The following is a 72,089-nucleotide window of genomic DNA, read 5'->3' on the forward strand; positions in this document are numbered from 1 at the left end:
TGCAGATAAAGTCCTAATTGTTGGTGATTTTAATATACATGTAGATAACAAAAAAGATGCATTGGGATTGGCATTTAAATACATTCTTAACTCTATTGGAGTTAGACAACACGTGTCAGGACCCACTCATTGTCGTAATCATACTCTAGATCTAATATTATCACATGGAATCAATGTTGATGCCGTTGAAATTCAGCAGCAGAGCAATGACATCTCAGATCATTATCTGGTCTCGTGTAAACTTCATTTAGCCAAGGCTTCAAAGCTGACTCCGTGTTACAAATATGTTAGACCTATCACTTCTGCCACTAAAAACTGCTTTATTAATAATCTTCCTGATCAGTTTCATCATCTCGGCATCCCAGATAGCTTAGAAGAACTCAATATTGCAACAGAAACTTTTAATTCTCTCTTTTCCAGCACTTTAGACACAGTTGCTCCGTTGCGCTAAAAGAAGATTAAATTAAAATAGTCCAACGCCATGGTACAACGAGCACACTCTGGCCCTTAAGAGAGCAGCCAGAAAAATGGAGCGCAACTGGAAGAAAACAAAACATTTTAGTAGTAGAGTTTAGTATATGTCTGTAGAGGGTTTTTTTTTTTTTTGCATTTCATGGAAAGAAAACACGATTGCGTACATAAAAGTCTTAAAAGCTGCTACATCTGCTTATTTTTCAACCCTGTTAGAAGAAAATAAACAAAACCCTAGGTATTTATTTGAAACAGTGGCTAAACTAACGAAAAATAAAGCTTCAAGCCCAGACGTTTCCAAGCAGCACAGCAGTAATGACTTTATGAACTTCTTCACTTATAAGATTGATAATATCAGGGAGAAAAATACAACTATGCAACCGTCTACTACAGTATCGCATCAGGCAGTGCACTGTAGTCTCCCTGAGGAAAAAATCGATTCATTCATTGCTATAGGAGAGGAAGAATTGTCTAAACTCGTTAAATCATCTAAATCAACAACATGTATGTTAGACCCTATACCGACTAAGCTACTGAAAGAGATGCTTCCAGAGGTCATAGATCCTCTTCTTAATATCATTAGTTCATCTTTGTCATTAGGATACGTACCAGAAACTTTTAAGCTGGCTATGATTAAACAGCTTGTTAAAAACACACACAAATTGATCGTACAGAATGAGTCAATTACAGGCCGATCTCAAATCTACCCTTTCTGTCAAAGATACTAGAAAAGGCAATATATGTTCCTTTTTAGAAAGAAATGATATCTGTGAGGATTTCCAGTCAGGATTTAGACTGTACCATAGTACTGAGACAGCTCTCATTAGAGTCACAAATGATTTGCTCCAATCATCCGATCATGGTTGTATCTCTATTAAGTGTTACTGGATTTTAGTGCTGCATTTGATACCATTGACCACAACATTCTTTGAATAGACTCAAAAATGATGTGGCATTAGTGGAATTGCATTAGCATGGTTTAAATCAAACTTATCTGACCGTTATCAGTTTGTTGCAGTAAATGAAGAAATGTATTATCGATCACAAGTTCAGTATGGCGTACCACAAGGCTCAGTACTAGGACCGTTGCTGTTCACTCTGTACATGCTACCCTTAGGAGATATCATTAGGAAGCATGGCATTAGTTTTCACTGTTATGCTGATGATACTCAGCTCTATATTTCTTCACACCCTGACGAAACTTACCAATTCACAAAATTAACGGAATGCATAGCTGATATAAAAAACTGGATGACTAGCAACTTCCTACTACTTAATTCTGAAAAAACAGAGATTCTAATTATTGGACAAAAAACTTCCTCACGTAATAATCTAGAATACTGTCTAACACTTGATGGCTGCTCTGTCAAGTCTTCGTCGTCGGTTAGGAACCTGGGTGTGCTCTTTGATATCAATCTTTCATTTGAAAGTAACGTGTCTACTATCTGTAAAACCGCATTTATCCATCTTAAAAATATATCTAAATTACGTCATATGCTCTCAATGACAAATGCGGAACAATTAGTTCATGCGTTCATGACCTCAAGGCTAGATTATTGTAATGCTCTACTGGGTGGTTGCCCTGCACGCTTAATAAACAAACTACAGCTGGTCCAAAACACAGCAGCTCGAGTTCTTACCAGAACCAGGAAGTATGACCATATTAGCCCGGTTCTGTCAACACTGCATTGGCTCCCTATTAAACATCGTATACTTTTTAAAATATTGCTGATTACTTACAAAGCACTAAATGGTTTAGCTCCGCAGTACTTGAGCAAGCTCTTAACGCATTATAGTCCTTCACGTCTATTGCGATCTCAAAATTCCGGCCAGTTAATAATACCTAGAATATCAAAATCGACCGCTGGCGGTAGATCCTTTTCCTATTTAGCACCAAAACTTTGGAACAATCTTCCTAACATTGTCGGGGAAGCAGACACACTCTGTCAGTTCAAATCTAGACTAAAAACACATCTCTTTGGCCTAGCATACACAAAACACATTATAGACTTCTATAATTCAATGTTAGGCTGCATAGATTAGGTCAGTTGGAACCAGGAACACTCCCCATAAATCCTGATGTCCTCGTTTAATCATAAGAAGAATGGCGTCTATGCTAATATTAGTCTCTCTGTTTATCCCGAGGTTTACCGCAGTCCGCCGGATTCAGGCTGTATCCAGATCTGATGAAGGACCTGTGCCTGGACACGACGACAACGCAGTCCTGAAGTGTCAACCAGTCTCTCCCCTGTGAAGGCCTCCTTCCCTTCCCTTTACCTCTGTAGAGATTAAAACGTTGTCAAAATAGTTCCGGTTCACATGGCTACTCGGAAGCGATAAATAATTCTGTATTATAAATTTTTAAGGCCAGACAAGTAATTTGTTTAGACAATTTGTAAAGAAAGACTACATGCCTGAGCACATATATATTCAAACGCATACCTATAGACTAAACACGTAATATGCATGTGCACACCGTCAGTGTTTTCACAGGTTTGCGTTTGTAAAATAGTAGAGATAAAATAATAATAACAAAAAAAAAAAACATATATTGTCGACACTGTTGTTGTGCGAATGAGCGGCTGGAGCGTGTTAAGAGTTTTCTTTTAGAACGGTGTCGTTCAAGCGGCCCCTAAGTTAATAACTGATGATCTTTGCAACGGAAGTGAATCAATCAAAACTAACTTTAGCTGGACAATAACTTTATTATAGAGCTGCTGTAAAGCCAAAACAATCTCTGTTACTTTAATTTCCTATTATCTCTGTAAAGCTGCTTTGAAACAGTCCATATTGTTAAAAGCGCTATATAAATGAAGGTGACATATAAACCAACATTTGGTTCCAAACTAAATTAATTTACATTAAATCTTCAACCCTGTTACCCATTCTTAATTTTACAAACTTTATTCATTTAATGTTTTAAATGCGGTAGAAACAAAAAAACAGATATTTTGCAGAGATCAGGATATGTTCCAAATTTGGTAACAGGGTTGAATTTTTTTTTTTTTTTACAAATCTCATAAAATCACTATAGAAATGAAAAATCTTAGTTTAGTCTGTAATAAAGTTTAATGCCTTATTTTATTCTGAAAAGTGATTTTAGTATTTTATAAAGTTTATTAATTTTATGTTTTAGGTTTATTAAATACTTAGCACTTAGAAAATAATGAAATCACACAGATATTCACACATTCCAAAATTTTGGTAACAGGGATGAAAAAAATTGCAAATCTCTTGAAAATAGAAAATGATAAGATCAATTATTTTTGTTGTTTTTAATCCAGTAAAAGGAGTTTGGATGATATATGAATGTACTGAGGTGTTAATGCTCAGAGGTAATACTTGGTTGTTGTAGTTTTTTGGATTAGCTACGCAAAGACAATGGCTTAAAAAAAAAAATCATTTATGCAATGCAATGCTTATATATTGGCCTCTAAGGAGTACTTTTCTCTTCTGGCTGTTAAGTGAATAATTTGCCTTTAACAATATCACAGTCCGTGCATTAGGTGTATGACTTCTATGTGAGAAAAGCATTGAGTGAAAAACAGATTAGGAACACAGTCCGATGAGTTTAATGGCTTTGACAGTGCAAGTGCAGTCAATAACATGCTAATGCTTTTACACAGCTCTTGATAAGAGTCTTTTTATGTCTGTGCTTAAATCAATAAGCTTAAATACAGGCCAGTGAAGGCCAGTTCCTGCGTTGTGTGTGGGGATATGAGTGTGGATCATCATAACACACCATCACATGGTCTCAACACAATATTACACAAGCATCCCAGTGATTCTATTCTATTCTAGAGCTGTACAGTAGCTCAAATGCTGTAAACCATTAACAGCGGGACACAGCATGACGGGGCTGATTTGAAAATGTAATTTCGGAGGTGACATGCCACGCATACATTAAAGCGTTGTTAATAGAGAGCCAATGAAAGCACAAGGTCAGGAGCACCTGACCCGAGAGTCAGTCTCTTAACCTGAGGAATGTCTCAGTCCTCACGTAAGACTTGCCCAAACCAACAGCTAATTATTATGGTAAATCAGGCCAGAGAACAGGTTTTTTGGGAGAGTTCACTGGGCAAGAGGTGACGACATTATAATGCGTCTTGTGTTGTGTCAAAACTACCATTAAATAGCATTCAATCTGAAAGACTAAGAGGATGACTTGGTCTCTATGGAAAAAATGATGCCATAACGCCACCTAGTGGTGGTTTCTGCACTCTTCACGAATATCATCCAATCCAGTCACAGTTTAGAGCACATTGTACAATATTTTTTGGGATACAAGTAATACAGTTTCTTTCTTTGTGGGGGGGATATGTATGATGGCACTACAGTTGTTGTTGTTTTATTAATATCTATAGTCCAATGTACAATCCAGTACAGTACAATACCATTAATATAGGACCATTTATATTAATATAGTAGCCTATTTTGTTTTCTTGCACATTTGTTTTTACACACAACCTGGTAATACCATGGTTTTTAGACGTGTACAAGTTTAGTAGTTTAACAATGCAATGCTTTTTGTTTTTTCATATTCAGTTTTGATGCATGCGCCATGTAATATAGGGGTAACTGCCCCATATGTATTGTGATAGCATTTGTTCAAAAATGCATTGTATTTCCATAATAAAATCTTAAAAAAGCATGGCATCACCATTTTGCATGTACAAAAAAAAAAAAAAAAAGTATTTCTGTGGTACAAACACAGTAAGAACATGGTAAATGTCAAATAAACACTGTGTTTTAGACATGTAACACAGAAATAGTTTTTTTTTTTTTTGTACATGCAAGAAGGTAATATGTATTTCTGTGCATATACCATAGTAATCGTAATAACTGTAGTATTACCATGTTATTACCATTTGATGGTAGCGTAGTTTAAGCAGATCACCAGCTATAAATGACCAGCTAGAACTTAATTATGATTTCCAGTATGATCAGGTGTGTTTTGGTCCTCTCACGCTGGTTTCTGGCTCGCTTGCAACAGTAACCAGCCTGTGCCAGTAACAGACCAGCACTGGCCATCTAAAACCAGTTAGGACTTTAACACAACATCTGGTTTTCTCCATAACTCTCTCCTCTGGCTCATCTAAACACACTTCCACTACAGCAGGAGTGGTTTTAGGATAAATCTGCCTATATTAAAGAGGAAGAGTGAGCGTCTCGTGTGTTCATGCACCCCTGATCATGCGGATGACAGGCCTGTGGCGCTGGGACGGGCAAGAGTTTGAGTGAGTGTAATGAAACCCGCAGACAGGCCAGTCATATTCAGACAAGCCCTGCGAAACACGCGGCTCCAACCAGAACACTTCCACTAAACACAGCGGCGAGTCAAAGGTGAGGATCTGGAGACAGCAGCGAGGGCCGAACACCACGCTTCACTGGCCGACTGTCTCCGACATGCAGAGTTTCAATCACACCATTACCAATTCATCAAAGTTTAAGAAGTGTCCTGACTGAAAAAAGCAGCTGCCAGTCAAACAGGACTAAACACGCATCACAACGCCACAGAACCGCAGCCAATCAAAACGTGCTTGATCATCCATAAACACAGTTTGTAGTCCTAATACCCCAGAGAGAATTAAAGTGCGTTTTCAAATTCATGAGTAAAACACTGTGACTTTCGTGGATTGTAATTACCTTGAAATACCTCAAATGTGAATTTTGATCTGTTTTAAAAGTAGAAGACATTAACTGCTTTAAACATGTTGCTACAACCTGAACTTTACTTAAAGCAAAGCAGACTTTGAACAGAAAACAATACATAGTATGTACAGTACAGTACTTGATTTGACTGGACTAGATTTGGTTGCAAAACGATTTCTGCCCTTGTGAAAAAGACATTTAGCATACTTTTAAAAAGAGTACTTGTTACATAGATAATATACTTTAAAGGGTATACTGAACTGGATACTGATTGTTATGTTTTCAGACACTTAATTGCTAATTAGTTGTTTTAAATTATATTAAATGCAATTAGCCAAACTTTAGTGTTTTTTTTTTTTAAGTAGTAATATGTAATTTCATTATTAATTGTATTCTTTGAAATATAGTAAAAGTGAACTGCAGAATAAGCATTTATGGTAAACTAAAATATACTTTAATTTCTACTAAAAATTAGATGTCAGGTATTTAAATATATAATTTCACATTTGCAAAGATGAAGTTACAATTTAGCACATTTAAAATATAATAATGTTAAATGTAATAATGAATTACAGGCTACAGTCAAAGTTATAATCAAGTGCTTTAGTATGTTACTTTAAAGCACTGCTAAAGTTTATTAAACATTTTAAAATGCACTTTACATTTTTAAGACTTGTTATTAGTCAAGTTTTGTTTCAGGTTGCCTCAAAGTAAAACTCCCTGCAACAATCTTTTATGGTTTTAAAATAAATAAATAAATACATAAATACAATCTAAAAAAGAATGTTCCTATAGAACATTATTATTCGGTTACCAAAAAATAACCAACATAAAGGAACATGGCTCAGTGATCTGAGAAGGATTCTTAACTAGTTTAACCTCTTTAAATTGTGCTTGAAACTGTAGCTAAAACGCTCCTGATCGTAACGGTATCGCTTCTGTCGCGTCACAGGACATAAAGCGTCAGGTTTATCACGATGTAGTGCAGGACGCCCTCTAAGAGACTCAGTTAAAATGATATCTGTGTGATTCGTTTAGTATCTGCCAGTGGTAAGTGGCCTTTGCGGGCTCGGGTTATCCATGTCAGGAGAATGACACTTCCCTCTTGTCCTAACACGTCTAATTGAGGAGCGGCCCTGTATCATTTCCCAGAGTGCTCAGCGGTGATTTGACAGATGGGCCGAGAGTGTAAAAAGCGGGCCAGCCCCCCGCCTGTCAGCTGTCAAAGGCCTGCGCTCCGATCCCCGTCACATGACAACACGGCCCGCCCCACGGCTCGACTCTGAATGGCTAATGAGACCCTGTGGGACACCTTCGCTTGTCCTCTTTTCAGGTGGCAGGGTCATTTGCATGATAGCGGCGAGAGGGAACGAGAGAAAGAGAGAGCAGTGCTCAGTATCGACCTGTGATATTGATCAAGTCATGTGCTCGGCTAATGATGCTCCTTCACTGAACATTTGAACCTGCTCAGAGAGATCATTACCCACCGAAGAACAACCGATACTGATGTACAGCAGCTCACCCTTACTGAAAGATCTGTCAGACCCACAAAAACATCTGACACTGCATTTCTGGAGAAAGAGATGCATTATCTTTCATTGGTAGCACGGGTTAGCTTGTTAGTTGCCGACTTTCTTAGTACCTTCCTTGTCTTAATGTATATGATTCATCGGTGCATGAGATTTACATATTATTATCATAATTTTAGCTGATATCTATGGAAGCTTGTTTACGCCACAGAATAAAAAAAGACTTTTTATCTCACAAATCTGACTTTTATCTCAGAATTGAGTGTTATAAAGTAAGAATTGCAAAATATAAACTCACAATTGTGAGAAATAAAGTAAGACGTAAATTGCAATTGTGAGATAAAAAGTCACAATTACTTTTAAAATGTTTTATTCTGTGGCAGAAACAAGCTTCCATAGATATCAGCTAGCCCATGCTAGGCTACTTAATAATGCTAACCAAATAGCTATCAGGGGTCAAAAGTTAGACTGGTTAAGACTGTTAGCAACATGCTCAAGTGACTGGCATTGAGATAAATGCTAATGCTAATGGCTACATAGCTCACTGCAGGTATTATTGATTTCATTGGTTTTCTCAAACCCTCAAAACGGACCATTCTGTCATCATTTACTCCCCCTTATGTCATTTCAAACCTCTATGACTGTGTGAAACACGAAAAGAAGACATTTTGAAAAACGTCTCATGTCCATATTACACTGAAAGTCAGTGATGAAGTTCAATGTTGTTTGGACCGCAACATTCTTCATAATATCTTATTTTGAGTTCAGCAGAAGAAAGGATGGAAAACAGGTTGGGAACGACATGAAGACGAGTAAATGATGACAGGATTTTCATTTTAAGGTCTACCTCCATTCTGGGATGAAACACTTGTCACCATCCAATCAATTTCCAATAGATTGAATAAAGCACATTATGAAAGTTGAATGGTTAGTACATGCAGTATTTTTTCAACATTTAGAAAACCGAGGTTTAAAAATAACATGAAATAACACTGAACCTCTAATAACATCACTCTGTAATGTTCATAAATATAAAACATTTACAAATATCGGTTTATAAGACTGTCTACAAAGGCTTGCATTCAAAATAAAGCATCTATATCTATACAAAATATAGTAAATAATCTGAATTGTACTCAGACCTATAAAGAATTATCTATTATTATGTTTCGCACTGAATCACACACACACACACCAAAACAGAAGGAGTGTCTGCGCGAGCGCCACAGCTCGGCACGCGTGAAAATGTGCATTAGCATTTTAAAGAGCTTGATTTAATCCCATTAAATCCAGTTAGATTTCATTTCGCACCTTCAATAAAATATCGCCGCCTGCCACGGCGCTGCCTAATGAGGCTTAACAGCCTTTTCATTAAGCAAAGTTATTAAAGGTCTAAACATCAGCGCTCCATCAAACGCAACACTGGAGGCCATGAAGATAAACATTAGGATATGATTTCACACCGTAAGGGATCAAAGCCGTGTGATGCCGCTTACATAAAGGACTGTTTTGTTCCCATATGTTGTCACCGTCTGTAGCGTTTAAAGCTAAACGGACCGCCCCATGCATTGCATTTAACGTCATTTTGGTGAATCGACTTAGAAACTAGCATGGTTTGAGAAACATTTAATACTGCAGTGCAGACTGAAAAGCACAATTGGAAATAGTAAATCATTGGTTTTGGTAAATTAAGCAAGTGTAGTTAGAGGATGATCCCGCTCTGGATCTTTCAGGATGGATGTCAGAGCCTCCAGAGCTTCAACAGTCACAACTAGATGGCCAATAACTTCACTGCTGTCCTGAACGTCCATGACTGCAGCGAGGGACAGGGGAACAGAAGAGAAAGAGAGACAGTTTATGGTCAGGAAGTGGCACTTTCCACAAATAGGGTACAAGTTGTTGTCTCATTATATAAAAAGGCATAAATACCATGTTATTTAGAGAAAGAACCATTACGTGTGTTACATAAACTAATATTACACATTCTAATTTAAACGTGTTACATTTTGGCTTGGTCTTGACTTTTTTGGACTTTATGCAACAATTACTATCATACAATAATAATTCTGACAATCTGTTTAACTGATATTCAATTAATTGTAGAGAATAATTCATTATAATCTCGACCAATGACCAAAAATGACCAAAAATTATAAATGTGCACTCCACCCTGTTACTAATTAAAAAAAAATTATTATTTCATTAAATTCTGCCACCCTGGAAGTGACATGATTTGGATCCTTTCTATAGAATGGTAGAAAGACATGGAAATAACTGCATTACATTTTTTCTTACACAAATTGCATTCATCAAGCTCAGCCATTCAACCCAGTTGCTAAAATTGTATTAACAAAATAAATAATAATAATATTAAAAGTAATAATAATAATAATAATAATAATATTATCATTATATAAACTTATATATGGGAAATATAAGTTTCCATTTAAACCAATTTTTTACAAATCAGAATTTCATCCCAAAATAACTAAACCCTGTTACTTGCACACCTACAACATTATGGCATGCTTTTCATCTTATACATTCTATTATCTTTTTCATGTTTATCTAATGTTTATGGCTATAAATAAAAAAATAAACTGTGTCCCAAGATCTGGTAATAGGGTTGAGATAAAAGGCAAACCTTATATAAATTCAATCCAAAATAAACCAAATCATGTAATATATACAATCTGACCGTCTGAGTTGGACGAACAACAGAGGTTCAGAGGTTAAACATCTTTCCCCGATACTTTCTTGAAAAAAAAGAGTTTTTCAGGTCTTATTTAAAAACCTGAATGTGGAAAGTAACCCAAGATCTGAGATAACATTCTGATTTTCACACTAAACTAAAAACGCTGGTTGTGAGCGGACTGTGTGATGCAAAGTAAAACTCTTACCGCTCAGGCTCACGTCCCTCATGTCTCTGCGTTTGTCCATGATGTCGAGGATTCGCAGGTAGGCCACGCCCACATCCTCACACTCCTCATCCTGCTCTTCCTCTTCAGGAGGGTCACTCACCACCGTGAACTTTATGCTGTCACAGACCATCAAAGAGTTCCTTGCTTATTAAAGTGGTTATTAAAGGGGTTTAGAAAAATAAGGACCATTTTTATAGTTTGCTATGTACAATGTACATGAATAATAATCAAAACTCTCATCATGAGCATAAAACAAAGTTAACTAGTCATTTCAAAGATTTTTTTCTTCCCTTTTTCATAATTTTCCAAATTCTAACATTGTTTATAATGAAATGCTCTTAAAATGCTGATAAACAATGCTGATTTGAGAGGTTTATGTATAATATCATGCTACGAGGAGTGAATGTGCAGAATATTTTTCCTGTTATTCAGTAGAATTCGTTATTGATTTTGAAGCCATTATCCAAGCCTTTCTGAATAAGGTATTGGGCTTCGGGCACATCCCTAGTATTCACAATAACACTGCACTCTACACAACAGAAGACTGCGATCACACTGGAGAAAGAGACTGCAGATGGGAAGGGTCTCACTGCTCTAGTTGTCTGTTCCGGCCCTCCAGCACTGCTCTCAGAGATTGCCGTCTGGCTTGGTTATTCTCCATATCCACATGGATCACTGTCAGAACAATGCATGTTGTTTCAGATTATTTGCTTATACTGATGAATTACTATTACAAGACAATGCCAAATAAACATAATTTGTATAATAATAAAGCTACAGGAACCAGTTATGTGCCCAATATGGTTGTGGAAGCACAATGTTAGCCACAATAAGTTTAAGGACACTTGGTCCAACAGTTATGAGCAAATTAATCCCTATTTTACAACTTTTGACCACTACGAGAAGCTGTTGTGTATGGAAGCTTTTTTTCGCCACAGAATAAAATCTGAGAATTTTTTTTTTTTTTCTCCTCACAATTGCGAATAACATGATGCCATTCTGAATTCAGAATTGTGAGATAAAAAGGTCGCAATTACCTTTTTATTTTTTATCCAGTGGTGGAAACAAGCTTCCATAGTTCTGGAAGGTCGTTCCATCAAAGTTTATGATCAATTTCATTAATTTGTTACAGGTTAACAGAGGTCTGCATTCTTGCGGGACTCAACTTTTGCCAGGCATGATCATCTGATGAAAATATGGTGAATTTCTGAAGAGTATTAAACAGTATAAAATTCAAAGTAATGGGCAGTCAATATGGTTGATAAATGGGTATAATCCAATGAATCTAAATGGAGCAGAGGCATGACTTTAGATCAAGTTACTCAAGATATCAAAAGGGCAGAAATTGAAACCACTCCGTTCATTAAACTGGGAATAAAACCCCAGGAATTGTAGGAAATGTATGTTTTCCATACCAGTGCTTTCCAACTCTGTTCCTTCAGGCATACCAACAGTACACATTTTAGATGTCTTCCTTATCGATCCCATCTATTTGAAATTCTGAAGTTGAATCAGGAGCGTTTGATTAGGAAGAGAATATATGTACTGTGAAAATATGTACTGTTGGTGTGCCTCCAAGAAACCTATTCTAGGCTTTGTTTACATTAATCCAGATACATTTGAAAACAGTGTTTTAATTTTAAAACGCTCTCCATCCACACTATGGTTTTCAAGCAGTTTAATAAGTGCTCACTGAGATGATACCGATAGACCAGAGTCTCAGAGTTCTCACCCTATTCTTCTGGCATGATAATTTAACCCATTCGGACCCTGTGTCCATTACAACGGACATCACATGTCAGCCCCTTTTTGTTTTTTTTACTTCTGGAGAATTTCAACTAGTTTAAAGCCTGCAGTCCATGAGATTGGACGTTTGTCATCCAATCAAATGTCAGTAAAGCTCTGCATGTGGCAATTAAAAAACAAACAAAAAACACTACATTGAAGAGAAGCATGGCAGCACTTCACTCCAAACACAGAAGTAAGCAACATTTTCTATGGCTTTATTTAAAAAAAAAAAAAACGTTTGCCAGTATTTCATAGTTTGTATGTAAAATAGAAAGACTGAACTTATTAATTAAAGTTAAAAATCAATTGTAGAATTCCGAGTTTAAATCAGGATTTTTTCAAATGTGTCTGTCCATTAGAATGTACAGTGGGTTCAAACGCCTGTTACCGAAATCACATGTCCAGTAATGCTGATTGAAATTTCTTATATAAAAAAATACTAATACATTTTTGAAACTATTTAATATGCAGAATATACAGTTCTTGAAGTGCTTGAACATATATAGCTGATCTCAGATGATGCTAAATCTCCAACAATTGGTGAGTGTAGTAGAATGAAAATTAGGGATAGTTAGTTAGTTAAGACGTTTCATACAATTAGATGGCCCTAAATTTATTGAATATTGTTTTATATACAGTTTCATATATTTCCTGTAAAAAATAAATTACATTATAAAACTTGTATGAAGTTGTTTTGTAAGGGACAGTTTTTGGCAATAATTTCAGGGGAGGACAGAGATGAGCCACTACCAGTAGTAGGGAAAGAAACTGAGATTGAGGCAGAGGAAAGTCAGGATCAAGAAGACAGAGAATAAAAGGCAGATGTAGACCCAGTACTTGGAGATTATCCTATTACAAATATCACAAAAAAGAGTGATATTCAGTGGCGTCGTCACACCCGCTTTACCCCAGTAGAAACGACGTGGGAAAGTCCCACCACTGCCCCCCCTGAGCCACTAACACCATACGGCTACTTCAAGCAGTATGATCCAAGTCAGATGTTTGAGCTGATGAGCACAATGACCAATATATATGCAGAACAAGATGGAGTCAGGGGGTATAAACATGCCTCAGCTTCTGAGATTGAAGTCCCTGTCGGTCTACATATGGCAATATGAGTTCTTGGTCTTCCAAGAGTGAGAATGTACTGGACCTCTAGTATCAATATTGGAATTTTCAAGGAAACCATGTCTCGAGATCGTTTTTTTTTTCAACTCCGCTCCAACCTGCATGTTGTGAACAACCATGAGAGGCACTGATGTTTTCTTCAAGGTCAGACCAATCTATGAGTCCATAAGGAAACGCTGTCTGCAGCTACAACTGGAGGAAGATCTCTGTATTGATGAGCAGATTGTGCCTTTCAGGGGAAAACGCTCTGTGCTCCAGTATATCAAAGGGAAACCTACACCATGGGGAGTGAAGATGTATTTCCTCTGTGGCAAAAGTGGGCTTGCTTATGATTTCCTCATCTATCAAGGTGCCACAACAGAGCTTTCTGAGCAAAGCAAAAAGGTTCTAGGGCATGAAGCTTCTGTTGTCTTCCAAAAAATCCATGCTGCTGGAACAGCCACTGAAGACAGACAAGGAAATGTCTAAGAAAACATGGGGAAACCATGATGAAGTTAGAAGTAGGGATGGAAAAGTTGTTCTAGTGAAGTGGTTTGATAACCGCTCTGTTGTGCTGGCCTCCAACTTTGTTGGTGTTGGAGATGAAGGCAAAGTTGCGAGGTGGGATCAGAAAGAGAGGCAGTTTGTGAAGGTCAAGCGTCCAGAGGTTGTGTACAACAAGGGCATAGGAGGGCTGGACAAGCTTGATCAGCTAATCAGCCTTTACAGGATTGATATCAAGTCCCGCAAATGGCCACTGCGCATGATTACTCATGCTTTTGATGTTGCTGTAGTGAACAGCTGGCTTGAGTATCGCAGGGACAATGAATACAAAGGAACTCAGCCACAGAAAATCATGGATCTCCTTGAATTGAAAATGAATGTGACCGAAGTGCTTGTGCGTTCTGGGAAGCCACACGGTTAAAAAAAAAAACGAGGGAGGCCAAGCAATTCTAACGCAACCAGTACCTCACAAACTCCACATTATGAAGCTGGACAACAGAGAGGGGCAAGGGAATGGCGACCAGTTCTTGAAGTCCAAAAAGATATGGTGGACCACTTGCCAAATTATGATACAAAAAAAGAAGCAACAAGATGCAAATTGAAAGTTTGTTCTGGGAAAACACACGTCTTCTGTGATAAATGCAAGGTGCACTACTGCTTTGTGTCACAGAGAAATTGTTTCAAAGATGCACACAGGAAATGACTCTAACGTGACCTCATTGATTGATTACTAGGTTTATTTTGTTATGAATAAACAAATGTGCAATCTATAAAGCAAAAACCTTACAATTAAAGTTGAAATGTTATAATGTTCAAGTTCCCTATCGTAGAGAACTCAACACTGCGTCATTGAAAACGACTCTTTGGGGACACTCCCTTAGCGTGCGCCTCTGAAGTATGAATGAAACTAATCCAATCCTGATTGGTGTTGCGTAATGACGTGTGACAGCATAACCGGATGCATAAAAGTGACGCCGGCACACACACACACATTAGCTTTCGCTCTTCAGCAAGCGCTCTCTGTTGTTGTGTCATATTTGGTGTTGTCTGTCAGTTTATCCCAGAAAATATTATCATGGCAAGTGAACAATTCACAAAGTGTGTGCACCCCTGCCCCAGATATCTTACGGGTGGGGACACACACCAGTTATGTGTGTATTGTTTGGGAGCGCAGCACGCACAGGCAGCTCTCGAGGGGGCTGCCTGTGATCACTGTGAAGCACTCCCTATAAGAGTGCTGTGCTCCCGTCTGGCTGCTTTTAAAGCATCCCCGCGGTTCGGATCCCGCGTCCGTTGAGGCGGCGCGGCAGCTTAGATCGCGGGGATCGCAAAGGGACCTTGCAGATGAGAACGAGACTGCCGAGGCACTTTCTCGTTCATAATCTGAGGGTTCTGTTGCACCCGTTCACGGTGCAGAAGCCCGCACTGCGGCTTCTTCTGCCCGCGACGAGTGCCCGGTGCTGGAGCTATCTGCTTCTGAGGAAGTGGATGTGCTCAGCATCGAAGGCGAGGAACAGGAGTCATACTCGCCGGCTCATGTTCCCGCTTATGAGGAGCTAGTAGAGGTTGTGACGCGTGCTGTGGCCAGACTCAACATCAGCTGGCCACAAAATAAGCAGGATGATCCTTGTCGAAGCAAGCTAGACGAGAGATTCCTGCAGCACAGATCACAACCTCAGCGCCGGGGTTTGCCGTTTTTCCCAGATCTACATAAAGAGATCTCCAGATCCTGGGAAAAACCCCACTCTTCGCGCATCTTATCACCTACTTTATCTCTCTATAGTAATGTGGTGGATGCGAGAGAGTTGGGATATGGCAAGATGCCGCAAATGGAGGAAGCTTTAGCGAGCTATCTTTCTCCTGAAGCGGCATCTTCGCTTAAACCAGTGCAGAAGTGTCCCTGCACGGTTTGCTGGGCGACGCTGCCCAGCAAACCATGCAGGGACACTTCTGCACTGGTTGGACGGGCTTATATGGCAGCTGGTCAGGCTGGTTCGTGTTTGCACTCAATGGCAATTTTGCAAGCGTACCAGGCTGACCTCCTTAAAGACCTGGATGAGGGCGAGGGACCGACTCCTGCGGATATCGCAGAATTGAGAAGAGCCACAGATTTGTCTCTCCGGGCCACTAAAGAGACCCGTTATCGGCTCTATGGCAGCTATGGTGGCCACGGAGAGACATCTGTGGCTGAATTTGTTGTGTATTAAGGAGAAAGATTAATCCTTTCTGCTGGACGCACCGCTATCGCCTTCTGGCCTGTTCGGCGACGCAGTCACTACTGTCGTCGACAGGTTTCAGGAGGCGAAAAAGCAATATACATTAATATATATAACATGATATTATTTAGATTTTTATTTTATTTAAATTACTATTATTATCATAATTAGATAGGCTAGGCTATCTTTGCAACAAAAACAGAAGAGACAAGCATTATTTCTGCCATCTGTAGCCCGAAAATCATTGCCTGTCCTTTGGTTTTGTATAATAGTAACTTACACAACTACATTTGGATTATTAGACAATGTCGAAATAAAGTGAATCTGCAGAGTTTGCATTCGCATTACTGCACACACATTACCGCGGGATGGCGGGTGTTCATTTCATAAACTGTGGACAATGGTAGCTTATTTAATGTTTAAAATAATGTATATGTCCAAAAAACGGGTAATGTCATACTTTGTAGTTGTGCTATCGTGGCGTAATAATCTGTTTAGTTGTAAAATGTATTACCTGAATGAAATGAAATCTAATGTATCGTCCTGTGGAATCATTCATTCACAGACAGCTTACGAAGATGTTCAACTAATAAAGATCTTCATCACTGGCAAAAATATGATGCATTTGCAGATTTGCTTTCACTTAACTGTACTGTAGGTCCATGGCCATTTCATCTAACACTCTTGATGTTCTTAAATCTTCCAGTTACGACTCCGAGTCGAGTGTGAATTGAAAGCGCTTCAGACGATTCAGTGCGTGCAGGAACTGAACAGATCATTCAAACCGATTCGCGAACCGATTTAGACAGATCTGCCAACTTGTTTGATGAAGTCTTTGAACAGAATTGACTCAAAAGAGTGATTCATTTGTGAATTGAGCATCGCTCATGCCCAGAAAAAAGATACAGCGCACTTGGTATAAACTAGGCATTTAACAACATGTATTGCATTAAAATAAAGTAACGAGAGGAACGTCGCCCAACGTAACGAAGTAAAAGTACAGTTTTTTCATTAGAAATGTACTCGAGTTCTCACAAAGTACCCACATTTAACGGGTAGGGTTATTTTCAGACAGAAATGTTGTTCCAGTCTTTCTTGGCAATATCACGGTGACCAGGTACAATATGCGTCACATTGTCTACAATATGCGTTATTGTCTTCAAATATCTCCATTTTCACTGTCCACACTATAATGCAAAAGCACGGTTTTCAAATTTATATACGTGGAAGAGCATCTTCAAAAATCTCAGTTTTCGCAGAAAGAAAAATTCTACCCTCAGTGCCAAAATTCATAGAGAACAAGATGCAAGATTCAAATATATCTGGATTACTGCAGACTTAGCCCTAGACTAAAGCAGAAAAATGTAACTTCAAACTTATGGTGGCTCTAGGAGGTTTGAGGTGTAGAACCCCAAATTGGTCAGAAGAAAGTTTAGACATGTCTTAATTAATGCACCAATTTTCACAATATTTCACCATGCGGTTTAAGAAGCTGCCATAGACATAGAGAACAGAAAAAAGTAGAATAAACACAACGGCTGGTATTGCATGGATATGTTGTTCACCATTGCTGAAGTTGTAGGAGAGACAGTGTCCAGGCAGTGGCTTCTTTAGGGACAGCGGGGTCTCGACTGACGGCAGGCCCAGGAAACAGTACTCCACAAACAGCCGGACGATCCCACTGTCTTCTGCCACTCTCGAGCCTGGCTTCAGACTCAGAGAAACGATCTCCACACGAATGCACTCGGACGTCTGGTGGAGCAAAGCATCACATGACCTTATCACAACTGACATTCAACCTCACGCCAACTGACATGGTGAGACACGCTCTGAATCTTCAGGGACTCAATCACTCTCAACATCTGACAGAACATCCACCAAGAATATTCCACCGTTTGAAATGATGGACACTGGACAAACTACATCTCTTTCCTAATGCGGACTTGTAACCTGCAGGGCATAGTTCTCTGATAATGATGTGGGCTGGAGACGTGTTGTCTATCTGTGTACCATTTGATTCAATCTGTCAAACATGCTGTCCACATTGATGGAGTTTTTAGGCCATTAAGTTTGTGCTGACAGCAGTCATTAGATCTCTGTTCCTTTCACTCCTCTTGAGCTAACATTAAGCTGACCATTTAAATCCTTGAACTTACATCACCCTTTTTACATTAGTGAACTGTCTGCTTACACAGGCTAAATTCATCACTAAAACATCTTCATTTAAAACGACACTTCATCAGTAAGGAATGAAAAATACAATATCCTCCTGCGACCCAGCAATTCATTTCTGTCCTGTGTTGAGGATGTGCATTTCTCTGAGACGATACACAACATCGTTTTGTCAGAGATACCAAATATTTGGGTATTTTTTCTATAATAATTTCAGTTACACTTTAGATTAGGGTCCAATTCCATGATTAACTAACTGCAACCTTTGCCACTATAAACTCCTAATTACTGTTTAATAGTTAGTAAGGAAGTTGTTAAGTTTAGGTATTGGGTGATTGAGGGATGTAGAATATGGTCATGCAGAATAAGGCATTAATATGTGTTTTATAAGTACTAATAAACAGCCAATATCCTAGTAATATGCATTATTTTAAGCAACTAGTTAATAGTGAGAATTTTAACCTAAACTAAAGTGTTTCTACAATTTCCTCTCTGTGGTTTTTAAACATTGTGTAAGTTAGTGGAAGGTGACATTTATGTGCAGAACAATGTATTAATTAATACATTAATTTTGATGAAATGCTTATGGGAACCAATGCATATAAAAATAGAAGTTTGAGGTTAGAAAGTTTTCTAAAAGAAGTATTTTATGCTCACCAAGGATGCATTTATTTGATAAAAAAAATACAGTGAATACAGTAATAATGTGAAATAATATTATAATTTATAAATTTCTATTTTAATGTATTTTAAAATGTAATCCCTATAATGGCAAAGCTGAATTTTCAGCATCATCAACAGTCTTCAGTGTCAGTATCATTCAGAAATCATTCTAATATGCCCGAGAAACATTTATTATCAACATCACATATGAAATGGTTATTCTGCCTAATATTGTGGAAACCATGATACATTTTTGTAGGATTATTTTAAAAGAAAAACAATTTTTTATTTGACATAGAAATGGTTTGCAACAATGTAAAAGTCTTTACTGTTACCGTTGATCAACTGAATGCATTGTTAAGAACTACTGAACGCCTGGTTGATTTGTTAAACATGCAGTGGCATACCTGTTTCTTCTGTTGTGTGCTCTGAGCAGGAACAATGCAGTCATCGCTGTCATCCTCTTCATCCTCATCAACCTCACCCTGTACGCCTGCAGAGAACAGATCCGTGTTATGGTCAGCTGGTGATCGAGAACGTTACGCACTGGCAGATCATTAGATGAATCGTTCCTAGTCTCATTTCATATGGAAGGTGTTCGTGAAGGAATTGTTTGTTTTCTTGTCGTCCATCTCTCGCTGTGGTCTCAGCGGCCCGCGCCAGGTAAGAGAGAGAGATGTTAGACATGAACACTTTAAAGACAGCCTCTTGGCCAAGGTCAACACACATTAACATTTATGTTGTTGGGTGTCAACAGGAAACACATCAGATTATTGGCAGCAGCAAATGAAATATTAATGATTCTCATCTCATTGGAAAAACAATAGCACAGCTGCTTCCTCATATGAAACTGAATACTAACGCTCAGCATTAAGCACTGGTTTACCAAAACATTCATATGTGGCTCTACTGAATACAAGTTCTACTAAGGGCCGAAGCACAGGGGCCCTTCCTGCACACAATAACACAAACACATTTATTCTAGAAGCAGCTTATGTGTGTGCTAACATGGAAGCTAATTTGAGGTTAACTTAAACACTGAACCTGAAGCCTTCATTAAAAAAAGAAGTTCTGTTATTATTTATTCCGCACATACAGTATATGACTTTCTTTCTTCTGTGAAACAGAAAATGAGATGTTTTGAATAATGCTCAAGCTGCTCTTTTCCATGAATGTTGAATTGGGGACAAATACTCTAACAATTATAACATAACAATGAGTTTTGATAATGGCAGAGGAAATTACAATCATACTTCTGCTTTTTGTCCATCCCCCATCATATTCAATGTATGGAAAATAGCAGCATGAACATTGTTCAAAACATCTACTTTTGTGATTCAAAGAGGAAATGAAGACTTTGAATTTGGAATGACATGAAGGTGAGTAAATAACCAATAAACAAACAAACAACATGACTTAAAATTATTTTTGCATTATTTCAGCACTAAAATGATTTTAATAAAAATGATTTTATAACTTAATTAATATACTAAAATCCCTGAAAATCGTTTAAAGCCAATTAGAAATCAAACAAGGCCATTTTTACTTAGCATATATTTTTATTATATAATAAAAAAAAAATATTATTATTATTCATTATTATTAATAATATAATTCATAAATGTCCCTGGCCTTATTGCCCTCAATTTATCAGCAAAAAACAGATGACATGACTTTTCAGAGTGAGGAAAAATAAAATTAACCAAAAATATCATAACCTGACAGTCACAGACAGTCAATCAGATGCAGATGAAACCCATACATTATTTCTTGCTGAATATTCCGTATCACATTGCAGAAGGTACATGCTTATGTCTAAAGTCTTTGAGGATGTTTATGTTTTAGTAACACACAGTACACACACACACACACACACACACCTGTTTGTGGCTCTTGCAGCTCTTCGGAAATCTCAGACTCGTCAGATTGAGAGCTGGCGGTGATCACCTGACCCTCAGAGAAATGAGACTCTTCCTCATCCTCTTCCTCGCTGACTGCAGTGGCCTGTCCTGCATCCATCACTATGATGGTCTGAGGAACACAGTGTGACATTGTTTATTCCTGAACTCTTTTTCCTTGTAAATGTCACAGTTTTTTAGCGTACCTTAGGCACAGGGGTGACAGATGATCTTGTCTCTTTATAATCATCATCAGAGGCTGTAGTCTGCTCCATCTTGAGACCATTAATACACACAAAATACATACTCAAAACACCATATACACCAAATGGTACGGGTTTATACTCAGGTTATTTAAAACCTAAATTTGAGTACTAGAGTACTAGTACTGATGCTTGATTTGGCAAACATTACTAATGAAACCAGAGCAGACTTTTCTTTTACCTGTTTTTCAAGCTCAGTGACGTCCACAAAAGACACTCTTTTAGCAGTTGATTTTGGTAGAGTTCGCTGTCTGGGTTTGGGCAATGGAGTCTAGAATGAAGAGCAAGAAAAAGAATATATTCTACAATGACGAAACCAGAAAAAGCATTCAGCATTGATTTATGTATGACCCTGGATGCTGATTGGTCGATACAATGCTCCAACTGTGCTAAAACACCCAATAGTTTTTATAATAATAAAAAACACCTGTTCACCACCTACAGTGCGTAGTGACCCATAGTGGGCAATTATTTTCTATATATTACACACTGTATTATATGCTGTATCAACTTTTATGCATTCAGTTACAGCACCTTTAAACAGTCAATAGGATTTGGGCATGGCATCACCTCAGAAACAGTGGGCTGAGGCATTAGCGGAGGGTCATTGGCCATCAGCTGTGTCTCTGTCTGTGTTTTCTCCTTGTCTTGTGATGTCAGTCTCTCTGTTTTCTCCTTGTCTTGTGATGTTGTCTCCTTGTCTTGTGATGTCCGTCTCTCTGTTTTCTCCTTGTCTTGTGATGTCTGTCTCTCTGGTGTCATCCTGCTGGTGATCTTGGTCTGTTGTGTGGTGAGAGCTGAGGATGATGGAGGGAGGTACGTGAACTTCCATTTCAGCGTCACACTGATTTGGCCACTGGGGAGTCCAGCAGGGTCTGTAAGCTCAAACATACCTTAAAAAAATACAAAAATGACAAAAAAAATTAATATTAAAAGGTATCTATATGCTGAAAAATAAATAAATAAAATTCTTAATCAGCATTCTTGCCATAATTTCCCACACAAAAAAATATATCTAAACATATCTAAAGTTTAAAAATTCTTAATAGAATAAATAAAAATAGATCAATCCAAAAAGAATGTTTAACTAAATGATCTTAATGCTCACTAACAAGACCTAAAAGCTCTTTAACTTCTGAAAATCAATCAAATTCATTCTATGTAAAATGATATCATTATGACCTATTGTTTGTCCTACCAGTGATGGTTTCATCGTGTGCCAGCGAGATGAGCGGCACTCTGGCCTTCCCCAGATACAGCTGGTTCTCATCATCTAAATCATCAAACACATACAACACCAGAGCCTCTGACCTCAGAAACGCATCAAGGTCAGAGTTCATGGCCAATGGGAAGACCGTGTGATCTTCAAACTGTGGCTCATTGGTGGAGGATATGATTGGGGTATCATGGTCAGGGAAGTCATAGAGTTTGTAGAGGACGTAGGGGCTGGGTTGAGTGTGAGGAGCTCTGGATTTGAGATTACAGCATAAGTGTACAGTGACGTTTAGTTCATTAAGATCACCATCCATCAATGATGAGGAACTGGCGACAGGAACCGATAAAGCCTGAAAAATAAAGTAAAAAGATCAAGTAATTTTGGTATGTGTAAAAGTAGGAAACCATGCAAGGAAACCGGTGAATAAACAGTACCTGGCTGTCTCTCATGCTTGTGTTGAGGTAACCAAGTGCTTTGACTCTCTCCTTATAAAGGCGAATGGCTTGTTCCATAGGAACTCTCAGTTTGAGCCAGTACTCTAGAGTACCAAACACCTGGATCTCATCTGTAACACCTACAAACAGATGGAGAGCACTTTTTGATAGTTGTATGGTGCTTTTTCTTAGAGTTAAGAGCATCTTAATAACCAGAAGAAACTTCTTCGACTATAAAGAACATTTTATGCATTGAAAAGTTTCCATGAATGTTAAAGGTTCTTCAAGGAACCATAAATGTCAATAAAGAACCTTTATTTTTGGCATTCTGCTAAACGTCGCTTTTCTGTGCTCCTCAAAAGAAAAAAGTCATATATAACCGGGGTGTCCAAACCTGCTCCAGTAGGGCCACTGTCCTGCAGAGTTCGGCTCCAACTTTCCTCAACACCTGCCTGGAAGTTTCTAGTATGCCTAGTAAGGCCTTGATTAGATGGTTCAGGTGTGTTTAATTGGGGCTGGAGATAAACTCAGTGGCCCTTAGCAGGATTGAACACAAGTGTCATAGAAGTTTGGAACTACAAAAACGGTAGGGCTGCACAAAATCACCTGAAATCGTGATTTGGCTTAGTGCGATTATTAAATCCTTAATTAATTTTTTATTATATATTTAAATGCACAGCATGTTAGTGAAGAGCGGCTCTGTGATCAGTAGTAAATGCTGCTCATCCTTTGAAAGCACTGCGAGTTTAAGTTTTTAAATCGCAAATCGTAATTTTAACCAGAATTGGTTTTTAATAAAATGTGCAATTAGATTTTTTCCCCAAATCGTGCAGCCTTAAAAAATGGCGAGTACATTTTCAGTTTTGAGTGAACATTTCCTTAGATATCAACCAAAAAAACACCCATTTTGGTCGAACTCAATGTCAACAGACAGTCGAAAGACTCACCGACTAACTGAATGGTGCCAAACACCTTCCCATCTCGTTCCAGCAGTTGATTTAACCTGAGCTGACCAGCGGCCACCGTGCGGAAACTCAACCCCTCGGCGAGCTGCACCTCCACGGTGACAGAGCTGGTGTGGAGATAGTTCAAAAAGAGCTCATTCACTCTCACCAGATATTGAGAAGTGAAGCTGTACGCTGGACGGGCACCTCGCACCACAGCGGTGGACTGCAGCTCGAAGTCGTAGAAGGCATATGTGCAGAAGGTGGACGGATCTCTGTCCTTTAGACCCGCTACAGCTTCAGGAGCGAACTGCGCTCTCCCCAAGTGGATTTCCAGAAGGTTCTCGCCTCGAGCCAAGTGGAGGGGTCCATCAAACTCATCTGTGACGTCATCACTGGTGACATCAGGTCTGAAAACATGGGTCTTGGTTCCATACGCAATGTCTTTCAGCTGGGCTGGAAGGACACAGGAAGAATTAGTTTTACTAAGCACTAGTTAGTTTGGGAAACACTGGGAATCGGAAGATCATGTTTTGGATGCAGCTAAACCTTCAAGTTTCTTAATCTTGGCAGCTCTCATGTCCAGAAGCTGAGCCAGCTTCTCCGTCTTCAATTCACATTCAAGTTTCAGATCGTCCATCGTGCGAGTGACCACTTCAACTTCAGCCTATAACAACATAGATGTTTAAATGCATTAGCCTTATGTGACCAATATCTGTATATGGAGAAGTTAACATGAAATTAAGTTTGTAACCCAATGTTGCAATAGAGACCTGCTCATTCGAGTCTAAGTCCAGACCTAGACCTTAATAGGTTGAGTCCGACTCGTGTCCAAGTCAAGACCGAGACCCTGAAAATATGGTCTTGAGCTCAGACTCAAACTGACTCTACAACACTGCTCCATAATGTGGTGTATTTTCAAAAGATAAAATGTAGGGCATGACCTATTTATCCACTGGGAATCGATTTAATTGTGAAAAGTGGGCGTTCAATACCAAAATTGAGTCTAATTTGGAGCTAAATGTGACTTTGCAGTTGATAGTGCACCTACTTTTGAGGAGGCTGACAAAGACATGGAGGCTGAAGGTCAATTTAATCTTCAAGTGCATCTTGACATATTGCCAACAGTAACGCTTCTTTCAAATCTATTGTTATTTTCTATTATTTCTAAAATAATTATTACATTAAAGTTAACCAGCAACACCAGCATTGTGTTAATCCAGTAAAGATGATCGATTATGATTTCATGTTAACTTCTGGATAAAAGATAGTGATTGTCAGAGGATTATCTATAAGGTCTGTTAGACTTTCAGTGTAAGGATTGATCAAACCTGATAGTCTTTATTGATCTTGTGTTGGATGATGAGCATGTTCCTGGTCTTCTCCAGCTCTTGAATGGTCTCAGCATGAGTGGCCTGCATTTCCCTCAGAGATCGTTCCACGTCCACTTTCACATCTTCTTCCACCTTCTCCAGGAAGCCAAGCTCTCCACTCTTCTGACTCCTACGAGTCTAAATGGGCATTAAAAATAAATAAAAAAAAGACAGTGAAAAACAATGACAATTTCTATACAAGATCAAGTTTAGCAGTGCACTACTGTTCAAAAGTTTGGGGTGGGTATGATTTTTTTTATGTTTTTGAAAGAATTTGTAAAAATAACTGCAAGCAGCAATTATCGGGGCCAAGCACAAATAACACGATGAGTCATGCCAACATGACTGGGAGCATCAGACCAACTGCAACAACAAGCAATTAAAGATATTTTAAGATGATTTTAGGCAAAATGGCTGAAAAATCATAAATATAGTCTCTAGTAATTTGATTTAATGGTTTATCACTTTTGACCAATAGGTGGCGTTGTTACCAAATTGATGCATTGTTGTCAGTGTGAGGTGACATTGACACATGCACAGTTTGGTGTCAATATGCCAAAGCATTGCAAATATACAGCCTCAGAGTTGTTTTAGCATCATGCCATCAAATGTGTTGCTGCGGTATACAAAAACAGTTTGGTGTATCGACATGGTCTGAAGATGATATGATTCGATTTTTGTGTAAATTGGACAAACGGTCTAGGAGGAGATTGAAAAAGTAGAAAGAAAAAATCTAAATGGTGGACAGGAAGTTTGGCCGACTATGGCAAAATTGGTATCTATGGTCTCGGCATGACCCACAAGGTTATAATGACCACAAGGTGGCACTGCCTCGAAACTTTTTGAGTACCTGAAGGGCACGGTTCCAAAGACACATACCGAGTTTCATAACTATACGCTAATGCGTTCTTAAATATTACATTTTACGTCAAAATTCTAAATGGCCGACACCCAAAATGGCCGATATAGGAAAATTGGGCATTGTTCGACTTGGCATGCTTCACTCAATCTAAATGTCCATTTTTATTCTGACCACTAGGTGGCACTGTGCCAAAACTGTGCAGGTAACCTCAGGTCATGGTTGTCATAACACACACCAAGTTTGGTCAGAATACGCTAAAGCGTTACAGAGATATAGCCACGCGTTCATTTTGGCGGGCACTTCATCAAATTCGTTCACATGTTATTTAGAGAACGGCTTGACGAATCAACTTGAATTCCATAACTTTTTGCCAGCATGGTCTGAAGATGATCTGGCTTAATTTTGATGAAAATCAGAGCAATGGCCTAGGAGTTGTTCGAAAAAGTAGGTTATTTGGTAAATTCAAAATTTTCATGATGGGAAATGACGTCATATGGTCAATCGAATCGTCTTGAGCCAAGGAATCAGAGCCAAGGAATTTCTAGTTTCTACAGTTCATAAGTTATTAGCATAAACGTAAGAGCAACTTTGGACAATTGGTGGCGCTGGAGCGATTGAGTTGGAGACTCCAAATTTGCTATGGTGACAGTTCAGACTGTCCTCTATCAGTGTGTCATATTTCATAACTTTCCCACAAGTGGTTCTATGGGCTAGCATAGACTTGCAGAGAGGATGAATAATAAAAAGTAGAATGCCAACGATTACAATAGGTGCGTTCGGTGCTTAATTAGTTTGGTAGATTCAAATGTACAGTATTTACCTTGATAAGCATCAGGGCTTCACTGAGTTCAGCTGCATCTATTTCACTTTCCTTTAGAGAGAAGTATCAGATTCAGGCATCAAATAAAACCATCTGTATTGTTTTCATTTTTGTTTGTTTTTTGTAAATGGCAACTTTTTTTATGGGTGAACTATTCCTTCAAATGACTGTTTAATCTCTATTGCTACAAATATTAGACTTTACCTTGGTAAAGAACTTCATGCGATCTTTAATTTCATCCAGTTGTTGTTTCTGCTCCAGGTAACGCAGTTGAAGTTGCTTGTTTTCTTGCATCAGTTTTTCATTTACATCTTCAGTGAAAATAAACCAACAATGAGTCGACACACACCAGCCGTTTAAAGCAGCTGCAGTCGTGTGTGCGGTTACCTCTCTCTGCCTTGATCTTATCCAGGATCTGGTTTTTATCAGTGAGGTCAGATTTTAAAGCCGTCTCCAGCTGGACGACCTGCAGTTTGAGCTGCTGTTCTCGAATTCTCCATTTCTGCTCCTGACTCACATCAAACGCACTATTGCAACAGGAAAAAAACTCATTCAGAGCAGAACGCTCCCACACAATGATAGGGATTTGTTTCAATTCTTCTTAATGCATGAGCAATTATAATTAATAGTGATACGTTAGCAAACAACACTAGTCAGTAGTATACTACTCCTTTTTTATCTTTTTTTACCTTTTCACAAATTTATCACAGTTTTCCTTGAGCAAGTCTCTCTCCTTTTCCAAATCTTGGATTCTCTCTTGTAACTGAAGAAAGACAAAAAAACAAATCAATTGGTAAACTTTGAAAACATTTTCGATATCTTAAAAAATAAAAATGAAATATATACGTTAAGTATTTTTCCACCTTTAACATATATAGGTGGAAAAACACTTAACATCAAATCACCAAAATTACACATTTATTATACAATTATTAAGCAATTATAAATCTTAAATATTCGACTTCATTCACTGCACTGCAGTCTGCTGCGATGCTCAACTATAGTGAAGTGTGTGTGTGTGTGTGTGTGTGTGTGTGTGTGTGTGTGTGTGTGTGTTGGCAGCTGCACCTCTTGCGCGTGTCTCTGGTCTAGAACTCTGCTCTGAATCTGTGTCTCCAGCTGTAAACTCTTCATCCTCTCCTCCTTCATCTGTCGACTCACTTCCTCCACCTTCAGCAGCGCCGCATCATGACTGGCCTTCAGAGTCTTCATGCTCTGCAGAAACAAACGCCTGCTATTGACATGAGCACCAGCAGAGGCACTACAGCCCTTTAACGGCTGCATGACAGATCAATCAAATATGATAACATATGACATATATGAGCATTTAATGGTTGAATTTTAAATATAACATTTTGATAAAAATGTTTTAAAAAAACACACACATTTCAAAATATTTTTGAAATATTTTTTAGCCAAATATGCATGCATGTATTTATTAATTGATTTAAATTTAGGACATTTTATTTACAATTTTTTAAGATGACACTTCACTGTGTTCAAAATGTTGAGCTGAAAGAAGTCTCTATGGAAGCTCATTTCCACCCCATAAGCAAAAAAATAAAAATCATGCTTTAATAAACCTTTATGATGACATAAAAACGTCTAAATTATGACATTTACTAACTATGAAATTACATAATTACAATTACTACGTTCTCATCTCATAAATATGGCATAATGTGTCATAATTTAAACTTTTTATGTCATAATTATAATTTACAAAAGCGTGATTTTTTTTTTGAAGTGGCAGAAATGAGTCTTTTATACTTACGGAGGATACATTTAATTGAGCAAAAATACAGTAAAACATCATATACATAAAACAGTAAATATTATTTCATTTTAAAACATTTTTTTATTTTCATATATGTTAAAAGTGTAATTTATTCCTGTGATCAAAGCTGAATTTTCAGCATAATTTCTCAAGTCTTCAGTGTCACGTGATCCTTCAGAAATCACTCGTATATGATGATTTGAGGATCAAGAAACATTTATGATTATTATCAATGAAAACAGTTGTGCTATTTAATATTTTTGTGGAAACCGTGATACATTTTTTTCAGAATTCTTTGATGAATATAGTTCAAAAGAAAAGCATTTATTTGAAATATTATTTGTTGTAGCAATATAAATGTCTTTACTGTAATTTTTTTATTTTTTTCATAATTTAATGCATCCTTGCTGAATAAAAGTATTAATTTCTATAATTATTATTATTATTATTTTTAAATCCTACTGACCCCAAACTATTGAAGTCATGTGCATACACATGCTATCACACAATGTGTGTCAGAATACATTGAGGCGCAAAGAATCCGGGAAAAAGCAGGGAACATACTCCGCAATTATAACAACAGATATATTATCATCAGCCAATTATAGTTGATCTTTTTGACACCAGGGTCCCTGACGGTCACTCGTACCTCCTGTTGCTGTAGAAATCTGCTCTCCAGCACTGTGAGTGCGTTTCCTTTCTCAGATACCAGCTTTTGTAGTTTGATCATCTCTACATTATCCTTTATAGTTAACCTGTAAAACACGATTTACAATTCAAACTCTATGCGTTCATATTAATATTCTATCACAGCAATCCCTGAAGAGAGGACCGCACCTCTGTCCACCAGCCTGATGCTCTCTCATCTGGAGGAGTGACTCCTCAAACTCTCTCTCTCTCCTCTTCAGCTGATCTCTCAACACCTCTGCTGATCTCTCCATCTCCTCCAGCTGAGCTTGCTGGATCTCAGTCACGTTCTCCCTGCGATCACGTAAAACAGCCGACAGATGTGTAATCTCCTTTCTTTCAGCATGTGTGGGTCTGTGAACAGACTGTGCATCACTCACAGGTTGCGGATCTCAGCACGGGCCTCATCCAGCAGACTGTGTCCATAGCGGGGCAACAAACCCTGGGGCGGTTTTGCACTCATTTCCCCTTCAACATGCCTGATACCTTTGAATAAAAAATAAATATATACATATATATAAACACAACAGACCCATATTTTGTAGCATACTTTAAATATAAGACATTTATAATTTTCTCCAGTAGCTCTGTTTTTACACATCCTAGGAAATACTCAAAGGATCCTTTAAGAATAGCTGTAGAATTTATCAAAATATTATCACCCTCAACCAAGCGATTATTGAATTAGAATAGAATAGGATATAAAATAACATATTACAGAAGAGAAAATAGTAGAATTAAAATAGAACACAGAATATAAATTGCAGAATAGAATTATGGCAAAATATGGCAGAAATAGACTACAAAATATAACATAGATAATAAAATAGAATATAGTAAAGAACAGAACAGAATACAGAACAGAAACTGAATTGCAGTACAGAACAGAAAAAAATTGATTGTGGAATATAGATTACAGAATGTGGTGTAATGGAATAGACTATAACAACATGATAGAATAAAATGCAGAATAGGCAAGAATGAAATAGCCTACACAGTAGACTATGGAATAGAACAGAACAGAACAAATATATAGAATAAAATATGCATAACTGAACAGAGCAGATAACACAACAGAAACATAATTTATAAAATGGACTGCAGAATTGAACAGAACAAATATATATATATATATATATATATATATATATATATATATATATATATAAAGAGATCATAGAATAGAATAGAATAGAATAGAATAGAATAGAACAGAACGAATAGAATAGAACAAATAGAATTGAACAGAACAGAATAGAACATTACAGAATAGAATAGAATGAATATAATTGAATAGAACAGAAAAGAACAGAACAGAACAGAACAGAACAGAATAAAACAGAACAAAACAGCACGGAATATAATATAACAGAATAGAAAACAGAATAGAACAGAACAGAACAGAACAGAACAGAACAGAATAGAACAGAATAGAATAGAATAGAATAGAATAGAATAGAATAGAATAGAATAGAATAGAATAGAATAGAATAGAATAGAACAAAACAGAACAGAACAGAACAGAGCAGAACAGAACAGAACAGAACAGAACAGAACAGAACAGAACAGAACAGAACAGAATAGAATAGAATAGAACAAAACAAAACAAAACAAAACAAAACAAAACAGAGCAGAACAGAATAGAATAGAACAGAATACAACATAACAGAATACAACAGAACAGAATAGAACAGAATAGAACAGAATAGAAAAGAACAGAACAGAACAAAACAGAATAGAACAAAACAGAACAGAACAGAATAAAATAGAACAAAACAGCACAGAATAGAATATAACAGAATAGAAAACAGAATAGAATAGAATAGAATAGAACAAAACAGAACAGAATAGAACAAAACAGAACAGAATAGAACAAAACAAAACAGAGCAGAACAGAATAGAACAGAACAGAACAGAACAGAACAGAACAGAACAAAACAAAACAAAAAACAAAATAAAAAACAAAACAAAACAAAACAAAACAGAGCAGAACAGAATAGAATAGAACAGAATAGAATACAACAGAATACAACATAACAGAATACATAAGAACAGAATAGAACAGAATAGAAAAGAACAGAACAGAACAGAATAAAATAGAACAAAACAGCACAGAATAGAATATAACAGAATAGAAAACAGAATAGAATAGAATAGAATAGAATAGAACAAAACAGAACAGAACAGAATAGAACAAAACAGAACAGAATAGAACAGAATAGAATAGAACAGAATACAACATAACAGAATACAACAGAACAGAATAGAACAGAATAGAAAAGAACAGAACAGAACAAAACAGAATAGAACAAAACAGAACAGAACAGAACAGAACAGAATAAAATAGAACAAAACAGAACATAACAGAATAGAATAGAACAGAACAGAATAGAAAACAGAATAGAATAGAATAGAACAACAGAACATAATAGAACAAAACAGAATAGAACAGAATAGAACAAAACAGAACAGAACATAATAAAATAGAACAAAACAGAACATAACAGAATAGAATAGAACAGAACAGAATAGAAAACAGAATAGAATCGAATAGAACAACAGAACATAATAGAACAAAACAGAATAGAACAAAACATAACAGAATAGAAAACAGAATAGAATAGAAAACAGTACAGAACAGAACAGAATAGAATAGAATAGAATAGAACAGAACAAAACAGAACAGAATAGAACAGAATACAACAGAACAGAATACAACAGAACAGAACAGAACAGGACAGAATAGAATAGAATAGAATAGAATAGAATAGAATAGAATAGAATAGAATAGAATAGAATAGAATAGAATAGAAGTACCTGCTTTGGGAGTGTGTGGTCGTGCTGGTGACAGGGGTCTGCGCAGGCCAGAGTTGATGCGCGGCTGGATGTGGCTATAGGGAGTGTGTCGGCGGGTTTGAACCTGCAGCTGCTGTTTGGTGGCCAGCAGACGCCGTCTCAGCCCTTCGTTCTGTTTCTCCAGATCCTGAACCTTCTCCTGCATCTCCTCCATCATCTCCTCCATCTCAACATCTCGACCGCCCGCGCTCTCGCTCTGCTTACGGTCCTTCACCAGACGGATCAACTTCGTGGCCATCCTGAAACACCACAGGCATTTCTAAATCCATTTTTCCAAAGAATAAAACTAAGCCCATTAAAATTCATATTTAGAATTGAATGATTGAGCGAACCTGCGGATCTTGTCTTCTTGTTTGCATGTGTGTTGTTTGAGTGTGAGGTTTTCATCCTGCAGCCGTAAAAACTTGTCCTCCAGCTCTTCCCTGCTGAACTTGGACACGTTCTGCCTCTCTCTGACATTCTGGGACAGTACAGACTCTAAAAACAACCAGGACACTTTCATTTAATTGCCATTCACTGTAATGAATTTTTAACAGTTATAATAATACTTTTGTTTTAATAGTGACCTGGTAACGTAGCTGTGCCATGTGTGTTGACAGTGATGTCTTTCACAGGAATATCCCCAGCTGTTTCATCAGCACGGGAAAACATCATTCAGTCTGAAACCAAAGCAAATATACACTTGAAAAAAATATTGCAAATATGAATTATAGTAAATTACTTAATTTTTAGTACTTAACATTACGTGGGTTACAGAAGCATATAATGGTATCACCATGTTTATTTAGGACATGGCATTATTTTAAGTTAAATATTACCACATATAAATATTGTAATCATTTACAAAGCCCCATGACATTTCCATCTGATAACGGTATACTTGATACTTGCACTGCGATCTGATACATGTTTTCTAACAGTACTTTTTTGAAACAGTTATCTAAGTCACAGAAAACACATAATGTTACGATAGACGAACTTATAGGCACACAGCGCACTTCATAATGTCATAAAATACAAATATTTTAACCCAAATATCATCTCACCGATTCAAAAGCATCACACACAAGCCACAGCGACAGTTGCTAACAAACAACTCTTCCACTTCCGCTTTAAAGGACGCCACTTCCGCAACTACCTTTATGGGAAATGGTGTTTTTACGGCGTGACGTTTTCGCGTGCCTAGAATGAACTGCGCTCAAAAACAGCTGTTGAATTTCCATTTTAATGTTGCTGTTTTTTTTTTTTTTGTAAAAAAGTAACAACTCGTACGCTGCACGACAATATACCCATACGAATCTTAAATGTCTGAATGTCAGAGTAAATCTTGCTCTGGATAGTGTACAGTGGAGAGAACGACATATTAAACAAAACAGCAAATGTCTTATTTACTTCTTGAACTGTATTAAAATGTCATCTAAAACCTTAAATACAGGCTGAAATACTCGTAAAACAGTATTTTATCATGGCATATTAAAGTCAGAAAGTGGGCGGGACCTCCACTTCCGTGTGACGAGCTCTACGTACAGAATTGGAATTCGCTTATATAGTTGCGTCAAAAACTATGCGTAACTCTTCGTTTCGAGCGTGTCGGCACGCACTCAGCGTAACTCAAAAACAGCAGGAGCGAGCTGTCAGTCAAAGGACATTTAAATGGCTACACTCTGCAGACCGCAGTAGAACTGCACAGTCGCTCGCGCTGTCATGAAATAACTTCATTCTTATTTCACTCCTGTTCATTTGATAGCGGTTTGCTTTTCTGCGTTTCTTGTATTGCAAACAAAGATTCAAATCACTCTTATATACATCTACGCACGAAAAGCCCCCAAAAATGAGCGAGGAGGAAGACACATTGGTGAAAACTAGACATGCATTTGAAGATCTGTGTCGAACACTGAATATGGATGAGGAGTCGAGTAACAGGGCATGGAGGAGTTATGAAAATATCAGCAAAAATTACACTCTGGAGGTAAAGTGAACTCATTATATGCAGGCCCAGTGCACACATTTAGATCCGTAAATATGCATGCATTCAATAGTATTCACGTGAATTGACATGTTAACCTGTTATTTGTATGTTTAATGTATGAAGTGTGTGCTTTAAACTTGTCAAAGAGTGTTTAAATGTGTTTAAATATGCGTGAATGTGCATGAGTGCAGAATGCGCGTGAGGGGGTGAGATCTGTGTGACATCATCAAGGCTTTATCTGAATGAACAGACGCTTTCAATACTGTATGTGGGATACAGTGAGGTCAAGTTGTGCTTTTGGTTGTTTTAAGGCTGAGACATAAAAATGGATCTCCACCACTAATGTCCCGCAGTGTCACCTTATTGTGCTTGTGGAGAAAAACATTTCAGCATTGGTACTGTACCATGCAGCATGGAGAGAATCAAATGGTAAAAGCATAATTTTCTGTCATAAACCATGGTATATTCTAGGCACCCCAGAATACAATGGTATTTTCATGGTTCATTGGATTCCGCAAAAAAAAATAACCAAACGGGAACTAAATACTAACAGTAGGGGAACGTTCTGTGTTTATTTTAACAGGTTAAACACAGTTGATTTAGTGTTGTGTGTGTGTGTCTCAGGGCAGTGAGCTGCACTGGCTGGCGTGTGCGCTGTATGTGGCCTGCAGGTCTTCAGTGCCCACTATAGGGAAAGGCACAGCGGAGGGCAACTACGTCTCGCTGACCAGGATCCTGCGCTCATCACAGCAGAGGTCTGGAAACATGCTTATTCTGACATTAGAGATGAAGCTAAACACATACAAAAGACACAGCTGAACAGTTTAGCTATTGTTGCGTGCATGCACACACACACACACACATACACACACACACATGTTGTGATGTTCCCAAGACAACTTAAAGATCAGCTGGGGATTTAGAGAGCAGCATTTCTTCTTGCAGTGAGCTTCTAGCTTCTTCTAGCTTATAAACCAAAGAGACTAGATTGAGAGTAGAGTTTTGCAATCGTATAAAATGATCAAAGTAACAAAAAATTTATTTTAATTAAATTAATTATATGATTTTATATGATCTTGATAATAATAACTATATACAGTTACAGTAACTATGTATGGCTAAATCTAGCAATAACTCAAAGCCTTATTTCATTCCATAATTAGATAAAATTGATGAATAAAATATATTTTGCTTAAATACAACGAAGCCTCTTGTGACATTATTTTCATGATAATTAGGACATGCCCCTGGCCTCCAAATTCACATTACTGTTAAGAAAGATATAGGAATAGTATAGTATAGCTTAGTATAGTACAGTACAGTGTAGTATAGTACAGTATAATACAGCGTAGTATAGTACAGTATATTATGGTGCAGTACAGTACAGTGTAGTATACTATAGTACAGTACAGTATAGTACAGTATAGTATAGTATAGTACAGTATAGTACAGTATAGTGCAGTACAGTGTAGTATACTATAGTACAGTATAGTACAGTGTAGTACAGTACAGTATAGTGCAGTATAGTGCAGTACAGTGTAGTACAGTATAGTACAGTATAGTACAGTATAGTATAGTACAGTATAGTATAGTGTAGTATAGTGTAGTACAGTACAGTACAGTACAGTGTAGTATACTATAGTACAGTACAGTATGGTGTAGTACAGTACCGTATAGTACAGTATAGTATAGTACAGTGTGGTATAGTATAGTACAGTACAGTACAGTGTAGTATACTATAGTACAGTATAGTATAGTACAGTATAGTACAGTATAGTACAGTACAGTATAGTATAGTACAGTATAGTGTAGTATAGTGTAGTACAGTACAGTACAGTACAGTGTAGTATACTATAGTACAGTACAGTATGGTGTAGTACAGTACCGTATAGTACAGTATAGTATAGTACAGTGTGGTATAGTATAGTACAGTACAGTGTAGTATACTATAGTACAGTATAGTATAGTACAGTATAGTATAGTACAGTATAGTACAGTATAGTACAGTACAGTATAGTATAGTGTATTATAGTATAGTGTAGTACAGTACAGTGTAGTATACTATAGTGCAGTACAGTATGGTGTAGTACAGTACCGTATAGTACAGTATAGTATAGTACAGTGTGGTATAGTATAGTACAGTACAGTACAGTGCAGTATACTATAGTACAGTATAGTATAGTACAGTACAGTATAGTACAGTATAGTACAGTACAGTACAGTGTAGTATACTATAGTACAGTATAGTATAGTACAGTATAGTACAGTATAGTATAGTACAGTATAGTATAGTACAGTATAGTATAGTACAGTATAGTACAGTATAGTACAGTATAGTATAGTACAGTATAGTATAGTACAGTATAGTATAGTATAGTATAGTATAGTACAGTATAGTACAGTGTAGTGTGGTGTAGTGTAGTGTAGTGTAGTGTAGTGTAGTGTAGTCAGTTTGTCATCTATGGTACGTACAAACTGTTTGCCTCTACACACTCTGATTAGGAGCTCTTTTATCTGATCTGCCATATGTAGAGTGAATCTTTTAAAAGAATTATAAGAATCATATTATGTGTTGCAGATATCCATGTAATATTCTCAGTTAGTAGTTAGGTTGTTCAGTTAGTAACATACTTGACAGAACTTTTGCGGACATGAGAGAAATAAATATTGAAAGAAATGTAATATAAATCAATTAAAAAAAATTTTTTTTTGAAGCATTTAGATTTGAGAAATAAATTTAATAAATGTTGAATTATTTTTAAAATACATGAGTCTGAACTCAAGACTTGCTCCTTCACAAATAGACACCCCAAAAACTGCTGTTTAGGGGACATCAAGGCAATTTCAAGAAAACTAATATGCTTTCTCTTAATTAGATATTAAATCAATAATTAGATATTAAATAAAATATTATTTCTGTTAAGAACATTATTAGAAATATATATATATAATTATCTTCAGTGGGTATGAAATGTACCATAAATTGAATCAGATGCAACAAGGACTTATTAAAATAAAGTGTTTTCACACTTTCTCATTATATTTGGACATGAGTATTATTGTAATGAATGTTGTAATGTAATGTATTCTAAAGTTTAAATAATGTCCTAATACCTTTCAGCCTGATCGAGTTCTTCAATAAAATGAAGAAATGGCAGGACATGGCCAACCTGCCCATCGAGTTCCAGCAGAGCACAGAGAAACTGGAGAGGAACTTCACCGTCACGTCTGTCATCTTCAAGAAATACGTGCCCTTATTCAAAGACATCTTCAAGGCGCCCACAGATGAATTACCCAGAGTGCACAGAGGCAGGAAACAGAGGTACTTGAACCTGAACTTTCCACTGCGTTTTATAGTAAAGCACATGTGATAAATAACCTCAGGTTAGGTCCCTGCTGTAGTTCACAGATAATGTGCGAACAATCAGTTATTTCTGCATATGGATCAGATTTATTGTGCTGACTGACACTTCCTGTGTCCTCAGACGACATCCCTGCACCGTCACTGAGGTGTTCAATTTCTGCTGGATCCTGTTCATACATGCTAAAGGTAAAGAATTACCAAACACAATGTTCATTTAAAGGGCCATATTCTACATGTTTCCCCTAATGTCTACTCACAGTACTGTACTTACAGTACAGTAAAATAAACAAAACACAAAACAAAAGTAAAAGACACACATAAACAAAACATAACGTAAAGTCCTTCAACTTTTCCCCCTTGCTTGTTGTGATGCTTTACCGTTTAAAAGTTTGGGGTCGGTATGTTTTTTTTTAACGTTTTTGAACATAAAGTCTCTTCTGCTCACCAAGGCTGCATTTATTTGATCCAAAATAAAGTAAAACAGTAATATTGTGAAATAGCCTACAGTTTCTGAAGAAACCTTGCCGTGGCAAAACTCGGGCACTAGGTAGTTACTAGGGTATTTTGTGTAACTCCCAAATCGGTGCAATGTTCTGATACTGAGACATGGTGTGTTTATGTTGCTATATGGTTGCTAGGGTCCTCTAAATGGTTGCTATGGTGTGGCTACACAGTTCCTATGGTGATACTTACAGGCTGATTTCCAACCAAAACAAAAGAGCCAATCCCGTGTCTCTATGTTGTGGTGCTGAGATATGGCTTATTCATGCTGCGGTACGGTTGCTAGGGTGCTGTAAATAGTTGCTAGGGTGTGACCAGACACTTACCAGTGTGAAACTAATAGACTGGATTTCTGCCCGAATCAAAAGAGCCAATCCCTGTGTCTCTATGACATGTTTGTGTCCGAAATCGCATCTGACTGAGTAGGTACTACATTTGAATTCGAATTTACTTCACGACCATTAAAAAAGTATGTTCTATATAGTGTGAATATGTGTGTATGAATGTAATTCAGATGTACTACAACCGAAATGTTGTTACTGTCACATGACCTCCCAGCGTCAGTTCACCGCTTCATTGCCATTCACAAACCCCCTCCCGTGGCCTCATGGTCCATCAAATGCGCACTTCAGAATCTAGCTACTGTTTTTCGAATGCTATGCATTCAGAGCATAGACTGTATAGAATAGTGGACGCACTGTAGTGTCCGTGACGACACACGTTGGTTTCTGAAGAGCATTTTTGAAGCCCAAAGTAGGCGGAGCCGGCCGTCGCCATCTTAGCTGCTAGTCACTCCCGGATAACTGAAAATGGGCAAAGAGGCGTGACGTGGGCGGAGCTAACTTTATATGAAAACGTTTCATACAGTCTATGGTTTCAGCCTACAGCTAATCACAGTCTGTTGGATTCTGGAGTGTAGTAACGTTTTTAAATAAAATTATTTTAAATAAATAAATTATTTTAAATAAATTATTAAAAATATTATTATATTCGAATTTCACTCGAGCTCACCCAAGCTTTATAATGGCAGTGAATGGCTGTAGAAAATTTGAAGCCCTAAAAGTGCATCCATCCATGATAAAAATACTTTACACGGCTCCGGGGGTTAATAAAGGCCTTCTGAAGCGAAGTCATGCGTTTGTGTAAGAGAAATACCCATATTTAAAACTTTATAAACTATAATCACTTTGCTATATAGGCCAAAACCACTTTTTGTACCAGGCTGTAAACTTTTTTTTTGCTGCTGTTAAGTTGGGCACTTTATCATGAGGGGGTCTGTGGGACTGACTCTCTTCTGGAGCCTGTCTCTAGTGGCCAGTCGATGAACTGCAGTTTAAGTCACTTCTGTGTTGGATTCAAGAAAGACTGGAAGGTTGCGGCTTGATTCGGACATACTTCTCTTTTGTTGTACTATATAGTAGGGAAGTATTCAATTTGAATAAAAAATTCTTATGCAAATTACCATAGTAGGAAAACCACATGGTTGCACACAGCTCTTGCGCCCCAGGGGTACAACTTATACACAGCCTGCCAGCCTCTTCAATGCTTCTACATGCTTCTACAAATCCCTCTCTCGCCCCTGTCGCCCGGAGCTATGACCCAACATTTATCCCAATGTGAAGTCTAAGGGATTTTTCTCCCATGGTGCGATGGTTTATAAAAGTCACAGCACACCTCTCCTCAACAATCTGCGTGATGTGACACCTCAGTAACGGGTCTACGACAAACCGTGCGGGACGAGTTTTGTCCAGAAGACAAAAAAGAGAACAGTAGTGATACTTTGCTTTGCTACAAGCAAAAGAGATCAGGAGAAGAGATCAGGAGAAGAGGTCAGGAGAAGAGGTCAGGAGAAGAAGAGGAAAGCTCCGGGGTATGCGGTTCATGTTCCTCCTTTAACAGGGTCGTGAGCTGTGGAGCGTGTCTAACATAAGGACTGGCAGTCATTGGCTGAGAGCGCAGGAGCTTGATCATGTGACCTGTGCTTATTATTCGGGCCTGTACAGGCATGTTTGATCGAGGCCATCAGGGACAGAGCATTTCCTCACACACACAAATGAACATTTTCGGGAAGTCATTTTCTTTAATGCTTTGAGTGAATGTGGCTTTACTGAAAGGATTTATTTTTGTTGTTTGTGTTGAGCTGCAAGATCAGACATACTGAAATTGTTTAAACCAAAATAGTGTGTGTGTGTGTGTGTGTGTGTGTGTATGTGTGTGTGTGAGAGAGAGAGAGAGAGAGAGAGAGAGAGTGTGTGTGTGTGTGTGTGTGTGTGTGTGTGTGTGAGAGAGAGAGAGACAGAGAGAGAGTGTGTGTGTGTGTGTGTGTGTGTGTGTGTGTGTGTGTGTGAGAGAGAGAGAGACAGAGAGAGAGAGTGTGTGTGTGTGTGTGTGTGTGTGTGTGTGTGTGTGTGTGTGTGAGAGAGAGAGAGAGTGTGTGTGTGTGTGTGTGTGTGTGTGTGTGTGTGTGTGTGTGTGTGTGTGTGTGTGTGTGTGTGTGTGTGTGTGTGTGTGTGTGAGAGAGAGAGAGACAGAGAGAGAGTGTGTGTGTGTGTGTGTGTATGTATGTGTGTAAACTTCTTTACTCTGTCAACTGCTAATTGCACGAAACAGCACAGTTGCAAAGCAACATAAGATGTCCGAATCAAATGTTTGAATGGTTTATTTGATCAAGTAATCTTTTTTTCCACGTAATCGTTCAAGCCAGTCATGAATATTCATTTGTTAATAATCCTTCTGAATTGCTTCATCATTAAAGCCGTGCTGCAACACTGCATTTCCTCAAACCTAGACAGAGCATTTTCATTATACGGTGTGTTCAGAGTCATGTTGGCAGTCATGTTTAAAGAGCAGTGCATGCAGCGAAGCAGGAGCGCGTTATGTCCTCATGTGCAGTGCGTCACTTCACATAGCAACAGCCGACAAGACAAGTCAGGGCTTGCCCGTGTTTGAGGCCGGAGGGGCAGATCTGTGGCCCTCAGGACCCTGTCCTGGAGGAAGAGCCTCATTCTGCTGTATGTGTCGAGGAGAGAGCCTCCTGACACACACTCACATTAGTTGAGGAAATGAGGAATTACACGTGAGTACCAAGAGCAGATCAACTCAGTTTATCTTAACTTCACCATCCACTGCAGATCATTGGTATCATTGTGCAGTGCTATTTTATATTGAAATATAATTTAGAAAGTAAAATCAATACTTTTATATAAAATATAGTTATTGTGTGTATAGTTCAGGGCTGCTTGTAGCATGAATGCAAACGAACACCATCCAGTTATCCTAAAAATGGTTATTTTGCATTTTTAATCATATTTTTAATGAAAAATATATTTTAGCAGTTTAGTCAAGAAAGAGGTTGTATGCAGAAATGATTGTCATTATTGTTACCCTCATAGCTCACGCTGGAAAAGGAAGGTATTGGATTGTGGGATACAGTATTGTGTGCACTGAGACTTGGTTCAATACTGTACATTTTGACAAAAGTTGTTTTTTTTTTTTTTTTTTTTTTATAGCACTGTTATTACATTCAGGCACAATGCTTTCTTTACTTTAACTCTCTAAATGAATTTAACCGGAAAATATAAATCCAAACACTGGCCTTGCTGCACATGTAGCTTCACAGGCTTTTCCTGTTGTTGCGTTAGAGCCGGGCCACCTGTCTGCTTGATATATGTGTGCGTAGTGTGATCAGTGGTGTTTTCCTGCCAAACACAATTGTGCTTAGTTCTTTTCTGTAATAAGTTTGACAGATCATTTAGTTTCAATTAAGGAAACACGTTCTTACCGAACTACACTTTTAAAAGGAAAGGCTCAGTCAGAACCAAAACATTTTATAGTCGAAAGTCATTAGAATCATCATCTGTTCTTTTTTATATACTATATATGTCATATATAAGACATGTTATTATTTATATGTTACGTCTCCTCTGTCCTGTAGGAAACTTCCCAATGATCAGTGATGATCTGGTGAACTCGTATCATCTGCTCCTGTGTGCTCTGGATCTGGTTTACTGCAACGCTCTGCTGTGCTCCAGTCGGAAAGATCTGCTCAACCCAGCCTTTAAAGGTCCCACACACACACACACACACACACACACACACACACACACACACACACACACGTTTACTTAGCTACCTAAATGGGGATATTCCATAGACATAATGTTTTTTATACTTTACATTCTCTCCCCTTACACTAACCCTACCCCTAAACCTACCCATCACACACACACACACACACACACACACACACACACACACACACACACACACTAACCCGACCCCTAAACCTACCCATCACACACACACACACACACACACACTAACCCGACCCCTAAACCTACCCATCACACACACACACACACACACACACACACTAACCCGACCCCTGAACCTACCCATCACACACACACACACACACACAAACTAACCCGACCCCTAAACCTACCCATCACACACACACACACACACACACACATACTAACCTGACCCCTAAACCTACCCATCACACACACACACACACACACAGATACTAACCCTACCCCTAAACCTACCCATCACACACACACACACACACACACTAATCCGACCCCTAAACCTACCCATCACACACACACACACACACACACACACACACACACACACACTAACCCGACCCCTAAACCTACCCATCACACACACACACACACACACACACACACACAAACTAACCCGACCCCTAAACCTACCCATCACACACACACACACACACACACACATACTAACCTGACCCCTAAACCTACCCATCACACACACACACACACACACAGATACTAACCCTACCCCTAAACCTACCCATCACACACACACACACACACACACACAAACACACACACACTAACCCGACCCCTAAACCTACCCATCACACACACACACACACACACATACTAACCCTACCCCTAAACCTACCCATCACACACACACACACACACTAACCCGACCCCTAAACCTACCCATCACACACACACACACACATACTAACCCTACCCCTAAACCTACCCATCACACACACACACACACACACACATACTAACCCTACCCCTAAACCTACCCATCACACACACACTCACACACACATACTAACCCTACCCCTAAACCTACCCATCACACACACACTAACCCGACCCGTAAACCTACCCATTTTTTTGTCAGGTTTTGGTCACTTCTGGGTACAAATTTGTCCCCAAAATATAGTTAAGTAGCCACACACACACACACAACAGGCTTTCATAACTATAGCATTCATTCTTCTTAAAAACCAAAATGAACCATGTCTTGTGGGATCAGTTGTCCAGACGGTAGGAGATCGCTGAGGGTCAAACTAACATTGGTGTGTGTGTGTGTGTGTGTGTGTTGTGCACAGGGTTGCCTGAGGACTTCAACAGTAAAGATTATAAGCCAGGCCCAGGCTCATTATGCTTCATAGAGCAGCTGTGTGAACTTCATGATGGTCTGGTGCTGGAGGCCAAAGGAGCAAAGGAGCATTTCTGGAAACCCTTCATCAAAAAACTCTTTGAGCGCAAGGTACTGGAAACACACTCGCCACAGGCCCCGATACACTCACAGCGAGTCTTTTTCTTTCTTCATTTAGTAGGAAATACCTTAGCTGTGATATACTGTTAGTGAACATGCCAACACCGCCCACGCTGCTGAGAGTGACGTTTAGATGAATATGTAAATATATGTGCTTAATAACAAAATAAACACACAACAGAAATGAAAGCGTGAGAAAACAGCAGTTTAGAAAGCATCTGATCATAACGTTGTGGATGTGTTTGCACAAGCTCTGCAGTTCAGCACTCCAGTCAAGGAAAGTCACGTCACATTTACAAAAGATTGCTTTAAACCAAACAGCTGTACAGTATTACACATGAAAAAACAGTGTCAGTGTTGCTTTCAATTAGAATTACGCTTCAATTTATACTATAAGCAGCTCTCCATTGTTTGTTTTCACTCGTGGACGTCTGACCGCGACCAACTCGACAGAGGAAATGAACCGGAGAAGATTTCCACATCAGAGAGCTCACAAGTTCGCCACTGACCAGTGGTAGTTCGAAAGTGTTTACCAGCTGAAAATACATTTTTCGGAAAGTTTGTTTTGGGAAGCTGTTTCGACCTCCGGAAACGAACTCCAAACGAACTTCCTTTTGGTCTGATTTTGTTTGAAATGACGTCACATCAGTTTGCTCTTCAATTTTGTGGGGCGTTTATGATGTGTCAGGACATCCTCTTCAAGTTTGAAGGCAACATGATATCAAAATGTCACGTTAAACATGTTGCAAATTATATTTCATGATATTTTCATGATATATTTTTTGCTTTATTATTTCTTTCATTAATATTGTTTAGCTAAGTATATGCAGAATGTGCCATTTCCCATCTTGTTCTCTGTCACAGATTTTGAAAGGAAAAGAAGACTCGCTGACAGGATTTTTGGAGCCAGTGAATTTTGGTGACAGTCTGTAAGCATCTCTTTCCAGTTAATCACTTAATCCGCATCAAGCTTCTGAAAGCTTTCTCTTGTAGGTTACACTCTCCTTGTTCTCGGTCTGTTTCTTCAGTGCTTCTCTGAACCGTGTGTATGAGGAGCATGTGTTATCATCCGGTTCTCTGGATGAGAGAGTGTTTCTGGGAGAAGCGGCCAGAGAAGACATTGGTACCCCAGGACCTTGTTTCTGTGAAGGGATAGAGAACCAGGAACAGCCCGCCAACCCCCTTCAGAACTATATGACAGTATGTGTGTTGCACAAACACAATTAAATACATTAATTCTCAACAATGAACACTGATTGTGTATTGATCAATAAACGTGTGTTTGTTTCACAGGCGTCTGCTCTGAAAGTGTGTACTCCTTTGACAGGAAGGAGGTACGTGCCGGAGAGCAGCGTGGGTACCCCCGTTTCCATGGCGATGCAGAGTGTGGGCCGTCTGCACACGCTGCTGACAGGGTTTAAATACAGACCCAGCGTGAGACTCAGAGACGTATTCAGGTGATCCCAGACTAGGTTCTGTGTTAGTCTGCAACATACAGCCAACTACAACCAGCAGAGCTCTGTATTTACAGACGCTGCAGTCACAGTTCACTGGAATCAAATGGAATGTTCTTGTATTGATTCTAATAAACTTTGATTCCAATAAACTTCATGACTTACCAATCCATTGTTTCCAGTGAATTGTGACTTCACTAAAATAACCAGTTTTAGTCAACTATGATTTCAGTTATTCCAGTAAACTATGATGCTAGTCAAATGTGATTCTACATATTCAGGGAAATTGATTCTTGTGATTTCACTTAATTGTCAACCCAGTAAAAAGCGATACCAGTTATTCCATTGAATTGTGATTTTAGTACAGTGTGATACCACTGATTCCAGTGAAATGTGACACAAGTGATTCCAGTGATTCCAGTGAACTGTGATTCCAGTGAACTGTGATTCCAGTGATTCCAGTGAACTGTGATTCCAGTGATTTCAGTGAACTGTGATTGCAGTGATTCCAGTGAACTGTGATTCCAGTGAACTGTGACACAAATGATTCCAGTGAACTGTGATTCCAGTGATTCCAGTGAACTGTGATTCCAGTGAACTGTGATTCCAGTGATTCCAGTGAACTGTGATTCCAGTGAACTGTGATTCCAGTGATTCCAGTGAACTGTGATTGCAGTGAACTGTGATTCTAGTGATTGTGATTGCAGTGATTCCAGTGACCTGTGATTCCAGTGATATTTGCTGTGCACTGGAATCACTGATATTTTCTGTTTAAAAACCCACAGGTCTTGTGTAAGAGACCCCAGTGAGTCCATAGCAGCAAGGCTGAAGGATATGTCAGAGACTTTTCTTCAGAATTATGAGGGAACAGGAGAGGAGAACAAGAATCTGGCCAGAGGTGTGTATCTTCATATTTTCCTAAAAATGGCTTTAATTTGTAGCAAATGCCTGTTCCCACAATTCAAACACTGATATCAAAAAATGTGGGGCATCTTTTTTTACAGATGTTGCTGTGAAGTATTTTTGCTTGGCTGAAGCACTTTATTACAAATCACTGGAAGTGATCATCAACCAGGAGAAGAAAAGGCTTGGAGATGTGGACCTGTCTGTAGGTTTCATATTCAGTTCAAACATAAATCACACAGTGTGCCCTAAATAAGCCATGAATGTAATGTACACCTTACTGCAAAACTATTGAACTTTAGCTGCATACTTTAGTTAATTGCGTACTGTGAATGTTCTATCATATGTCTCAGGGCATTCTAGAGCAGGACGTATTCCACCGGTCACTGATCGCCTGCTGTCTGGAAATCGTCATCTTCTCGTACAGACCACCGGGAGAGTTTCCCAGAGTCCTACAAATATTTGACCTCCCTGCTTATTACTTTTACAAGGTAAATTAATATAAAGAATAACGTAAAAATGGTTTGCATTCATTCATAAGAGTCAAAAGCCTTTCTATCTCACTCACAGGTGATTGAGGTGTTAGTACGGGCAGAGGAGGGTCTTTTCCGGGAGGTGGTCAAACATCTGAACCATGTGGAGGAGCAGGTGTTGGAATCCTTGGCATGGAAAGGAAACTCCCCTCTGTGGGAGAGCATCCGAGAGGCCAAGAACTGTGTTCCTGCCTGCCAGGAGGTCAGAACAATATAACTGCTTATGATTATATGAACATGAAAAGAAAGTACACTTTAGCATACTTTAAAAAGAGTACATAAATCATTTACTTTAAAAAAATATATTTAAGTGTGAAGCGGCAGCATGACACTAGGTGTAGCTGGTCATCGCTCGACATTTATTGCCTGTTTTTCCATCACATATTTCAGTAATTATCTTCAATTAGGTATTATTCGAAAGCTTAAAGATTAAATTTTTTAGAAATTTGACATTGTGTTACCATGGAAATGGTTCTTTAAAACCTTTTAGCAGTCTTCTCCCCCTAGTTGATGGTTTAATGTTCCGAAATGTACCACATGATTTTGTTTTCTTTTAATAATCTTGACAAAACGCATATAATTGGACAGGTCTGAGACCCAAATTATTCTATATTTGGCCACTGTGTTGTGATAGAAGTTAAAATAGTTAAAATAATAATAAAGTACTTTACATGTGTACGTATGTTAGTCAACACATCAGAATAAGTGTACTTTAAAGCACAACAAAAGTTTACTAAAACTTAATGATTTAAAAAAAATATTTAACATTATTACAAAGTGTACTTAAGTGTGTTAAGAAACAGTCACAGAAGTGGACTCACTTTAAAGTACACTTAAGTGGCCTTTAATTTCATTAATATTATATTATCTTCATCATACAGTTTATTTTAAATATACTTTAAATATTCACTACACTATAAGTGCACATTTAGGACAATTAAGTGCACATATTTCTAAATATTAGAATAAAGTGTGCTAATGATATCTTCAGACCTTTTTTTTCTGAAAATGATGAAAAAATGAACAAATGTTGATATTAGGGTTACAATGCACATGATATTAAGATGGCTGATATGAATAATCATATGTATATGACAGGTAATGCCTCCTCAACACCTGGAGGACGGTTCAGAAAGCACCACACACACTCCCAACAAGACTGAGTTCAGCAGTAAAATTGCAGGAAAAGGTGACTTGCTTTGAATGAAACAAGCACCATGACTGAACACATGATGATTTCTAAAAACATTCATTGAAACAAACCAAAACTTTCATATTTTAATATGCCGTTTCTTTTCCTCCTCCAGGAGTTTCTCCGTCCCCTGCGTCTCTCCATGACCGCTATAGCTCGCCCCCTACTGGCACAGCCTGTCGTCGCCTCTTTGTCGATGGAGACACAACCTCTGAGCCCGCTCAACCTGTCAAAGTGGCGCAGCCGTCTCTGGTCAGCACCATCTCAGCCGGACAGACTGTGGTCACCATGGCAACAGCAACTGTTACAGCAAACAACGGCCAGACTGTCACCATACCTGTTCAAGGTGTAAAATCAAAATCTTCAATTCATCACCACTACCTTAATCAATCTGTTAGTCAGTAGGTGATGCTGCAGATAAACCCCGCTCTGAGCGATCCTTGAATGAGAGAAATTACTGATTCTTTCTTGCAAACAACTCACAAACACTGGTCTCAAACCACAAACACAGACAAATAGATTAATACAATGTGACAATGTGCACTGTTGCAGCTGGACTTGCCACTGTTAATAAATACACAGACACGCTGCTGTGAGCATGTAAGATATGCTGCTGCCGCATTAATAGACATACATGTATCCTGTAGCGGATCTAGACAGGTGGAGCTGGGGGAGGTGGAGGGGTTCAGAGGAAATCTAAGGCCCCGTCCCAAATGGCACCCTAAAGACTTGCAGTCTTCCTACGAGTCTGCGCTTTTGTGACGTAACGGCACTTTGACTGTCGGGAAGAAGTCTGCTGTGGAGTTTGCTTTAGTGCGGACTCGGCAAAAGTGCGCATCAAGAGCCCATTACACTCACGAGCACCCCTCTGAAACCTAAAATGACAAATGGGACACCCTACAGTCCTATGGACTTAACGGACATGAGCACACGGCAGCCATTGTAAGTCCACAAGACCGTAAGTACAAATGAAGTGTGCCATTTGGGACAGGGACTAGCCTACAGCAAACACTGAACCAGATTTAGATGTTGAGCAAGCAATCTCACCGGCTCCAGGATAAGCAGAAGCCAGTAATGATGCTGTAATGATGTGATGGATTGCAGACTGCATTGTAAAAGACAACTTTCGAAATAGTTTTAGCATGTTGATGGCAATGTTAATGTGATTGGTCTTGGTAGACTAGATCTGCTATAGTGCTGATGCTACTGTCACGCTGCTGTGAGCATGTACGATATGCTGCTGCTGCTGCTGCATGAGTCGACATGCAAAACTCCTGCCACAGATCTAGGCAGGTGGAGCTGGGGGAGGTGGAGGGTTTCAGAGGAAACATTTTATTTCAATTACGATTTTGATTGTACAAACTTTTTATTATTTACATCTTTGTTTACACTGTTTTCAGGAATAGCAAATGAGAGCGGTGGCATCACATTTATCCCGGTGCAGGTGAGCGTGACGGGTCAGGGCGGGGGGGCTCTGCCAACCCTCAGTGCCCAGGCTCTGACGGGCGCCCTGACGGCAACACACACAGGGACAGTCCAGAACAACCCCAGCCCTGCCAAACCGGACAAGAAGAGCCCTCAGCAGGGAACACCCACCAAACGAGCACAAAAGACCGGCTCTCTCTGCCTGTTCTTCCGCAAGGTACACTAAGATACACAGTAATTTATTTTATTTTTTAGAATTTAGAAGGCCTCTAAATGATCACCATGATCAAAAGTTTGTTGTTGAACACAATCTACTACATGCCTTCTGACTGACAATAGCAAGTACAACTTGCTTTTTTTTAGCAAGTATAATTGTCCTTTGTCCTTTTAGCATAACTGTACAAATGTCCACCTTCAGCTTGTCTTTCACGTCTTTTTGCTGTGAAATCTTTAAAGTAAATGTAAGAATAACTTATATTTGTCATGCTGTGCCTGTAGTAACGCACAACTTTACTAAATCCACATTTATTTTTATTAAATTTATTTAAATCTTATTAAATTGATTTAAGATTTATTAAATCCACAAGGAATACTCAGGAGATCGCAGAAAAAAAAAAAAAAACTAACAGCATAAAACTAAGGGGCTGTTTACACAACACCGTTTTAAACTAAAAACGTAAAACTTTTTATGCGTTTTGGCCCTTCATTTACACGACAACGGCATTTTGGGTGCCTGAAGACGCAAAGTTTTGAAAACGTGTTTCAAAGTGCAAGTTTTTGAAAACGTTCTCTGTGTGCATGTTCAGTCTATAGTGTGTCATCGCCATCTAATGGCCTGGCAGCAGAATACAGCGTTTTTAGTCGCTGACATCATTTTGACAATGGTGTCGTCTGTACACGGAAAACTCAAAGGAAAAACCAAGGAAACTAACTAGAGAAAACAGGCAGGCAACATAGTGAAAACGAAACCAGACCTTAATGTTACAATATTGGGTTACACTTTATTTTGATGGTCCATTTTAAACAATCTGTTGCCTATAAGTAACTTTGCAACTACATGTCAACTATCAGTCAATAGAGTATTAGTAGACTGTCTGTTAGTATCTGCTAACTCTTTATTGTGATGCTCCTCCAGACATTCCACTACTATAAGTAACTTTGCTACTACATTTAACTTATTCTTCTAACCCTAACCCTACCAATACTCTAATGAGAGATAGTAGACATGTAGGTGTCACTTATAGTCAACAGAATGTGTTAAAGGGAACATCAAAATAAAGTGAAACCCAATATTGTTAATAATATTTCCAGGACTGAAGCAACTTAGGTTTATCTATGCATATCCTTGATTATACATACATTTTTTTTTATCATTGTATTGCGTTACATTATATGTTTTCGTCATCAGTAGATCAAACGCATAACTTTCAACACCCATTGGTGCTTTTTTAGAGATACGCTCTCATGTTAATTTGCCCTGTTTAGTAAATCTGGTCCTAAAGATTCAATAAATTCTGACTATTATTTCATATATTATGCTTTACAAGGTTAATCATTCATACAATTAGACATCATTCAGTCAGAAATAATGCCCCTTTCCCCCATCAGGTGTATCACCTCGCTAGTGTGCGTCTCAGAGACCTGTGTGCTAAACTGGACATCAGCGCAGATCTGCGCAGGAAGATCTGGACGTGTTTCGAGTATTCACTAGTGCACTGCACTGACCTGATGATGGACCGACATCTGGACCAGCTCCTCATGTGCGCCGTCTACGTCATGACTAAGGTGTGTTCATCATTTATCGTACAAATGTTACTAACGTGCATGTCATCAAAGGTACAGTAGGCAATGCTTTTCATAAACACTTTTTCTTATACTGGTTGAAACTCTCTTCACACCCTGATTGCAATCCATAGAAGTGGTCTAAACATTACAAAATGTACATATTGTCATTAACCATCAACTAACTCGATCAGTAGCCATGGACACAGACAGGCAGGGGACGAGGAAGACTGAACTAATTAACACACTGACAGCAAAACACTAGGACAGAAATACAAACACTCAACACGTGACACATATACTGTATCTTCTGTTGAAGTCTCAGGACAAAAAATGTTTGTCCAGTCATTGCATTTGGGTTCGCACAAAACTGCAACTTCATCATTACAATTGTGCAGTTATATATTTAAATACATGACATACAAGTTTCAATAGAAATTACATTAAAGTATATTGTAGTTTACTATAAAATTTTGGCAGTACAATTTAAGTAATTATGAAATTGCATGTAAATATGCACTCAAGTCCTACATACAGTAAGTGGGTCAAAAAACACTCGAAACTACTTGCATTTAATATAAATGTAAACTATAATGTATTTTAATTGCAATTAAGTGTCCAAAAACATTACATTCATTTTGCTCTTAATTTTCCATTAAAAGTACTTTTTTTAAAGCATGCTAAAGTGCACTTTTTTCACAAAGTAGCTGTTTGTGGAAGAGAAAAAGCAGAGTTTATGCTCATGTCCACTGCAGTACAACATAAACGCAACGTGTTGTGAACTTTCGGCTTGTTCGTTGACACATTTTAGAGAGAAATGGTGTGTGAAATCAAAATGGTATAGCTAGAAACGTGTGTATTCAGATTCTTGTGTAGAGTATGTTCAAATTATATTGACTGTTTTTGCTACTGTACCTTTAAGACTAATACATTTCCTCTGTTATGTATAGTTTTGCTGTCGTTCACATTAAGGCATTGATATGGAAAAATGGGCGGTCAAATGTTGATAAGCTCACGATCCTTGCGATTTCAGATCAAGTCATTTTTTGTAGCTTTGTTTCATCAAATGGTGTATGTGGTGTGGGAGGGAGGTTTGTGTACAGCATGGTCACTTCATCCGTTGTGTCCATTGTTCAGGTGACGAAGGAGGACAAGTCCTTTCAGAACATCATGAAGTGCTACAGATCTCAGCCTCAGGCCAGCAGCAGTGTGAGTGTAACCTCAGTCCGTGTGGAGAATCAGTGGTAAAGATGATAATGGTATTAATGAAGATGACAATGGTATCGCAGGTGTACAGGAGTGTGTTGATCTCTGGGAGGAAAAGACGTCATTCAGGAAACAGTGAGAACAGCCACAGACAGTGCTCGCCCACTGAAGGAGGACAAGAGCAAGGTAACACGTGTTTGACACGGGACATGTCATGTGTCAGTCCGCTCAGCTATTTTGGTCATACTGTAATTTACAAGCCCACAGAATTGCATGATGTGGCCGCTTGTTTTAGCACAGTGTGCAGATAAACACCACTATCAGCGGTGCCGTTCGTTCTCAGTGAATGTCTCCAGATGTTTCATTCTGTATTTGATCCCTCAAGCCCCCATGATGCATTCTGGTCTGTTTTCAGAAATGCATAAAATGATTTTGGTACAGCAATCAAACTTTGCAAATGAGCCAAGACTATAATTTATTTTATTTATTTATTTTTTAGATACTAATTAATGATAAAAGATATAACCATTTAAAAATAATAATAATTTGTGTTCAATCCATTTTGACCTGTTTATCAACTGAGGCTTTAGACACGATGTCATGCATGATGTTTTTTTTTGTTTTTTTTTAATTTGTTAAAATTACTAAAAAGGTGGTAAATATAGTAATAACATTGTAATAACATGGTAACTTTTAAAACTTAGAATGTTGTGCACATTCACTCATTAATGAGAAGTTATTGATCAGATACAACAAGGTTTTAGTTTGAAAATATTAAGTTATGACTGTTTCATAGGCATACATGCAGTGTTGTTGTACTCAAGTCTGAACAAGGCCGGACTTGGACTGAAGTCAATCTCGCGGCGCGTTTGAGTCCAAAACCTCCATTTCAGGATCATTTGGACTCCACTAGTCATAGAAAATATGGTCTTGGACTGGGACTTGAGTCCGAGTCTGATTCTGGTCTTGTCCGGACTGGAGTACAACGACACTGCTGACAGGCTACATCCAAACAGACCTGGAAATGCTCAAATCGTTTGCAGATTTTGACTTGATTATGATTGTTAAAAGCGATGTCCTGTTGTTCTGCTGTACAGCCAGCGGTGAGAGCAGTCCGGTGTCCATGCGCTCCAGCAGCACTCTCCCCATTCCCCAGCCCAGCAGCGCCCCCTCCACCCCGACCCGGGCCCCCGGCGGCCCCCAGGAGCAGGACGAGGACAGGGGAGACCTCATACGCTTCTACAACCACGTCTACATCAAACAGATCAAACCGTTTGCTCTGCGTTACTCCAGCAACTCACCGAAAAATGGGGTAACTATTGCCTTGTGTATTACTGTGGCCTAAAGTCTGAGTCAACATCAAGTCAAGTCCATGACAATAGCCCTATTCACACTGGATTAGTATTATCTGGGGACCACGTGTGATTTAGAAATGACCCACCCCAACTTAATTTCGCATTCGCACGGGATAAGCGAAGCCAGTGATTTTACTCAAATTTACTGACTTATCTCCCGGATATGATGTCAATAGGCTATTGCTTGGAATTGTCTTGTCGTTATAGGTCTAGCTGTATGAAATATCATCTACGGTTTATAGAAACAGTCACAACTACTGTAGCTAGTTGATTTCTCAAATGATGCATCGAACTGTGGTAGTTAAGCAGTGAGTTATGTCGTTGTATGGGAAATGCACCCCAGAATAGCCTAGCAACACCCTGAAAACCACCCAGAACTACTTAAAAACTGTATAGCAACACCCTGGCAACCACCCACAGCACACTTACATCCTAGTGGAAAGCTTTTTACAGACCATTTCTTCAGAACAAATAGAAATCTATCACTGTTGCACTTCTGGCAAGCTGAGTCTGAGTCCCGGCTCGAGGTCCTTTCCCGAGAAAAGAAACAAACATTATATTAATTAATTACACATAAATTAAATTAATTTATTACACATAAACATTTAAAGTTTTTTTAGAAGCTGCATCTGAATTGGTATTTAGATATATTTACAGATCAAAATCTAAACATTCCTGGAAAGGACGTTCCATGTGTAAGTTGCCTCTTTATGACTGGGTCACTGAATCATTGGTTTACTCGACTGATTCCCTCAAAACGTGTATTCATTCAGAAACAAAACATCTGATTGTTGCTTGGAGACGCACAACACGTTATTTTTCCGTAACTAATTAATAAAGTTAACACGTTAAATCGACAGCCATAATATATATATATATATATATATATATATATATATATGTAAGAAAATAGTTTTAATACTGCAGTTGTGTGTGTGTGTGTGTGTGCAGGCTGAAGCTCCTCCCCTCTGTCCGTATCCCTCTCTCCGCATTGGCTCTCCACGCCGGGTCCTCCTGTCCCACAATCACTCCATCTACATCTCTCCACACAAGACCGGCGGTGCGATTTCTCCACGAGACAAGATCTTCTACTGCGTCAGCTCCAGTCCGTCTAACGTAAGAACAGAACAGTCCTGTAAAAACACTTCCTGTTCAGTTTCATCTAAATGAAGTTCTTAAACACTTTAACCCTTTATCTCACAGCGGCTGCGTGAGATCAACGTGATGATCCGCACGGGCGAGACGCCCACCAAGAAGCGCAGCATCGGCCTGGAGGAGGAGCATCAGTCGCCCGCCAAGCGGCTGTGCCAGGAGAACCAGACGGCGCTGCTCCGACGCCTGCAGGACGTGGCCAACGACCGCAGCTCCTCACACTGATCCGTCACACACACACACACACATACACTCTCTACCAGGTTCATTTACCCAAAGACACTCACACATGCTGTTTATATTTAAAGGAATAGTTCACTTCACACAAAAACAACAACAAACAATCACTCAATCTGTTTCGCTACTTTTTATGTGAAACAAAATTTATTTTAATTTTTCCAAAAAACTCTGGAATATCCTATTGAGCCTCGCATATGACATGCAAGAGAAAATAGTAGATACTGTGGCATTGAATAATTTGTGCTCACTTTCAATTAATTAATTCCCTTATTTTGTACCTATTTGTTCCCTCATTTTAATTTAGCTAAATAATGGCCAAAATTACACTAAAATAAAGGAGCAAATTAGTACAACATGGCCACGATTTACCTAAAATGAGGAAATTAATTAAGTATTTGTTCCCATGACTTATTAATTAGTCGCCAAGTTCTACTAATTAGCTCCTCATTTTAGGTAAATCGTGGCCATGTTGTACAAATTTTTTTCCTCGTTTTAATTTAGTTAAGTGATAACTACGAACTACAACAAACTTCTGTATTCTGTAAAGCAGGTTGCATCACTTCTGGTTCTGGGGCCTCAGTTATGACCGTTGCGTCGCACAGAACGGGCCCTGAAAGAGCCGTACGCCACTTCCCACGCATAACTTTCTGCACGCAAACTCTGACCCATGCGTGCGAGCGTTTTGAAGACGGAGCAGTTTGGCAACACCGATGGTGAGCTGGAGTTAAATGTCTTTTTGGTCACTTTTAGACAGAATATTTTAAGAAAATTATATATATATACAGAAAGATAATACAAATATAATTTCACTCACCAAGCCTATCACATGAAGCAAACATCCATCCCTTCTTATACTACAGGGCCGTTGAATGCTTGAATCTGATTGGTTGACGAACGTTCTAAGGTGTGCATTATTTTCAGGGAAATGCACAGCTAAAGTAGTTCCAGGCAGGTCTTGACCACATTACAGTTCCATATCACTTCGCGTAGTTAACTGTAATAACGGAAAATAGGATACAATTCATAACAAGAAAAAACATTTAGCCCCATGCGCTTGATCTGCAATTTTCAATGTCTAGCTTCACAATCAATGGAAACATGCAGTTTAATTTTAATAAATAAAGCCTATATTTCTATCTATAATCAATAGAAAATTAAACTGAATATAGGGTAAATAAATGGATAGTCCTGCAGCACGGATTTTTATTGCAGATAATATAACAAATAAATAATTATTGATAGGCCTTACTTGTTAAAAGGCTTTTTTCCCCCATTTATTTGGTTAGTCTACTATCATCTGTCAATAATAGACAAAAAAAAAGAATGAACGAATTAATTAAAACGAATTGAATTAATAAATAAATAATAATAGGCTATTGACGCACATGCTTTTCTGTCTCATTATTGCAACATCTCTCTCTAATAACTGCATAAAGCCGAGCCGAGGACTCACTTTAAGGCCGGTTATGAATGTAATTTGATGACTGATCATGCCCAAACGCTTGTTCAGCGCGTTCAGTCTGTGAATCAAAGTCGGTGTTTAAAATATACTGCGATGAAAACAGTCTGAGAATGTGTCAGCTAGTCGTGTGTCCCCAGCATTAGTCTGCTATCAGTGGCTCAAACCTCCGTTACTAACTCTAAAATGACGTTTTGGAATTAGCAACGGAGGCATTGGATTAGATGCGTAAGAAATTAGTCCTACATACAAGAGCGTTTTAATGACAAAAACTTTACAAACGTCTTGAAATACATAATCTGAACAATGTTTCGAGGTGTGGTAAGTGTAGTATAAGCGGAATAATTGACTTCAGGTCGTTGAATTATTAGAAAAATAATGCACACCCGAGGTGTAACGGCCACTCCGCTTCGCGTCGTGACCGCATTACCACCTCGGGTGTGCATTATTTTTCTAATAATTCAACGGCCTGTCGTCAATTATTCCTTACTTAAATGTCCGCGCCAGCGAGCGCATTGGGCCGTTAGTTTAGGCTATCTAACGGCAGATGAAGGAAAACCGTAAATCTTCATCGTGAGTCCTAATCATAAATACAGTGCATGTTCACAATAACAGTTTAAATAAATAAAAGAATGATTTAAACTATGTTTGACTTCTGATCTAAACATTTAGAGTAAATATGCCATTCTCATTAATGGAGTTAAACACTTAAACTACATGAAATCATTACTGAGAAGTTACAACACTTTTCCTGTGGCATGTTGTGTTTTAATGTTTAACTACAGAGAGAATTGCTTATCATGATAATAGCAGATTGTCTGAGAAAATATTTTCATGGAGAATAATGCACAACAAGGCCTATCTGTTTCCATTAAAAATATAAATCAATTAAAAATACTATTTATTTGGCCAGTGGAAAAGATTGAGAAAAACTTTTACACGATTTGATTTATTTATTCAAAAACAAGGCAAGGATAGGCTACTAAATGATTATTATCAGTGTAATGTGACGGCACATCTGTGTCTCATGTTTTCCTAATGTCTTGTACCGTTAAATGTGGATGAATAGGCGCTGTAAGCTCCACATATGGTTATTTCGGGGTGGAGACGCATGTGCGCACAATCTTCCGCTGACTGGGATTTATAAAGGGAATCTTGCGCAGGTTCTGGCGTACGCACGGTTTTACAAGTCTGGATATTTTTTGGCGTACGCCATTTTTGGCTTTCGGGCGCACGTACACTTTTAGTAAGAATCCTACGCACAGTTTTATAAATGAGGCCCCTGGTCTTTTGCGTGTGCTTTGTTAAATATAGAGCTATTTTACACAAGATGCCTTCAAAAGAGCGAGCAAAGATCAGCGTAACCGATGTCCATCGCATATACACATTGACATTTAAACGTTTTTTTATTTTTTATTATTCTTCTCAGTAACATTTGGACATTAAAGGGGTCATATGATGCTTTTTAATGTTTTCATTTTGCTTTAGTGTGTGATGTATCGGCTGCAGACCTGCCTAAAACGCCTCGATCGAAGTCCAGATATTATGTCCACGTCACAGTGTGAAATATTAGCATAATGCCCGCCCAAAGGCATACGCAAAGAAAGAAGACGAGGCTTCAGTGAATAGTGATGACGTTGTGTGTGTTTGGACACAAAAGACACTTTTTGTGTGCATGCCAGGCCAGTAGGTGGCGATGTCACTGTAAAGAAACACTACGCACCAATAGACTGAACATGTGTTACGCATGCGCATGACGTCACCGTTTACACAAATTCATGTTTTTGTCATTTACACAGAGACGATAACAGTGTCGTTTTTTAAAAAAAAGGCCCTTTGAAACCCGTTTTCAAACGTTTGCGATCTCAGGCCCCTCAAACGCTGCTGTCAAGTAAACGTCTCGAACTGACACTGTAAAACTGATGAAATTATTGTGTGTTGCAGTTGCTTTAGAAGGTAAGGGGCGTTACATTTCCGACACAGGCTCGAGGTGTTTGGCCAATCACAACGCACTGGGTCAGCTGGCCAATCAGAGCACTCTGAGCTTTTCGGGAGGAGGGGCTTTGTAGAAATCAGTGTGTTTCAGACAGACCGGGAACAGAGGAGATGCAATAATGTGCAGTATGTTAAAAATAATGTGTTTTTTTGTTTATTTTTTACATTAAACCATGTTAACCTATTCTATTACACCCAATAATAAAGATAAATATGTTAGTCAATGACTTTAAAAGTCCATAGATATTGCCGTCAGTTCACTGCTCTCCAACAAGCAGATGCAATGAGGCTCAGGTGACGTTCCACATAAAGCTAAAATGAGGAATGAATTAATAATAATAATCAGAAATCATTCTTAATTCACGGCCACAATATCTGCATGTCATGAAAAACATAATCTTTTAGAAAACAGCTGTGTGAAGATTCATCAAAATATCAAATTATTTGTTCAAAGAATGTAATTATGTGATTAGAACAACATGTGGGTGTAGAAACATGACACTTTTATTTTTGGGTGAAATATTCATTTAAAGCCAATTTCCATCTACAAATTGGCTAAAAATAATGTAATTAATCACAATGAAAATGATCAGCCACGATCAACCAATGACATTCAGCTCAGATATTTTTAAAGCTAAAAGAGTATTTTGTAGACTAGACTCTGCTTAGAAATGCTCGGATGTGTCATACGACTGAAGGAGATCTGAAGCACTTAACAACGGATTTGTTTGCAAATCTTGCTCTGAGTTTATCGTGTGTGTTTTATAAAGAGTTATTTTTCATAAAGAGTTTTATAATGTATAGTGTCAAGAGATGTATGTGCACTCTATGTGTCTGTGGTTTTGCTGTCTTGTATGTTTGTATTGCTGGTTTATATATTTATGCTATTTTTCTAACCTTAGACGAATAACATCATCAGGTAACAGTCGTGTTAATAGTAGATGGTGGCGTCCTATTTATTTTGTTCTCTGCATGTTTTAGATGTGTTAAAATCTTATTTCCCTTTCAGTTCTGAAATTATTATTTTTTTAGTAGTTTATGCTTGTAAACATAAGAAAATGTTTCCTTCCCTCATTTCTGAAAAAAAAAAAAGATGTGTGTTTGTTGCAAGTGCCTTTTCTCCTGAACCTTTTGTCTTTCCTGATAATCTCTGTGCTTTACTCTAACACAGCAGCCCAGCATTAAATTATGATCCAACATTAATAAAATAATAATTAAAAAAGACCTCAAGTTGTGGTATTCTAGTTTCCACCAGTGATCCAGTCTGTAACGGTATTCAGGAATTTGACTAAGAAGTTACATAAATATGTCATTACAAGTGTAGTGTTTATATACTATTATAGTATTTTATTCATATTTTCAATTAGCTTTTATTTTTAAATTTTAATTTTAGTTGAAGTTTTATTCATTTTTATGAGCTTTTGTCATTTTTATTAGTTTTTAATATTTCTACTATATATATATATATATATATATATATATATACAGTGAGGAAAATAAGTATTTGAACACCCTGCTATTTTGCAAGTTCTCCCACTTGGAAATCATGGAGGGGTCTGAAATTGTCATCGTAGGTGCATGTCCACTGTGAGAGACATAATCTAAAAAAAAAAAATCCAGAAATCACAATTTATGATTTTTTAACTATTTATTTATATTATACAGCTGCAAATAAGTATTTGAACACCTGTCTATCAGCTAGAATTCTGACCCTCAAAGACCTGTTAGTCTGCCTTTAAAATGTCCACCTCCACTCCATTTATTATCCTAAATTAGATGCACCTGTTTGAGGTCGTTAGCTGCATAAAGACACCTGTCCACCCCATACAATCAGTAAGAATCCAACTACTAACATGGCCAAGACCAAAGAGCTGTCCAAAGACACTAGAGACAAAATTGTACACCTCCACAAGGCTGGAAAGGGCTACGGGGAAATTGCCAAGCAGCTTGGTGAAAAAAGGTCCACTGTTGGTGCAATCATTAGAAAATGGAAGAAGCTAAACATGACTGTCAATCTCCCTCGGACTGGGGCTCCATGCAAGATCTCACCTCGTGGGGTCTCAATGATCCTAAGAAAGGTGAGAAATCAGCCCAGAACTACACGGGAGGAGCTGGTCAATGACCTGAAAAGAGCTGGGACCACCGTTTCCAAGGTTACTGTTGGTAATACACTAAGACGTCATGGTTTGAAATCATGCATGGCACGGAAGGTTCCCCTGCTTAAACCAGCACATGTCAAGGCCCGTCTTAAGTTTGCCAATGACCATTTGGATGATCCAGAGGAGTCATGGGAGAAAGTCATGTGGTCAGATGAGACCAAAATAGAACTTTTTGGTCATAATTCCACTAAACGTGTTTGGAGGAAGAAGAATGATGAGTACCATCCCAAGAACACCATCCCTACTGTGAAGCATGGGGGTGGTAGCATCATGCTTTGGGGGTGTTTTTCTGCACATGGGACAGGGTGACTGCACTGTATTAAGGAGAGGATGACCGGGGCCATGTATTGCGAGATTTTGGGGAACAACCTCCTTCCCTCAGTTAGAGCATTGAAGATGGGTCGAGGCTGGGTCTTCCAACATGACAATGACCCGAAGCACACAGCCAGGATAACCAAGGAGTGGCTCTGTAAGAAGCATATCAAGGTTCTGGCGTGGCCTAGCCAGTCTCCAGACCTAAACCCAATAGAGAATCTTTGGAGGGAGCTCAAACTCCGTGTTTCTCAGCGACAGCCCAGAAACCTGACTGATCTAGAGAAGATCTGTGTGGAGGAGTGGGCCAAAATCCCTCCTGCAGTGTGTGCAAACCTGGTGAAAAACTACAGGAAACGTTTGACCTCTGTAATTGCAAACAAAGGCTACTGTACCAAATACTAACATTGATTTTCTCAGGTGTTCAAATACTTATTTGCAGCTGTATCATACAAATAAATAGTTAAAAAATCATACATTGTGATTTCTGGAATTTTTTTTAGATTATGTCTCTCACAGTGGACATGCACCTACGATGACAATTTCAGACCCCTCCATGATTTCTAAGTGGGAGAACTTGCAAAATAGCAGGGTGTTCAAATACTAATTTTCCTCACTGTATATATATATTTTAGTTTTAGTTTAGTAACTTTTAGTTGCCAAGGCCAAGTTTTTCATCTAATATTTAAATTTTACATCAGCTTTATTTCAATTCTAGAATATATTTTCAGTAGTTTTACTTTTTGTTAATAATAACAACACTGCCAGTGAGATTCAATAAACAAGTATGTTGAATAAAAAATGTACCACTTTTTACCACAATTTTCCCAATGATAATAGAGCCAAAAGAAGCTAAAGCATCTGAGAATCACACAGACGACAGTCTCCTCCCTACTCAAAGACACTCATTATGACAAATTCACATGCAAAATTCATTCATATTGGCTTTCAAATAAATGACTATACATTTGCACTTATCCAATTCCATTGGCCTTGAAAGTTGGGGAAATAAGTGGTTATTTGGTGTCATTGTATGACACACTTTAACCAGCAGATGGAGCACTCATCTTATTATTATGAGTTATGTACTCTACTTTTACACAAAGGCCTGTGAAAGGCCTTAGTGACTTTTGCAGATGCTTCTAGTGTAATCAAACTTTGGTGTAATTCATGATATTTTCTATAGATATGTAGATTAAATATAGCAAATGCATAGTTATTTTCTAAATCTAAATCAGTTGTAGCAGCACAACAGATGAGCTTTCTCATCTCCTCATAAAGACTGAAAAGGGACAAAAATTGACAAACTAAAGTCCCCCTGCGGTGAAAATCCAGCTTTTAATGTTGTTTATGTGTCTATGTGGTGTTTTTGAAATGCTTTAAGACAAACCATGTGTAAATTCATAAGTCGACACCATTGCTGAGTATTTTCTCCTTAAAACTGCAGTGAACCAAAGACAGTCTCAAAAACACGCTTTGAAATCGCTGGTGTTTCTGACGTCACAAACTTGTAACCAATCAGATCAACGTGCCGGCGAGCTTTAGCATATCGTTAACAGAGAACTAGCATATCATTAACTATGAAGCAGGGGAGTCTCAAAAGAAGCCAGGTTATCCCGGTATATTTTTCAGGTTATCATAAGGCAGACTGAGATGATGAACGGGAATAAGGTTCATGTAACATTAGCAACACAGTATTAGCTGTTTGATAACATAGTCAAGCAAAAGGCTAATCATATTAATTAGCGTTATGTGTCATGTTGTAAAGAGCGATACATGTGCAGCGTTTACCTCAGTAAGTTGACAGAGTGGATCTCTGAGCTGCTGTGAGTGAGTGGAGGCGGGGCTAATTAGCATATTCATAGATCCACGCATACTAAATGAAGCAAGGGCTTAGGGTTGCATTCAAGCTATTTTAAAGCATGAAGGATTTTATTTTATTTTTTTCACAGGAAAAAACATTTAAATATGTCATATTGGTGATCAAATATGAGTTATAAGTGATACAATTATTGACAACAAGGGGAATTAAAGTAATCCGTTGTTCAAGTGGTGCTTTTAAACATGAGATCTTCCATATGAAAATCAGCAATCTGCTGGTAGGAAGATGACAATACACTCGGGCAGGATATGCTCTTGTATTTTATGCCCCAAATAGGGCAGAAGGGTGGACTGATGCCACATTGTGTCACCAACAAACTTCAAAAGCATGTGAAGCAGACAGTCTGTCCAGGGGGATCAAATACCGCAGGGTTATAATATCTAAAGCACACTAAAGTGATAATACAAATCACACAATAACCAGCAGTGAGCTGGAGCCAGACAACCTGAATCATCTTACATGAGTCAGCATTACTCATAAAGCTGCTGTATGGATTTAATATCGAACCCCCACTCACATCTGAGGGATAAATAAAGTCTAAGTTACTCAACTAACGTTTGAGAACAAGAATGTTTGCGAATCACCAGCTTGTTAATTTGTTCAGTGTTTTAGACTGCAATCAATCACAGCACGCGACGTGTCTTGACTTCCTGTCTATGTAAATGTAGCAAAAATAAACTGATTAACTAATTAATTAAGGCTTAAGCCCTTCATATCTCCAGTTTACGTTTTTACCGCCACCATTCGACATATTTAGCGGTTTTTCCACTGGCGAACACGCGCTTTTAAGTTTTCAAAGCTCATGAATATTTAATGAGGAAAGCGTTGAAGCAGTGTTTGATTGGTTGTTGCAGAATAACGCAAGAATAATCATCCGTGGGTTAGACCAATCAATCAGTGCTCAGAGTGACTGCAAATGTACATCTGCGGTAATTTAACTCTCTCTCTCTCTTTTTTTTTTTTTTTTTTTTTTTTTTGTAGTAAAAAATTATTTAAATCCTACAACTAAGTAAAGCATACTTATTTAAACTAAATAAATAAAAAATATATGCTTAAAAAACAGATATAACATCATCCAAGGTGAAAAGTGGCCTTAACTTGGCCTTAAAAAATACGTAAACCCAAGTTAAGTGCAAAAAGCTTTTAGGAAAGAAGAAAGATGCCTATCAGTTTAGGCTCGTGGGCAGCATTCTTCCTTACACATCTGATATTGTTCTTATATGGAATTATGCGCTTCATTGTCGCGTTTACTGTATGAGTTATGCTGTAAAAGTCTGTTTGTTAGTCATCCAGGGAGAATTTATGCAGTCTCCTATTATAAGTGATTAACCATCAAGACATTGTCTAAAAGAGGGATACAATGGCTGAAGGACACCTGTGTTGATTTGACCTCCATCATCATCATTGTGGAAATGATTCAGAGCTTCTGGGAAATGTGTGAGTCTCTCAGCACTTCTGCTTCTGAGTCTCAATGAAAGACGGAGGCCGTGAGTCAGTGTGTGATCTCACCGTCTGAAATATGACCACATGCTGCTCATTCAGCGTCTCAACACTGCTTCAGAAGAGCCTGGGATGCTTGTTTTGTTGCATTTGATCATTATAGACCCCTAATAGGATCTGGGTCTGAATCTCATTGGATTGGATTAACATAAAAGCATGTAACCACAGGTTAAATGGTTCAGTCATAAGGCACACATATGCATATGTAAAAATGAAAATAAGAAACACGTGTGGGTCATTCTACTACATCGCATATGTCTTTACCATTCAAAAGTTTGTACATTTTTACTGCTCACCAAGGCTGCATTTATTTGTTCAAAAAGACAGTTTAAAACAGTAATATTGTGAAATATTATTACAATTTAAAATAGCTTTCTTCTATGTGAATATATTGTAAAATGTAATCTATTCCTGTGATCATTACTCCAGTCTTCAGTGTCACATGATCTTTCAGAAATTATTCAGGATTATTGGATGAACAGAAATTTCATAAGAACAGAATTTATTTGAAACAGTAATCTTTTGTAACATTATAAATGTCTTTACTGGCAATTTTTATCAATTTAATCTTGTTAAATAAAATGATTAACATTTTTTAAACAAAAAGGAAATAATAACCCAAACTTTTTAGTGTATATTGGATAAAATATTCTCACTTTTTTTTTAAAGACCAGAATTATATTAATTTGTGTTTTGTGATCACTAAGTGAACATCGATTGTTAAAAAACAACAACAAAAAAAAAAAAACAGACATTAAATAATTTACATAATTTACATTTTAATGCCTAACACATTTTATAAAATGTTTAAAAAAACAAACAAAAAAACAGGTTAACTAAAATTAGGATGCATTTTAATGAATCTGGTGTCCCTTCTTTTCATCTTCTTAGTCTTGTATCTGTTTAACTGACAAAAGCCAGATCTGCAATGACATCATCCTTTAGGAGGAAGTGACATCATTTTAGATGGCACACACACATCAGATGGCACAAATATCAGCAACACATTTGGTGTATCGTGAGATGTTTTGGGGTATAGTCGGTCTGTCTCACTGTAAAACATTTCCATATTTTTGGATAAAACTCAAAATATCACATTTCAGTTGTCATGCACGCCACGCTATCAATAACTGACTTGAGCTCTTTATTTCAATCCTATTCCTTTTCTGGCCAGTTTGACCTGAGAAAGTCCGCAACTGTTTATAAAAGTAGGCTACTTTCTCAAAAAACACGCAAGCATATTCAGTTTTAAAGGTTTTATTCTTATTTATACAAGCTCTCATTCTTTAGGATCGAAACAGCGGAGTGTGTCGCGTGGAAACATCGAGGCTGTAAAAACATGGGATTGTTTTTAAGTAATCCATTGACGCTGATATTCCTGAAGAAATATTCGTTCTGTCACTCACACACTTGTCAATCCTGAAGTCTCAGCTCGGCGCTGGCAGCTTTAGGGTCTGGATTTAACATGCCGTGAGGTCCAGCAAACAAACACAGCTGACACATCATAAATATGCGCCGCGTTTATGCAGATGTCAGACAATACCCGTCAGTGATGGAGAAACATCGAAATTTGCTCTCGTAAAAACAAAAATGAACAGAGCAAACCTTGCAAGTTTCATTCATCTCCAAGGCCATCCATAAAACCATTTCCATGGGATATTTGCCCTTGATCAAACTTGGAACATTTACCCTTTGGTGAGCGATTGAAAGCGATAAAAAATAAATAAAATAAAAAAAACAGTCAGGAAAATGTCATAGCTCAAATGTTCACAGTTTGTTAAATTCCCCAAAGAGCAATAAAAACAGGCACAAATGAGACACTTGTTGACATACAGAGCTCTAAATTCAATGTGGAGACTATATCAGGTCAGTTGATTTTGTGGGAATTGGTGAGTTTGGTTTAACTTAAAAAAGTAAGTAACTTGGTTGCCTTAACATTTTGAGTTCATTGAAATAAAAAAAATTGAGTTAATACAAAGAAGGATATTGGTTTAATCAACAGAAACTCAAAATAGTGTAATCTGAACCACATTAATTACCTTAGTTGATTTGTGATTAACAAATCATGAAAATATTTTTTTACAGTGACTTTGGTGTCTGGCAAAAATGAGCGTAAGAGATCCCTGAATCCTTAGACATGTGAAAATGGATCCTTTTTCTCAGGAAAACAATCTGAGAAGGAAAGACTGAAGCAAAAGTCTCAATATGGTCTCAATTTGATATTCTAGATTCTAGATTAGATTAAAACAGTTTAAAATATATCTTATTTGTTTTCCAAGACAAAAATAGTTAACATATGTAATATATTTACAAAAAAAACAAAACAAAGTAATCATGCTGTTGCTGTTAAAAAACTTGTTTTCTTTACAGAAATAATGTGCTAAAAAAAGAGTGTTAAGGATGAATGTATTGCTCACTTGTCTTTTAACACTGTGAAAATGAACATATTATTCCATCTTTCATCGGATGCTTTGTGAACTGTCTAAGTGGCTCAATCTTCACAGGATGTTGAGGAAGAGAGGAAAAAAGATGAAAGAAAAACACAGACAAAATAACAGTGATAGGCATCAATCCACACATTGAAACTCCTATAGAAAACTTGGAATAGGAAAGTGTGCAGAATGAAAAATAAGAAGAACACGCAAATGCACAAATAAATACCAATGGATATAACACAGCATATTGATAAAAAAAAAAAAAAAAAAAGTGTACGTTTATTGAGAAAAAAAATAGCTTAAAATGAGGGACAAAACTTAAAGGAAACATTTGTCAAGGTTCTGATATGTGTTATCTGTATTTGTGTTACTATGAGTTTTCTGTTTCTCTTGGTTTGTCTCCTTGGTTACTGATAGATTAGCCTACACCTGATGTTCATTTCTTTGATTAGTTTGGTCTATTTAAAGGGGTGGTATAATGCCCTTTTCACAAGATGTAAAATAAGTCTCTGATGTCCCCAGAGTGTGTATGTGACGTTTTAGCTCAAAATACCCAACAGATATTTTTATATAGCATGTTAAAATTGTCACTTTTTGAGGGTGAGCAAAAACGCACCATTTTTGTGTCTGTCCCTTTAAAGGAGACATATCATGCTTTTAAATTGTTCCTTTTTACATATAAATCATATATTTGTAGTCTATATAAAGCGGAACTGCAATGCTTGGGTCTGAATTCCTCATTATTACAGCTCCACAGGCCCCTTTTCTACCCCTTTTCTGATGTGCGTCTGAGAGCAACTCGTTTTGGTGCGGTCTCTTTAAATACAATTGAGACACTTCATACCCCGCCCCCTCTCCAGGTTGCAGAGGTGACACTCGGTTCAACTCCACCCCGTTCGGCCATTTTTGTAGTTTGATAGCAGAGATACGATTATCTAGCGGCACAGAAACTTTTTATTCACACGTTATTAACAAAATGTCAACAACGGAAGACTTGTCCAGCCAGCCTTAACATGTTCGAGCCAGAGTCGGAGCCGGAGCGAGATGAAAATGAAGACGACGAACCTGCAGAACAACGTCTTCATATGGATGTATCGCAATGGTGTGTTACTGTATTTACACATGAAACTTTGGTCTTCCGACCTTTTACCATCGTGTCGATTTATTTTGATTAATATGTGCGAGGGAGAGAGAGCAAGACAGCATCTAGTTTGGAGACGGTGATGTCTTGTTTACACTTTCACCTGGCTCCGAGAGAGAGAGTGAGCGCACGCACGACCGGGTCTCTGCTCGTTCTTTCAGTTAAACATGCGCCACAAGCGCATGTTCATCTACATTAGACGGTGTAATGAAGCGTGTGGGTTACTACATCCAACAACCGAACATTTTAACTTACCCTCTCATAACTTCTGCATCCTTTAGCTTGGACTACAAAATTGCAGCGAGAAATAAAAATGGCGGATTGCTCGAAGTGTTGGGCCGGAAGTCAATGTCCTTATTTGGCAGTTCCGCTGCAAATACTGTGACGTAATAGTTCAAAAAACGTCATAGATAACAGAAAAATCGGAACAGGTTGAAAAATATGACCAAAACAGAATATAAAGATATCAACGAAGCACCTGAAGAGAATAATTTCATCTTTTCTGTACTTCTAAACACTCCAAATATACAACAAAATGCATTTAAGGGCTAAAAAAGTGCATTTAGCATGATATGTCCCCTTTAAATGCAAATGTGCTGCTGCTCTCAGCAGAGGGGGTGGAACTTCAACAGCTTGTGTCATTTTACTTCACACACACATGCACTGAAAATTTCCAAAACTTTTAGCCTTTATGTTCAAACCGGAGTCAGACAATGATGGAGAGACTCTAGAAGAAGTGACAACATGTAGAATGCAAAAGGACGTTTCTGAATGGTTAGTTGATGAATTTATGTACTTTATGTGTAGTTATCTTCTAGTCATTGATTAGCATATTCTGTCTTGATAATCTATAAATTGCATTCCCGGGGGCGGGGTTTATGTACATTTTAGGGTTAGTGATGTCACTAACCCGGGAGGAATGTCGTGTAGTCTCTACCAGCCGTTTGTTGTAGTCCTTAATTTTTTTTTAAAGAAAATATCTCCCTTTGCTTTGAACTTTGAGCGTTGTATCTTTGCAGATGTTGTTTATGCTCAAACAGCAACATTACAGACTCACTAAAGTTAGAAAAGTGAAATCATAAGTAAGTCATACTGCTGCTGCACAAATAGCAAACATCAATTACCCAGAGCAGATCTATACAGGTGGAGCTGGGGAAGGTGGAGGGTTATAGACAAACTCTGAAAGCACGCTGCAGACACCTATAGCAGTGAATGGTAACCAGCCATTTCTTGAGCAGCAAGCTCATTGGCTGCAGATGTGGCATGAACCAATCGGCTTGTGCCAAGTAGTTAATGCTGTAAATATCATCAGCTGCATTAAGGATCCATCAGCCGGCGCCATCTAGAGTTTCATGACAGAACAAGGCATATATACATTACCCAGCTAACAAAAATAAGTTTCTAAGAATGTTTTGCTAATGTTCCCATCAAGTTATGAAAATGTTATTTCTGAATGTTCTCTGAACGTTCAAAACGTCCAGTTTTGTAAATGTTTAAAAAAATGTTTTCTTGGTATGTGAATATTAATGTTCATTCCGTTTCATAATTTTGCAAAAAAATGGGAATGTTTTTGAATGTTATTGAAACATTCTGAAACAAGTAGTCACATTTAAAAAATCTTCAATGAAATAATGTATACCTTGAACAATGTATAATGTTTTTATGCTAACACTTTGAGAATTATTTTAGATTATTGAAGATCAGACAACTTTGAAGTATCGTTCTACTGTTTGTTCATAACTTTGAGAGAAGCTTGCCAGAACATTAGTCAAACTTCTGAGAACATTGGGTGCGTTCACTCCATGTTGAAATTACCGTAATTACGAGATTTCAACTTGTAAAAAGCATTCACTTCCTCATTGAGCTGGTAATTACAGCTTGAAGAGCTGAGAGCTCCTACTGCAGATTCATTTAGGTGATGATAGTCTTGCAAATTGCCATAGAAATGCATAATTCCCAGTCCGAGGACCTGAACAGCTCCGTTGTCATCTCGAAATTACGGTAATTACAACATGGTGTAAATGCAGCTATTCCTTAGCTGGGTAGGCCAGTGCTTCTCAAACCTGTCCAGGGGAATATTTTGCAGTTTGGCTCTTTAATATAAAAAAATAAGAGCTGAAATGCAAAATGAATGAGAATAAAAATGAAAATGAGAATAAGTTGATTAAATTACAGTGCAGAATTTCTAAAAATGGATAGTAATGAATGGCAGTGAGAGAGTATATCCAGTATGTTTATTATTGCAGACCTTATGTAGCTCCGCCCCTTACCTGCTCGTTTAAGAGCTGCCAACTCTCAGGCTGTAACAGTTGTGTTCCTGTTTAGTCTATTTAGTCACATGTCTTTTGTTTTCCCGCCACTTATCCATTGCCATGTCTCATCATTAGTTCATCATCATCACCTGTGTCTTGTCAATTATCTTCATCTGTGTCACCTGGTTTATGTTCATCAGTATCTGTATTTAGTTCCCTCTGTTCAGTCAGTCTTTGTCTGTTCTCGTCTATGTAATGTTGTTACCAGTGAGTGTATCCTGCCTATTTGTATCGCTTAAGTTATATTTGTAAGTAAACACTTTGTATTTGAGCCTTCTGCCTTCCTCCTCTTCTTCTTCTGCCTGCCAGAAGAACGGACCAAATAACGTGACAAGATGGGCATACTCATCACCCCTGCCAACTCCACCAACGGTCTTCTGACCTGTTTCCAGGACGGCCGTCACCTAGAGGAATATGTCGCAGAGTTCCTGGAGCTCTCGGACGGGGTAAGCTGGGCAGATGACGTCCAAAAGACTGTTTTGGTACGGGTTGGACGATCATCTGCACCAGCAAGCTCCAGCAGCAGCGATCCCGGGGATGTTCGTTCGTTATCTGGATTACGTACTTTTGTTGAGCGGCTCAGCCTACACTGTGGGTGAGGCTGATTTTAACATCGCCGCTCAACCACCATCACCAGCCCCCGTCACCAGCTGTCCTGAGTCTCATTCCGCCGAGACCGCCCGTCCAGTGTCTCCTGTTCCTGTCCTCATCCAGAGTCCGGACGAGAAGGACTTAATTGACCTTTTTTCCGAGCCTGCACTTCACGTCAGTCCTGCCGAGCCTGCGCATCACGTAATGCCCGCCGAGCCAGAGACTGTACACGTAATGCCCGCCGAGCCAGAGACTGTACACGTAATGCCCACTGAGCCAGAGACTGTAAACGTCATGCCCGCCGAGCCTGAGACCGTTGACGTCATGTCCGCTGAGCCTTCACCGCTGGTCCCGTCCAGCCCAGAGACTTTTTCACCGCTGGTCCCGTCCAGCCCAGAGACTTTTTCATCGCTGGTCCTGTCCAGCCCGGAGCCCGTCTTGACACCAGAGCCTGAATTCCCACCCAGCCTCCCTCTCCCTCCTCCCATCTGACTCCTCTCTACCTTTCCTCCACCACTGCCTGGCAGCCCCTCTGTTCCTGTATCCACCTTTGAGGAGGTGGAGTCGCCGAGGATCTGCCTGCCACCAACTCCTTCAGGGTCGGTGGATCCCCGGTCTCTGCCTCAAACCTCCTCGACCAGAACTCCGCCTCAGCCCAACAGTCCATTGACGTCCCCTTGGCTCTTACCTCCTTCAGCTCCACCGTTGCCCATCAGTGCACCAGTTCCGTCAGGCTCCCTCATCCCCCCGGATCCACCCTGGTCGCTCGTCCACCTTCCCTCACCTCTGGACTGCACTCCTCTGGCTTCGCCTTGTCCCTTGGTCCCCCCGGCTCAGTTGGACTCCTCACTCCCGTCAGTTCCTCCTTGGTCCTCACTCCCTCTGTCTTCACCGCGCCCTTCTGTGTCCCCGCCTGCACCTCAGTCGCCTGAGCCGGCAGCCCCGCCATGTCCCGCTGGATCTTCGGTGTCGCCTGTCTCGTCGGCTCTACGGCTCCACCCTGGTCACCTCTCCCACCTGCTCCGCCCCCGTCAGTCGGCCCCCTGGTGTCGTCATCCCTACCTCCACCATGGCTCCTCCCTCCGTTTGCTCCGCCCTGGCCGCCAGCGCTGCCTGCTCCATCTGCTCCGCCCTGGTCCCTCTCTCCCTCTGCAGTTGGTCCCTCCACGGCACGAGGACGCGCCTACCGGTAGGGGGGAGTACTGTAACAGTTGTGTTCCTGTTTAGTCTATTTAGTCACATGTCTTTTGTTTTCCCGCCACTTATCCGTTGCCATGTCTCCATCATTAGTTCATCATCACCTGTGTCTTGTCAATTACCTTCATCTGTGTCACCTGGTTTGTGTTCATCAGTATCTGTATTTAGTTCCCTCTGTTCAGTCAGTCTTTGTCTGTTCTCGTCTATGTAACGCCGTTACCAGTGTGTGTATCCTGCCTATTTGTATCGCTTAAGTTATATTTGTAAGTAAACACTTTGTTTTGGAGCCTTCTGCCTTCTTCTTCTGCC

General features: G+C 38.6%; 2 protein-coding genes across 4 annotated transcripts; one reads left to right on the top strand and one right to left on the bottom strand.

Annotated features, from left to right (window-relative positions):
- Positions 1-7,988: 7,988 nt before the first annotated feature.
- rpgrip1l (RPGRIP1 like) lies at positions 7,989-33,267 on the bottom strand. 3 transcript variants are annotated; one of them, XM_084094643.1, is made up of 27 exons: positions 33,200-33,262; positions 32,720-32,812; positions 32,486-32,630; positions 32,115-32,392; positions 29,678-29,783; positions 29,448-29,591; positions 29,260-29,365; positions 27,902-28,048; positions 27,523-27,596; positions 27,221-27,360; positions 27,038-27,144; positions 26,834-26,884; positions 25,110-25,289; positions 24,328-24,445; positions 23,782-24,234; positions 22,835-22,974; positions 22,383-22,749; positions 21,905-22,077; positions 21,755-21,838; positions 21,366-21,455; positions 21,128-21,196; positions 20,904-21,054; positions 19,431-19,516; positions 17,754-17,940; positions 11,164-11,248; positions 10,553-10,689; positions 7,989-9,465 (listed from the first exon to the last, which is right to left on the bottom strand). In XM_084094643.1, exons 2-27 carry the CDS (start codon positions 32,805-32,807, stop codon positions 9,341-9,343), a joined length of 3,831 nt encoding a protein of 1,276 aa, XP_083950769.1. In that variant the 5' UTR covers positions 32,808-32,812; positions 33,200-33,262; the 3' UTR covers positions 7,989-9,340. The 3 variants fall into 3 exon arrangements, with proteins under 3 accessions (XP_083950769.1, XP_083950768.1, XP_083950767.1); XM_084094642.1 differs by adding an exon at positions 33,034-33,093 and having other exon boundaries at positions 21,755-22,077; positions 33,200-33,238; XM_084094641.1 differs by having other exon boundaries at positions 21,755-22,077; positions 33,200-33,267.
- A 499-nt stretch (positions 33,268-33,766) lies between these two features.
- rbl2 (retinoblastoma-like 2 (p130)) lies at positions 33,767-56,109 on the top strand. Its single transcript, XM_084094770.1, has 22 exons — positions 33,767-34,122; positions 34,747-34,877; positions 37,244-37,444; positions 37,608-37,672; positions 41,922-42,050; positions 43,386-43,546; positions 44,420-44,484; positions 44,584-44,755; positions 44,849-45,012; positions 45,795-45,907; positions 46,014-46,117; positions 46,266-46,403; positions 46,483-46,647; positions 47,544-47,634; positions 47,753-47,983; positions 49,038-49,279; positions 50,671-50,847; positions 51,982-52,053; positions 52,134-52,236; positions 53,148-53,362; positions 54,357-54,521; positions 54,609-56,109. The coding sequence occupies exons 1-22, from the start codon at positions 33,985-33,987 to the stop codon at positions 54,780-54,782; spliced, it is 3,216 nt and encodes a 1,071-aa protein (XP_083950896.1). The 5' UTR covers positions 33,767-33,984; the 3' UTR covers positions 54,783-56,109.
- The last annotated feature ends 15,980 nt before the right edge of the window (positions 56,110-72,089 follow it).

This window comes from Abramis brama (assembly GCF_963993115.1).
Source record: "Abramis brama genome assembly, chromosome: 20".
NCBI lineage: Eukaryota > Metazoa > Chordata > Actinopteri > Cypriniformes > Leuciscidae > Abramis > Abramis brama.

Bases quoted from the DNA above. Each gene is read 5' to 3' on its own strand.
- rbl2 (XM_084094770.1), top strand. From the start codon at position 33,985: ATGAGCGAGGAGGAAGACACATTGGTGAAAACTAGACATGCATTTGAA. The intron at 34,123-34,746 runs GTAAAGTGAACT...TGTGTGTCTCAG, and splicing joins GCAAAAATTACACTCTGGAG to GGCAGTGAGCTGCACTGGCT. The intron at 46,648-47,543 runs GTCAGAACAATA...TGTATATGACAG, and splicing joins GTGTTCCTGCCTGCCAGGAG to GTAATGCCTCCTCAACACCT.
- rpgrip1l (XM_084094641.1), bottom strand. From the start codon at position 32,807: ATGATGTTTTCCCGTGCTGATGAAACAGCTGGGGATATTCCTGTGAAA. The intron at 32,631-32,719 runs GTCACTATTAAA...GGTTGTTTTTAG, and splicing joins TGGCACAGCTACGTTACCAG to AGTCTGTACTGTCCCAGAAT. The intron at 22,078-22,382 runs GTAGGACAAACA...TATTTTTTTAAG, and splicing joins ACACGATGAAACCATCACTG to GTATGTTTGAGCTTACAGAC.